Here is a 66351-nt window from a genome sequence, read left to right as displayed (position 1 = left end):
ATTTAGTCCAATCAACATAAGCTAAGTGTGATGTGGCTGTCCATGGTTCTGATTTCTTTGTGTGTGCGCTTGTTCGTGCAAGTAGAAAAACATGTTGACTCACCCTACTTCTAGAGATACACCAATGCCATCCTCTCTTTCATGTTGATGAAACGGTCTATCACTCTGTCATACAGTACACTCATACATTTTTTGTTGTCCGAGGCTAAAGAAAATGGTTGCTCGCTAGCCTAACTTCCATTCATGGGCAACGTTAGCTAGTTGAACTTCCATCCTCTCAGGTCAGGGGCACAACAATGTATGAATTAATGGTTGGATCAGAATCGCCGTTATAATCACTGGCCAGTGCGGATAATTAAGTAAAACCAATTTTAGTTAGCTAACTAGCCACCGGAGGACAACAACACAACGAGATGCAACAATTCAAGTTGTTTCTGTTAATGACGTATGCTGTCAAAGCGATTTGATAGGAGAGACGCCAAATCCAAGCTGGCTTCCCATAACACTTTTTTTTCCCCCGCCAGAAGCATTCACAGTTGAGCTCGCTCAGTTTAGCTCAAAGCTGATTGGCTAATTTTTTATACTTGTTTTGTCAAGGGAGGCCAAATGCTCGCTGGCTTCTCTTGCATTCAATGCTACGGGCATACTCGTTTGGACCAGACAGTATCAGATAGATGGCCTACATGTAGAGAGACAGAGGATCGCTGTTTCGCTCGCTCGGATGCTTTCTCCTGTGAGATGCATTGTCTCTTGCAAATTGAAGGAAAATAATGAAACACAGACAAAAGTATTTTTTAAATGTTGTTATATTAATTGTTTTGTTTTTAAAAATTGGGACGCCTGATTTCCCTTGGTGTCCATGAATACACACCAATGAATTTATGTATAGGTAATTTATGTTTATACAACTGATGTAATATGTATACTTGTCTTGTTCCCAGTAAACATGAACACCTTTGGCCGACTTATCAAAATGCGTAGGGAATGTGTAGTTTGGAGAGTGTTTGCACATTGCAAAACGTCGCCAAGACATCAGAATAGCATGTTGATGCTTGGCAGACATATAAACGATGTAGAATTTAAAATGTAGACATTATAAATACATCTGCAAGATGTCTTGCCAATTAGCAAACCCTCTCCATACTACATCTTGATCATGTATGCATCAGGCCTACGTTTAAGATGTACAATATATATGTAATCTGGGTTGAAGTGAAATACTGTTGATGTAAATTGTGTTCATTTTGTAAGAATGATAATTAGAAATAAAGATAGAACAGTTTTTGATTCAGTCTAATGAGAATTGCAATTATTGTGTAATGAATGTGTTAATTACACCCTTTTATTTGGGTTGCCTGTTAGTTCGGGTGATAGCATCATCTCTGTGAAATACATTTAACGTTTTTCCTCATTGGCTTAGATCACACAAAGCCAATATACAATGTATGTCTATAATTATAACCAGATGTATTTTTGTTAACCACAGAGATTGCTAACATTTTCCATAGGCTCTTTGGTGCAACCATTAACTCGTTCAGTCATGTCACGTGACAAGTAGGCAGTACATTTTATGAGCCTCGTGGTATTCCGATGTCACCTACTCGGTTGTCATAGCTGTATTTGTGAAAATTCAGGATATCAAAATACAATTACAATCCTCTACTGCATACATGGAGGGAAAATACGTAGATATACACTTTTTACAAGATTGTTTGCACATGGTACTGAGATCAGAGATCAATGCAGATTGTGACTAGAGGGAGTACAGCTACGACCGGAAGTGACTTTTCGTGGCTGGTTAGGAGAGCATTTTAGCGAACCCTTTCCCCAACCGTAACCTTAGTCTCCTAACCTGCCACGTTAACTATCCTAACCTGCTGCGTAAATTCTCCTAATCGCTACGAAAAAGTCACTTCAGGTCGTAGCTGTACGCCCTTTAGTCAGAACCACCGAGGTATAATAAGAACAGTCAGAACCCTCAATGCGCCATTCAAGACAAGCGGTATGTCGATTTTCGTTTTGCATGTGTTCTTCCTATTAGCGTAATGTTTACTGCAGCAGCACTAGCTGGAGCCTATCGACATTGACGTCCGGTTTTTGGATTTTGCCTTCAAAATAAAAGTGGTGGTAAAATGCTATGCGTATGATACCAAATCAATATTTTTAGCTTAGTGCATGAAGTTAAAATTATGTCAAGTAATTATAACTACATGGGGGACAAATCAAAACAAAAGAGAATTACTACTTGATATAAGATAAAGTAGACTTTCTGCCACCTCTGGTCTATTGGCATACCATCACACACACATATATATAAATATATATATATATATATATATATATATTTACACAGTACCAGTTAAGAGTTTGGACACACCTACTCATTCAAAGGTTTTTCTTTATTATGCAATTTTTTACATTGTAGAATAACCAAAAAAGCATTCCTCATTAAGCTGGTTGAGAGAATGCCAAGATTGTGCAAAGCTGTCATCAAGGCAAACGGTGGCTACTTTGAAGAATCTAAAATCTAAAATATATTTTGATTTATTTAACACTTTCTTGGTTACTATATGATTCCATATGTGTTATTTCATAGTTTTATGTCTTCACTATTATTCTACAATGTAGAAAATAGTAAGTTGATGAGTTCCTTTCCTGAGGATGACTCACCCCTCACAGTTCTGGGTGACTTCAACCTCCCTACGTCTACCTTTGACTCATTTCTCTCTGCCTCTTTCTTTCCACTCCTCTCCTCTTTTGACCTCACCCTCTCACCGTCCCCCCCTACTCACAAGGCAGGCAATACGCTTGACCTCATCTTTACTAGATGCTGTTCTTCTACTAATCTCACTGCAACTCCCCTCCATGTCTCCGACCACTACTTTGTATCCTTTTCTCTCTCGCTCTCCTCCAACACTACTCACTCTGCCCCTACTCAGATGGTAATGCACCGTCGCAACCTTCGCTCTCTCTCTCCCGCTACTCTCTCCTCTTCCATCCTATCATCTCTTCCCTCTGCTCAATCCTTCTCCCTCCAATCTCCTGATTCTGCCTCCTCAACCCTCCTCTCCTCCCTTTCTGCATCCTTTGACTCTCTATCCCGGCCGGCTCGGTCCTCCCCTCCTGCTCCGTGGCTTGACGACTCATTGCAAGCTCACAGAACAGGGCTCCGTGCAGCCGAGCGGAAATTGAGGAAAACTAGACTCCCTGCGGACCTGGCATCTTTTCTCTCCCTCCTCTCTACATTTTATTCATCTGTTTCTGCTGCTAAAGCCACTTTCTACCACTCTAAATTCCAAGCATCTGCCTCTAACCCTAGGAAGCTCTTTGCCACCTTCTCCTCCCTGCTGAATCCTCCTCCCCCTCCCCCCCTCCTCCCTCTCTGTGGATGACTTTGTCAACCATTTTGAAAAGAAGGTTGACGACTTTCGATCCTCGTTTGTTAAGTCAAATGACACTGCTGGTCCTGCTCACACTGCCCTACCCTATGCTTTGATTTCTTTCTCCCCTCTCTCTCCAGATGAAATCTTGCGACTTGTGACGGCCGGCCGCCCAACAACCTGCCCGCTTGATCCTATCCCCTCCTCTCTTCTCCAGACGATCTCCGGTGACCTTCTCCCTTACCTCACCTCGCTCATCAACTCATCCTTGACCGCTGGCTATGTCCCTTCCGTCTTCAAGAGAGCGAGAGTTGCACCCCTTCTCAAAAAACCAACACTCGATCCCTCTGATGTCAACAACTACAGACCAGTATCCCTTCTTTCTTTTCTCTCCAAAACTCTTGAGCGTGCCGTCTTTAGCCAACTCTCTTGCTATCTCTCTCAGAATTACCTTCTTGGTCCAAACCAGTCAGGTTTCAAGACTGGTCATACAACTGAGACTGCTCTTCTCTGTGTCACGGAGGCTCTCCGCACTGCTAAAGCTAACTCTCTCTCCTCTGCTCTTGTCCTTCTAGACCTGTCTGCTGCCTTTGATACTGTGAACCATCAGATCCTCCTCTCCACCCTCTCTGAGTTGGGCATCTCCGGCGCGGCTCACTCTTGGATTGCTTCCCGGGGAAGGACTGCCTGTTCCATGATCTCGCCATCACGGTTGACAACTCCGTTGTTTCCTCCTCCCAGAGTGCGAAGAGCCTTGGCGTGACCCTGGACAACACCCTGTCGTTCTCCGCTAAAATCAAGGCGGTGACCCGATCCTGTAGGTTCATGCTCTACAACATTCGGAGAGTACGACCCTGCCTTACACAGGAAGCAGCACAGGTCCTAATCCAGGCACTTGTCATCTCCCGTCTGGATTACTGCAACTCGCTGTTGGCTGGGCTCCCTGCCTGTGCCATTAAACATTTACGTCATTTAGCAGACGCTCTTATCCAGAGCGACTTACATTATTATTTTTTTCATACCCCCTGTGGGAATCGAACCCACAACCCTGGCGTTGCAAACACCATGCTCTATCAACTGAGCTACATCCCTGCCGGCCATTCCCTCCCCTACCCTGGACGACGCTGGGCCAATTGCGCGCCGCCCCATGGGTCTCCCGGTCATTGCCGGCTACAACAGAGCCTGGATTCGAACCAGGATCTCTAGTGGCACAGCCTGCACTGCCTTAGACCACTGCGCCTTAGACCACTGCGCCACTTAAACCCCTACAACCAACTCATCCAGAATGCCGCAGCCCGTCTGGTGTTCAACCTTCCCAAGTTCTCTCACGTCACCCCGCTCCTCCGCACACTCCACTGGCTTCCAGTTGAAGCTCGCATCTGCTACAAGACCATGGTGCTTGCCTACGGAGCTGTGAGGGGAACGGCACCTCCGTACCTTCAGGCTCTGATCCTACACCCAAACGAGGGCATTGCGTTCATCCACCTCTGGCCTGCTGGCCCCCCTACCTCTGCGGAAGCACAGTTCCCGCTCAGCCCAGTCAAAACTGTTCGCTGCTCTGGCACCCCAATGGTGGAACAAGCTCCCTCACGACGCCAGGACAGCGGAGTCACTCACCACCTTCCGGAGACACTTGAAACCCCACCTCTTTAAGGAATACCTGGGATAGGATAAAGTAATCGTTCTACCCCCCCTTACCCCCCCCCACCCCCCCCAAAAAAAATAAATAAAAAAATAAATAAATAATATTGTAAAGTGGTTATCCCACTGGCTATAAGGTGAATGCACCAATTTGTAAGTCGCTCTGGATAAGAGCGTCTGCTAAATTACGTAAATGTAAACGTAAATGTAAAAATAAAGAAAAACCATGTAATGAGTAGATGTGTCCAAACTTTTCACTGGTACTGTATATATATTTATACTCCGACATTGCTTGTCCTAATATTTATATATTTCTTAATTCCATTCTTTTATTTTTAGATTAGTGTGTATTGTTAGATATTACTGCACTGTTGGAGCAAGCATTCCGCTATAACCGCAATAACATCTGCTAAATATGTGTGTTGGACCAATTACATTTTATTTTATTTTATTTGGCTCTCCCACCCCTACGGTAGGGCAGCTCTAGCTGCACTAACTGTAAGTTGCTCTGGATAAGAGCATCTGATAAATGACTGAAATGTAAAATAAAGAATAAAAGGTGGAGCACATTGAGAAATAGTTGGATCTTAAGTAAATGAATGTCAATAACAAAAAGCTAGGTCATAGCAAGTGTTGCTGGAATTTTACTGTGGTCAAATAGGTTGCTTAGGCACCTTCACACTATATGGTACAAATATAGCACTGTAGAGAGAAAACCTTACTACCCGTCTCAGCTAAAGTGGGGTGGGAAATACTCAGTAGGGTCACTACTAACCAAATAGGATCCGTTTTTGTTGGGGACTGTGTGGTACATATCCAGCAACACTCCATATTATTCAGATCCCCATGAAATGACACCATATATAGATTCTACAGACCCTACTGAGTACTCCCCACCCCACGTTTACATCGGCATCAAGACTAGTTTTTTCTCTATAAGCCAATATGTAATGTATGCTTGATTTGCTTTGGGGGCATTTATTTGACCTTGGAACATGTTTTAAACCCCACATTTAATGCAAATGTCACTTAAATATGAACAAATTAGAATCATTGTTAATGTTAAAACTATTATTTTCCATACATCATGAATAAATACAGGTTAATGACATTGTTCTGCTATTACATAGGGACTTTTATTTTGAACATTTCCGAAATTCCGTGACCCGGAAGTACTTTTTTAGTGTCGCTGAGAAGACGCTGATGTTCTTCCTGATTTATGAACACATAGGCAACTAACTACACCACGCAACAAATCAACTTTTTCCGTAATTAAAGAATGAACTTAGCTACAAAGTTAATTTCAAGGCTTTGTGCTAATATTGAGCTAAAGATTCAACACGGGTGGATTTCTGATTAATTGCACGATGCACGACTTCTGAACGACCAGTGAGTGCATGGATCCCAAAATGCCCAAGCGCTGTGCCGCACCAAATTGTAATATCTACACAGATAAATCAGACGTCCCCTTTTTCAGATTCCCTTTGGACCCGGAGGGGTAAGTTGTGTTAAATAGTTTGCAATCCCTTATTAACTCTAGCTACTTTTGAAGTTATCTGTGTATTCCTCATTGGCACTGAAACATTACCGAGCCTGCTAGCTAGCTAGCTAACCTAGCTTGTGCTAGCGTTAATGGTAATAGTTAATGTCAAAGATGGAACTAGCCAGTTAGCTTGCTAAAAGGCTACATTCTGGTTCAGGAATCGGATGCAGTATTATTTATCTAAGGAATCATGCAAAGTCTGTTTTAGTAAGAGGGTAATCCCTGGTGAGCCCACAAAGTTATGAAAACGATCTTTAATCTGACAACTTCTTCTTGCAATGTTGTAAATAACACAATTGGCTAGCAGGCTATCTAGCTTTGATGTAGCTAGCAGGTAATAACACCCTCCCCATGTTGATTATGGACCAAATATGCTGATGTTGAGATAATGCATTTGAAGTCCATGAGTGTGAGGTTCATGAATATAAGCCCCCCGAAAATAGTGATTAGAAATCGAATCTTACAGAAGATTTTTTTTCCAGTGTTTTTTCTATTCGTTTTTCTATTTTTTATTTGAAATTCAGTTTTGTTAGTTTGTTTTCAGAGCTGATTTGCTAGTTTTTATTTAGTTTCAGTTGTATAAAATATGTATTTTTTGTTATTTAGTTTAAGTTTTAGTGTTGAGGACAGAAATCATGCGTGGAATAGCCCCAAGGTTCGCCAAAGTATAGACCAGGGATGTGCAACTGGCGGCCCCCCTTTTTGAAGGCCATTGGATCAATAAAAAAAAAACAATTCAGTGGGGGTCTTAACTTACTGTTGCAAATTAGAATAGTAGCATACACAAGGTGCAATTTCGAAATTTGGTTGTGCATCATCTGTTTTTCCCTTGTTACGTCAGTCATTTATGGTCACTCAGTTAGACAATGTCAGCTAACATTTTTGAGATTGGTAAATTAGTGTAGCAGCCAGCTATCTGAACTTTGTAATCATGGTTGAATTACTGTCTGGGTGCCCCCATTTGGTTTTGTTAGTCAGTCTCGCTCAGATATAATATTGAAAACTGCAAACATTTCTCTTCACCCAATGGCAAAATGTGTAGGATTGCAGGAAATTAGCAGTAAAACTTTATTTTTTATTTTTATTAATGTTTTATATGCATACTTTTTTTTACGTGTCCCTCCGTGCACCCTCTGTGACTTCTAGGAAATTTTTAACCTACTTAACCCCAACATTTGTCCATTGTAAAGCCGTAGTTATTTTGTTGATTTGAGTCATTTCTCAAGATCATTATTTATATATTGTGATTATTGATGCATTTACGTCTGTCCCTCATTTTAAGGTCAACCCTGTTATGTGAACTGAACTCTCGTTTTAACATGGTGAAACTATTCCTTTTAAAATATATTTTTCAAAAGAAACATTGAACATCTAATAGTCAAATCATAGTGTAAAAGCAGGTGAGCTGTTTCTACTCTTTTTGGCAATTTTCTGGGGTTTTGTGGTGGATAACTAAGCGGGTGGAGCATAACTTGTCAACCCTGTTAGCTTTACCCATAGATAGTCAGGCTAGAAATGTTTTAACAATGTAAATGTTTTTCTGAAGCATGCATTCAATTGCGACTCCCTGTTGCACACGACACGCTTCCATTCCCCATGTCAAAATGGGATTTATGGGTGATTTAAGATATAACCTGTACTTAATAGGCGCTTACTAGAGTACATTTTTTATGAGATGGGAAACACTGTTTTTTTATGAAGTTGAACATGTTAAGGCATTAAACCTCTCTTAATGCTTCCATTATACCAAAATTACAGTGCCTTCAGAAATTATTCATACCCCTTGACTTATTCCACATTTTGTTGTTACAGCCTGAATTCAAAATTGCTTAAATGTTGTTGTTTTTCTCTCACCCATCTACAGTCGTGGTGAAAAGTTTTGAGAATGACACAAATACTAATTTTCACAGTCTGCTTCCTCAGTTTTGATGATGGCAATTTGCATATACTTCAGAATGTCATGAAGAGTGATCAGATGAATTGCAATTAATTGCAAAGTCCCTCTTTGCCACGAAAATGAACTTAATCCCCCTAAAACATTTCCACTGCATTTCAGCCCTGCCACAAAAGGACCAGCTGCCATCATGTCAGTGATTCTCTCGTTAACACAGGTGAGAGTGTTGACGAGGACAAGGCAGGAGATCACTCTGTCATGCTGATTGAGTTAGAATAACAGACTGGAAGCTTTAAAAGGAGGGTGGTGCTTGAAATCATTGTTCTTCCTTGGTTACCTGCAAGGAAACGCGTGCCGTCATCATTGATTTGCCCAAAAAGGGCTTCACAGGCAAGGATATTGCTGCTAGTAAGATTGCACCTAAATCAACCATTTATCGGATCATGAAGAACTTCAAGGAGAGAGGTTCAATTGTTGTGAAGAAGGCGTCAGGGCGCCCAAGAAAGTCCAGCAAGCGCCAGGACCGTCTCCTAAAGTTGATTCAGCTGTGGGATCGGGGCACCACCAGTGCAGAGCTTGCACAGGAATGGCAGCAGGCAGGTGTGAGTGCATCTGCACGCACAGTGAGGCGAATACTTTTGGAGGATGGCCTGGTGTCAAGAAGGGCAGCAAAGAAGCCACTTCTCTCTAGGAAAAACATCAGGGACAGACTGATATTCTGCAAAAGGTACAGGGATTGGACTGCTGAGGACTGGGGTAAAGTCATTTTCTCTGATGAATCCCCTTTCCGATTGTTTGGGGCATCTGGAAAACACCTTGTCCGGAGAAGACAAGGTGAGCGCTACCATCAGTCCTGTGTCATGCCATAAATCAACAGGAAAACGCTCATCCAGATGCAGCGCTCCTAGTGGCCGGGGACTTTAATGCAGGGAAACTTAAATCCGTTCTACCTAATTTCTACCAGCATGTTAAATGTGCAACCAGAGGAAAAAAAACTCTAGACCACCTTTACTCCACACACAGAGACGCATACAAAGCTCTCCCTCGCCCTCCATTTGGCAAATCTGACCATAACTCTATCCTCCTGATTCCTGCTTATAAGCAAAAACTAAAGCAGGAAGCACCAGTGACTCGGTTAATAAAAAAGTGGTCAGATGACGCAGATGCTAAGCTACAGGACTGTTTTGCTAGCACAGACTGGAACATGTTCCGGGATTCTTCAGACAGCATTGAGGAGTACACCACATCAGTCACTGGCTTCATCAATAAGTGCATCGATGATGTCGTCCCCACAGTGACCGTACGTACATACCCCAACCAGAAGCCATGGATTACAGGAAACATCCGCACTGAGCTAAAGGACTCTAACCCGGACGCTTATAAGAAATCCCGCTATGCCCTCCGACGAACCATCAAACAGGCAAAGAGTAAATACAGGGCTAAGATTGAACCGTACTACACTGGCTCTGACGCTCATCGGATGTGGCAGGGCTTAAACTATTACAGACTACAAAGGGAAGCACAGCCGCGAGCTGCCCAGTGACACAAGCCTACCAGACGAGCTAAACCACTTCTATGCTCGCTTCGAGGCAAGCAACACTGAAGCATGCATGAGAGCACCAGCTGTTCCGGATGACTATGTGATCACGCTCTCCGTAGCCGATGTGAGTAAGACTTTTAAGCAGGTCAACATTCACATTCAGACGGATTACCAGGACGTGTACTCCAAGCATGTGCTGACCAACTGGCAAGTGTCTTCACTGACATTTTCAACATGTCCCTGACTGAGTCTGTAATACCAACATGTTTCAAGCAGACCACCATAGTCCCCGTGCCCAAGGACTCTAAGATAACCTGCCTAAATGACTACCGACCCGTAGCACTGACGTCTGTAGCCATGAAGTGCTTTGAAAGGCTGGTCATGGCTCACATCAACAGCATTATCCCAGAAACCCTAGACCCACTCCAATTTGCATACCGCCCCAACAGATCCACAGATGATGCAATCTCTATTGCACTCCACACTGCCCTTTCCCACCTGGACAAGAGGAACACCTACGTGAGAATGCTATTCATTGACTACAGCTCAGCATTCAACACCATAGTGCCCTCCTAAGCTCATCACTAAGCTAAGGATCCTGGGACTAAACACCTCCCTCTGCAACTGGATCCTGGACTTCCTGACGGGCCGCCCCCAGGTGGTAAGGGTAGGTAACAACACATCTGCCACACTGATCCTCAACACGGGGGCCCCTCAGGGGTGCGTGCTCAGTCCCCTCCTGTACTCTCTGTTCACCCATGACTGCATGGCCAGGCACGACTCCAACACCATCATTAAGTTTGCAGACGACACAACAGTGGTAGGCCTGATCACCGACAACGATGAGACAGCCTATACGGAGGAGGTCAGAGACCTGGCCGTGTGGTGCCAGGACAACACCCTCTCCCTCAACGTGACCAAGACAAAGGAGATGATTGTGGACTACAGGAAAAAAAAGAGGACTGAGCACGCCCCCATTCTCATCGACGGGGCTGTAGTGGAACAGGTTGAGAGCTTCAAGTTCCTTGGTGTCCACATCACCAACGAACTATCATGGTCCAAACACACCAAGACAGTCGTGAAGAGGGCACGACAAAGCCTATTCCCCCTCAGGAGACTGAAAAGATTTGGCATGGGTCCTCAGATCCTCAAAAAATTCTACAGCTGCACCATTGAGAGCATCCTGACTGGTTGCATCACCGCCTGGTATGGCAACTGCTTGGCCTCCGACCGCAAGGCACTACAGAGGGTAGTGCGTACGGCCCAGTACATCACTGGGGCCAAGCTTCCTGCCATCCAGGACCTCTATACCAGGCGGTGTCAGAGGAAGGCCCTCAAAATTGTCAAAGACTCCAGCCACCCTAGTCATAGACTGTTCTCCCTGCTACCGCACGGCAAGCGGTACCGGAGTGCCAAGTCTAGGTCCAAAAGACTTCTCAACAGCTTTTACCCCCAAGCCATAAGACTCCTGAACAGCTAATCATGGCTACCCGGACTATTTGCACTGCCCCCCCACCCCATCCTTTTTACGCTGCTGCTACTCTGTTAATTATTTATGCATAGTCACTTTAACTCTACCCACATGTACATATTACTTCAACTATCTCAACTAGCCGGTGCCCCCGCACATTGACTCTGCACCGGTACCCCCCTGTATATATAGCCTCCCTACTGTTTATTTTACTTCTGCTCTTTTTTTCTCAACACTTTTTTTGTTTTTGTTTTATTTTTACTTTTTTGTTAAAATAAATGCACTGTTGGTTAAGGGCTGTAAGTAAGCATTTCACTGTAATGTCTGCACCTGTTGTATTCGGCGCATGTGACCAATAAAATTTGATTTGATTTGATGCCAACAGTAAAGCATCCTGAGAACATTCATGTGTGGGGTTGCTTCTCAGCCAAGGGAGTGGGCTCACTCACAATTTTGCCTAAGAACACAGCCATGAATGAAGAATGGTACCAACACATCCTCCGAGAGCAACTTCTCCCAACCATCCAAGAACAGTTTGGTGATGACCAATGCCTTTTCCAGCATGATGGAGGCAAAAGTAATAACTAAGTGGCTCGGGGAACAAAACATCGACATTTTGGGTCCATGGCCAGGAAACTCCCCAGACCTTAATCCCATTGAGAACTTGTGGTCAATCCTCAAGAGGCGGGTGGACAAACAAAAACCCACAAATTCTGACAAACTCCAAGCATTGATTATGCAAGAATAGGCTGCCATCAGTCAGGATGTGGCCCAGAAGTTAATTGACAGCATGCCAGGGCAGATTGCAGAGGTCTTGAAAAAGAAGGGTCAACACTGCAAATATTGACTCTTTGCATAAACTTAATGTAATTGTCAATAAAAGTCTTTGACACTTATGGAATGCTTGTAATTATACTTCAGTATACCATAGTAACATCTGACAAAAATATATCATAACACTGAAGCAACAAACTTTGTGTCATTCTCAACTTTTGACCACGACTGTACATACAATACCCCATAATGACAAAGTGAAAACATGTTTTTATACATTTTTGCAAATTTATTGAAAATCAAATACAGAAATCTTATTGGCATAAGTATTCACATCCCTGAGTCAATACATGTTAGAATCACCTTTGGAAGCGATTACAGTTGTGAGTCTTTCTGGGTAAGTCTCTAAGAGCTTTGCACACCTGGATTGTAGAATATTTGCACATTTATTATTTTCAAAATTCTGCAAGCTCTGTGAAATTGATTGTTGATCATTGCTAGACAACCATTTTCAAGTCTTGCCATAGATTTTTAATCAGATTTAAGTCAAAACTGTGACTCGGCCACTCAGGAACATTAAATGTCGACTTGGTAAGCAACTCCAGTGTAGATTTGGCCTTGTGTTTTAGGTTATTGTCCTGCTGAAAAGTGAATTAATCCTGCCTGGTGGAAAGCAAACTGAACCAGGTTTTCCACTAGGATTTTGCCTGTGCTTAGCTCCATTCGGTTTCATTTTTATCCTGAAATACTCCCCAATTCTTAATGATTACAAGCATACCCATAACATGATGCAGCCAGCACTATGCTTGAAAATATGGAGAGTGGTTCTCAGTAATGTGCTTAATTGGATTTACCCCAACTATAACACTTTGTATTCAGGACAAACACTTTTTTTTCAGTATTACTTTAGTGCCTTGTTGTAAACAGGATGTATGTTTTTGGAATATTTGTATTCTGTTCAGGATTCCTTCTTTTCACTCTGTCAATTAGGTTAGTATTGTGGAGTAACTACAATGTTGTTGATCCATCCTCCGTTTTCTCCTATCACAACCATTAAACTCTGTACAGTGAGGGAAAAAAGTATTTGATCCCCTGCTGATTTTGTACTTTTGCCCACTGACAAAGACATGATCAGTCTATAATTTTAATGGTAGGTTTATTTGAACAGTGAGAGACAGAATAACAACAAAAAAATCTAGAAAAAGGCATGTCAAAAACGTTATACATTGATTTGCATTTTAATGAAGGAAATAAGTATTTGACCCCCTCTCAATCAGAAATATTTCTGGCTCCCAGGTGTCTTTTATACAGGTAACGAGCTCAGATTAGAAGCACACTCTTAAAGGGAGTGCTCCTAATCTCAGTTTGTTACCTGTATAAAAGACACCTGTCCACAGAAGCAATCAATCAGATTCCAAACTCTCCACCCTGGCCAAGACCAAAGAGCTCTCCAAGGATGTCAGGGACAAGATTGTAGACCTACACAAGGCTGGAATGGGCTACAAGACCATCGCCAAGCAGCTTGGTGAGAAGGTGACAACAGTTGGTGCGATTATTCGCAAATGGAAGAAACACAAAATAACTGTCAATCTCCCTCGGCCTGGGGCTCCATGCAAGATCTCACCTCGTGGAGTTGCAATGATCATGAGAATGGTGAGGAATCAGCCCTACACGGGAGGATCTTGTCAATGATCTCAAGGCAGCTGGGACCATAGTCACCAAGAAAACAATTGGTAACACACTACACCGTGAAGCACTGAAATCCTGCAGCGCCCGCAAGGTCCCCCTGCTCAAGAAAGCACATATACAGGGCCATCTAAAGTTAGCCAATGAACATCTGAATGATTCAGAGGAGAACTGGGTGAAAGTGTTGTGGTCAGATGAGACCAAAATCGAGCTCTTTGGCATCAACTCAACTCGCCGTGTTTGGAGGAGGAGGAATGCTGCCTATGACCCCAAGAACACCACCCCCACCGTCAAACATGGAGGTGGAAACATTATGCTTTGGGGGTGTTTTTCTGCTAAGGGGACAGGACAACATCACTGTATCAAAGGGACGATGGACGGGGCCATGTACTGTCAAATCTTGGGTGAGAACCTCCTTCCCTCAGCCAGGGCATTGAAAATGGGTTGTGGATGGCTATTCCAGCATGACAATGACCCAAAACACACGGCCAAGGCAACAAAGGAGTGGCTCAAGAAGAAGCACATTAAGGTCCTGGAGTGGCCTAGCCAGTCTCCAGACCTTAATCCCATAGAAAATCTGTGGAGGGAGCTGAAGGTTCGAGTTGCCAAACGTCAGCCTCGAAACCTTAATGACTTGGAGAAGATCTGCAAAGAGGAGTGGAACAAAATCCCTCCTGAGACGTGTGCAAACCTGGTGGCCAACTACAAGAAACGTCTGACCTCTGTGATTGCCAACAAGGGTTTTGCCACCAAGTACTAAGTCATGTTTTGCAGATGGGTCAAATACTTATTTCCCTCATTAAAATGGAAATCAATTTATAACATTTTTGACATGCGTTTTTCTGGATTATTTTGTTATTCTGTCTCTCACTGTTCAAATAAACCTACCATTAAAATTATAGACTGATCATGTCTTTGTCAGTGGGCAAAAGTACAAAATCAGCAGGGGATCAAATCCTTTTTTCCCTCACTGTAACTGTTTTAAAGTCACCATTGGCTTCATGGTGAAATCCCTGAGTCGTTTCCTTCCTCTCCAGCAACTGATTTAGGAAGGACACCTGTATCTTTGTAGTGACTGGATGTATTGATACACCATCGAAAGTGTAAATAATAACTTCACCACGCTCAAAGGGATATTCAATGTCTTTTTTTTAATCTACCAATGGGGGCATTTGAAAACCATCCTGGTCTTTGTGGTTCAATCTGTTTGAAATTCACTGTTCGACTGAGGGACCATACAGATAACTTGTATTTACATTTTAGTCATTTAGCAGACGCTCTTATCCAGAGCGACTTACAGTTAGTGAGTGCATACATTATTTTTTTATTTTTCATATTGGCCCCCCGTGGGAATCGAACCCACAACCCTTTGTGGGGTACAGAGATGAGGTAGTCATTCAAAAATCATGTGAACCACTATTATTGCACACAAAGTCCATGCATCTTATTATGTGACTTGTTAAGCAAATGTTTACTCCTGAACTTATTTAGGCTTGCCATAACAAAGGGGTTGAATACTTATTCTTAAGACATTTCAGCTTTGAATTTTGTATTATTTTGTAAACATAAAATATTTAAAAATCCACATTGACATTATGGGGTGTTGTGTGGGCCTGTAACACAACATCTAAATTTAATCAATTTTAAATTCAGGCAGTAACACAATACACATTTGAAAAAGTCAAGGGGTGTGAATACGTTATGAAGGCACTGTATATCTAAATCCAAATTGGCTTTCCAGCAGGCTACTAAGAGGCACATCCAATGTTCAAAATGTAGCTTTTCTCCGTTATACAGATTAAAGCCAACCAGTTCTGGGGTATTGATAATGGATCACTGTTTTAATTGAAGCCATACAGAGTTGGTTACAATTACAATGTCATCCTCCAGACAGAACAAATATTACAGCAAAAAATAGGGGAAAAAGTATAAGGAAGGTATCATATTTCTGAATGGCATTGTAAATAAGGACGGTAAAATTGTCACACAAGCAATTCACGAAGGTGTATGGAGGTGTATGCTCAATACAAAAGTATAACCAACTCATTGCATCTCTGCCACAAAAAAGGAAGAGGCAATTTCTCAAAAGAGAAAGGAATTAATTGCGGTCCAACTCATCCCAAACCATCTTAATCGGGTTGAGGTCGGGTGATTGTGGAGGCCAGGTCATCTGATGCAGCACTCCATCACTCTCCTTCTTGGTCAAATAGCCCTTACACAGCCTGGAGGTGTGTTTAGTCAATGTCCTGTTGAAAAACAAATGATAGTCCCACTAACCACAAACCAGATGGGATGGGGTATTGCTGCAGAATGCTGTGGTAGCCATGCTGGTTAAGTGTGCCTTGAATTCTAAATACATCACTGACAGTGTCACCAGCAAAGCATCCCCACACCATCACACCACCACCTCCATGCTTCACGGCGGAAACCACACATGCGGAGATCATCCATTCACCTACTCTGCGTCTCACAAAGAGTAGGTGTGTCCAAACCTTTGACTGTGTGTGTGTGTGTGTATATACAGTGGGGGAAAAAAGTATTTAGTCAGCCACCAATTGTGCAAGTTCTCCCACTTAAAAAGATGAGAGAGGCCTCTAATTTTCATCATAGGTACACGTCAACTATGACAGACAAATTGAGGAAAAAAAATCCAGAAAATCACATTGTAGGATTTTTAATGAATTTATTTGCAAATTAAGGTGGAAAATAAGTATTTGGTCACCTACAAACAAGCAAGATTTCTGGCTCTCACAGACCTGTAACTTCTTCTTTAAGAGGCTCCTCTGTCCTCCACTCGTTACCTGTATTAATGGCACCTGTTTGAACTTGTTATCAGTATAAAAGACACCTGTCCACAACCTCAAACAGTCACACTCCAAACTCCACTATGGCCAAGACCAAAGAGCTGTCAAAGGACACCAGAAACAAAATTGTAGACCTGCACCAGGCTGGGAAGACGGAATCTGCAATAGGTAAGCAGCTTGGTTTGAAGAAATCAACTGTGGGAGCAATTATTAGGAAATGGAAGACATACAAGACCACTGATAATCTCCCTCGATCTGGGGCTCCACGCAAGATCTCACCCCGTGGGGTCAAAATGATCACAAGAACGGTGAGCAAAAATCCCAGAACCACACGGGGGGACCTAGTGAATGACCTGCAGAGAGCTGGGACCAAAGTAACAAAGCCTACCATCAGTAACACACTACGCCGCCAGGGACTCAAAATCCTGCAGTGCCAGACGTGTCCCCCTGCTTAAGCCAGTACATGTCCAGGCCCGTCTGAAGTTTGCTAGAGTGCATTTGGATGATCCAGAAGAGGATTGGGAGAATGTCATATGGTCAGATGAAACCAAAATAGAACTTTTTGGTAAAAACTCAACTCGTCGTGTTTGGAGGACAAAGAATGCTGAGTTGCATCCAAAGAACACCATACCTACTGTGAAGCATTGGGGTGGAAACATCATGCTTTGGGGCTGTTGTTCTGCAAAGGGACCAGGACGACTGATCTGTGTAAAGGAAAGAATGAATGGGGCCATGTATCGTGAGATTTTGAGTGAAAACCTCCTTCCATCAGCAAGGGCATTGAAGATGAAACGTGGCTGGGTCTTTCAGCATGACAATGATCCCAAACACACCGCCCGGGCAACGAAGGAGTGGCTTCCTAAGAAGCATTTCAAGGTCCTGGAGTGGCCTAGCCAGTCTCCAGATCTCAACCCCATAGAAAATCTTTGGAGGGAGTTGAATGTCCGTGTTGCCCAGCGACAGCCCCAAAACATCACTGCTCTAGAGGAGATCTGCATGGATGAATGGGCCAAAATACCAGCAACAGTGTGTGAAAACCTTGTGAAGACTTACAGAAAACGTTTGACCTGTGTCATTGCCAACAAAGGGTATATAACAAAGTATTGAGAAACTTTTGTTATTGACCAAATACTTATTTTCCACCATCATTTGCAAATAAATTCATAAAAAATCCTACAATGTGATTTTCTGGATTTTTTTCTTCTCATTTTGTCTGTCATAGTTGACGTGTACCGATGATGAAAATTACAGGCCTCTCTCATCTTTTTAAGTGGGAGAACTTGCACAATTGGTGGCTGACTAAATACTTTTTTCCCCCACTGTACACTGCTCAAAAAAATAAAGGGAACACTTAAACAACACATCCTAGATCTGAATGAATGAAATAATCTTATACTTTTTTCTTTACATAGTTGAATGTGCTGACAACAAAATCACAAAAAAATGATCAATGGAAATCAAATGTATCAACCCATGGAGGTCTAGATTTGGAGTCACCCTCAAAATTAAAGTGGAAAACCACACTACAGGCTGATCCAACTTTGATGTAATGTCCTTAAAACAAGTAAAAATGAGGCTCAGTAGTGTGTGTGGCCTCCACGTGCCTGTATGACCTCCCTACAACGCCTGGGCATGCTCCTGATGAGGTGGCGGATGGTCTCCTGAGGGATCTTCTCCCAGACCTGGACTAAAGCATCCGCCAACTCCTGGACAGTCTGTGGTGCAACGTGGCGTTGGTGGATGGAGCGAGACATGATGTCCCAGATGTGCTCAATTGGATTCAGGTCTGGGGAACGGGCGGGCCAGTCCATAGCATCAATGCCTTCCTCTTGCAGGAACTGCTGACACACTCCAGCCACATGAGGTCTAGCATTGTCTTGCATTAGGAGGAACCCAGGGCCAACCGCACCAGCATATGGTCTCACAAGGGGTCTGAGGATCTCATCTCGGTACCTAATGGCAGTCAGGCTACCTCTGGCGAGCACATGGAGGGCTGTGCGGCCCCCCAAATAAATGCCACCCCACACCATGACTGACCCACCGCCAAACCGGTCATGCTGGAGGATGTTGCAGGCTGCAGAACGTTCTTCACGGCGTCTCCAGACTCTGTCACGTCTGCCAAATGTGCTCAGTGTGAACCTGCTTTCATTTGTGAAGAGCACAGTGCGCCAGTGGCGAATTTGCCAATCTTGGTGTTCTCTGGCAAATGCCAAATGTCCTGCACGGTGTTGGGCTGTAAGCACAACCCCCACCTGTGGACGTCGGGCCCTCATACCACCCTCATGGAGTCTGTTTCTGACCGTTTGAGCAGACACATGCACATTTGTGGCCTGCTGGAGGTCATTTTGCAGGGCTCTGGCAGTGCTCCTCCTGCTCCTCCTTGCACAAAGGCGGAGGTAGCGGTCCTGCTGCTGGGTTGTTGCCCTCCTACGGCCGCCTCCACGTCTCCTGATGTACTGGCCTGTCTCCTGGTAGCGCCTCCATGCTCTGGACACTACGCTGACAGACACAGCAAACCTTCTTGCCACAGCTCGCATTGATGTGCCATTCTGGATGAGCTGCACTACCTGAGACACTTGTGTGGGTTGTAGACTCCGTCTCATGCTACCACTAGAGTGAAAGCACCGTCAGCATTCAAAATTGACCAAAACATCAGCCAGGAAGCATAGGAACTGAGAAGTGGTCTGTGGTCACCACCTGCAGAACCACTTTTTTATTGGGGGTGTCTTGCTAATTGCCTATAATTTCCACCTGTTGTCTATTCCATTTGCACAACAGCATGTGAAATGTCAATCAGTGTTGCTTCCTAAGTGGACAGTTTGATTTCACAGAAGTGTGATTGACTTGGAGTTACATTGTGTTGTTTAAGTGTTCCCTTTATTTTTTGAGCAGTGTATGTGTGTGTGTGTGTGTGTGTGTGTGTATATATATATATATATATATATATATATATATATATATATATATATATATATATATATATATATATATATATATATATATATATATATATATATATATATACACACACACTACAGTTCGAAAGTTTAGGGTCACTTAGAAATGTCCTTGTTTTCCATGAAAACATACATGAAATGAGTTTGTATTGGAAATATAGCAAAATGCATAGGAAATGTAGTCATTGACAAGGTTAGAAATAATGATTTTTAATATAAATAATAATTGTGTTCTTCAAACTTTGCTTCCGTCAAATAATCCTTAATTTGCAGCAATTACAGCCTTGCAGACCTTTGGCATTCTAGTTGTCAATTTGTTGAGGTAATCTGAAGAGATTTCACCCCATGCTTCCTGAAGCACCTCCCACAAGTTGGATTGACTTGATGGGCACTTTTTACGTACCATACGGTCAAGCTTCTCCCACAACAGCTTAATAGGGTTGAGATCCGGTGACTGTGCAGGCCACTCCATTATAGACAGAATACCAGCTGACTGCTTCTTCCCTAAATAGTTATTGCATAGTTTGGAGCTGTGCTTTGGGTCATTGTCCGGTTGTAGGAGGAAATTGGCTCCAATCAAGCGCCGTCTACAGGGTATGGCATGGCGTTGCAAAATGGAGTGATAGCCTTCCTTCTTCAAGATCCCTTTTGTCCTTTACAAATCTCCAACTTTACCACCACCAAAGAACCCCCAGACCATCACATTGCCTCCACCATGCTTGACGGATGGCATCAAGCACTCCTCCAGCATCTTTTCATTTGGTTTGCGTTTCACAAATGTTCTTCTTTGTGATCCGAACACCTCAAACTTCGATTCGTCTGTCCATAACACTTTTTTCCAATCTTCCTCTGTCCAGTGTCTGTGTTCATTTGCCCATCTTAATCTTTTATTTTTATTGGCCAGTCTGAGATATGGCTTTTTCTTTGCAACTCTACCTAGAAGGTCAGTATCCCGGAGTCGCCTCTTCACTGTTGACGTTGAGAATGGTGTTTTGCGGGTACTATTTAATGAAGCTGCCAGTTGAGGACCTGTGAGGCATCTGTTTCTCAAACTAGACACTAATGTATTTGTCCTCTTGCTCAGTTGTGCACCGGGGCCTCCCACTCCTCTTTCTATTCTGGTTAGAGCCAGTTTGCGCTGTTTTTGGAAGGGAGTAGTACACAGCGTTGTACGAGATCTTCAGTTTCTTGGCAATTTCTCGCATGGAATAGCCTTCATTTCTCAGAACAAGAATAGACTGACAAGTTTCAGAAGAAAGTTATTTGTTTCTGGCCATTTTGAGCCTGTAATCGAACCCCCAATTGCTGATGCTCCAGATACTCAACTAGTCTAAAGAAGGGCAGTTTTATTGCTTCTTTAATCAGCACAGCAGTTTTCAGCTGAACATAATTGCAAACAGGTTTTCTAATGATCAATTAGCCTTTTTAAAATGATAAACTTGGATTAGCAAACACAACGTGCCATTGGAACACAGGATTGATGGTTGCTGATAATGGACCTCTGTATGCCTATGTAGATATTCCATTAAAAATCAGCCGTTTCCAGCTACAATAGCCATTTACAACATTAACAATGTCCACACTGTATTTCTGATCAATTTTATGTTATTTTAATGGACAAAAAATTGCTTTTCTTTCGAAAACAAGGACATTTCTAAGTGACCCCAAACTTTTGAATGGTAGTATGTGTGTGTGTGTGTGTGTGTGTGTGTGTGTGTGTGTATATATATATATATATATATATATATATATATATATATATATATATATATATATATATATATATATATATATATATATATATATATATATATATATATATATATATATATATATATATATGATGGGATGGGATTAGAAATGATGCAGGTAATTTGATAGACTTCAATTCTATCTGCTAATTTCAATTTTTTCACCTAAATAAATAAATATCCTTGGCGTGACCCTGGACAACTCCCAGTCGTTCGCTGCAAACATCAAAGCAGTGACTTACTCCTGCAGCTTCATGCTCTACAACATCTGTAGAATATGACCTTTCCTCACACAGGAAGCGGCGCAGGTCCTAATCCAGGCACTCGTCATATCCCGTCTGGAATTCTATTGGCTGGGCTCCCCGAATGTGCCATCAAACCCCTGGAACTTATCCAGAACGCCGCAGCCTGCCTGATGTTAAACCTTCCCAAGTTTAACGTTAGCTAGCGAGCCAGCAAGCTAACGTTCGCTAGCTAGCTAACAGTACGCTTTAACTTGTAATGAAAACGACTTCTGACAAAATTAGAAACGTATATCTGAGAATGTAGCTAGATTCTTACCCGTATACATTAATGAACGCTTCACGCAGACTGGAACCATTTAACTCCGTTTTGTTTGGCCAGCGTTGTGTCAAAGGGAGGTAGCTCAGTTGGTAGAGCATGGCGTTTGCAACGCCAGGGTTGTGGGTTCGATTCCCACGGGGTATGATTGATTATTAATTAAAAATAATGTAAGTCGCTCTGGATAAGAGCGTCTGCTAAATGACTAAAATGTAAATGTAAATGTAAGTCACTCCGGTTCACACTGACCGTGGTGTGTGCAGAAAGTAGCGCATCACTTTTTCCAACTGATTTGTCGTTAGTGCCTGCTAAATTCAGGGCATCAATGTTGATGGGAAAAGTAGCAAAATTGTTGTAGTTCTCGATGGCTAACATTATATCTTTCAAAAACGGCGCGGTAGATAGGACTATCAACACATACTGAGCAGCTCACGTTATCGACAGCCGCATGCTACATGGCAGACAACTCATCTCCCGGCATGTCCAGCCCATCCATTATCTCAGCAAATCATGGCTAGCGGGAAGATCCCCGTCTCTTTCCGTGGCTAAACCAACTAGGCTCGTAATTTAACAATTTTATTCGTATTTACAGATGGAATACAAGTTTGTTATTAAGGCACTTGAAAGTTCACATGTTCCAGAAGGCATTTCTGCCAAAAAACACATTTTGATCAAATTAATGTTTACGTTCAAATGCCTCTACTGTGAAGTAGTGATGTGTGACATACGCCTAGTTTCCTGAAACGAGTCATGTGGTTGTCTCACCTAGCTATCCTAAGATGAACGAACTAGCTGTAAATCGCTCTGGATAAGAGCGTCTGCTAAATTACTAAAATGTACATCTGAAATGTCAGACTACATTGCAAGAACAGATAAGTCTGGAGTCAGATGTTAACATAATGCGTAATTTAGCCTGTTAAACACAACTGTTTCTAGAGAGAATTAGGCAGGTCAGATGCCGATAAAGAAAAGAAAAGTAGTGTTTATTTCCAGTAGTTGGCCACACCGTTACATGGCAAAAAAAGTAATTAACTACTGAAAACACTACCTAGATTAGAATATTTGATTTTGATTTGGGGAGGGGAGGTAGCATCTAACGATTGGATTTAATTATTTCTTGGGCACTGCTCGGTGATGTAAAGGATGCCTTTTTAATCACAATGTTCTACCGATTACGGATATACCTTCCATGTCGCTAAACAGGTACATGGTTTGCTAGTGATATGCAGATAGACCTCGTTCATCAAGGTGTATAACATGGGCTAGGGGCCTATCCATATAGCAGTTCTGAAATTGAATCCTGTGAATTCTTCCTTTCAGATGTAAACAATGGTTGAATAATTGTCATCGAACTGACTTGGAGCCAAAAACCCCTGAGGAGTTGCACAATTCCTTCAAAATGTGTGCAAATCATTTTGAGCCTTCCTTGATCTGTTGTGACGTAAGTATCTACTGAAGAAACCATTTATATTTCCAAAAAGCATTCCTTTTACACTTTCATTCAGTTATATTGTTCAGGAATAGAGGGGTCTTGAGTTACAGACTATCTATTCAGGAGGTGATTCATCTATGCATTAGCTAATAGACCCAATGAGCGGGTTTGGGATGTAGGCTTACATTAAATAGTGTGCAATCCCTTATTAACTGTACTTTTAAAGATATGTTATTGTTCATTAGCATTAGCAAGCTAGCTAAGTTGCTGGCTGTTCCATTGAAACACCTCCCAAGTTTGCTAGCTTGTGCAATATATCATATTGTTTTATGTTAATGGCTCTCAAACAAAAAAAAAAACTCTTGCACGCCCGAAATAACGTCTTGTCACGCGCTTAGGATAATTAAAAAGTGTAGTACACACATACTGTGTGACGTGACGTTTAAGTCATGTATACCTTTGTTGGGACTAGCTTAATCATAATCAAATCAAATCAAATTTTATTGGTCACATGCGCCGAATACAACAGGTGCAGACATTACAGTGAAATGCTTACTTACAGCCCTTAACCAACAGTGCATTTATTTTAAACAAAAAAAGTAAAAATAAAACAACAAAAAAAGTGTTGAGAAAAAAAGAGCAGAAGTAAAATAAAATAACAGTAGGGAGGCTATATATACAGGGGGGTACCGGTGCAGAGTCAATGTGCGGGGGCACCGGCTAGTTGAGATAGTTGGAGTAATATGTACATGTGGGTAGAGTTAAAGTGACTATGCATAAATAATTAACAGATTAGCAGCAGCGTAAAAAGGATGGGGTGGGGGGGCAGTGCAAATAGTCCGGGTAGCCATGATTAGCTGTTCAGGAGTCTTATGGCTTGGGGGTAGAAGCTGTTGAGAAGTCTTTTGGACCTAGACTTGGCACTCCGGTACCGCTTGCCGTGCGGTAGCAGAGAGAACAGTCTATGACTAGGGTGGCTGGAGTCTTTGACAATTTTGAGGGCCTTCCTCTGTTTTTCTGAAGGCCACCGGTAGGTCGTCATTGAAAATAAGGTATTATCAGTATTAAAAGGTAATGCATCTCCCTGGAGGTTCTTAGTATCAGGCATGCAACAGTGGCAATGAAATAGTCATAATAAGGATTGCTTGTTTCTTTTTCAGAGCACTTTAAGAACATCCTTGAAAGAGGGTGCTATGCCAACCATATTTGATTTTACAAGCCATTTGAACAAGCCATCAGGCCGCAACAGGAATAAGAGAATAAGAGAACCTGTAAGTATTGTCATGTTTAAACCACACAATGTTGTACCCAATATAGTCATCCTAACCTGATCTCAGTAAGTGTATAATCTGATACTATTGCATTAACTCCAGTCTACGTCTAATTATATATTTGATTCCTTTAGGCTGAGGCAGAGTTTGCATCCTTGAAGAAAGCTAAAGGTGATTGGTTTGGTAAATCCATTTATTTTACTAATTTGTTGTTTGTTTTACCATAACAATTTAAGATTTCCATATTTGGCCATCTATTTTCCTACCCAAAAGGACATTTAAATAATTGGGTCAACTTCATGGCAGTGCATAGTCATGTGGTCTGTATTGGGATAGCCTATATGTTAAGTAAGAAAAGTACACCCTTTTAATAGGATATTTGTAGAAATGTCTCAACATATTTATTCAATATTTGTTCTATCGCCTGTCCATGTTTTCTCCTTTACTACAGAAGATGCTCCACCTGAGGTAAAAGATAAGCCAGGAGAGAATAGTGCAACATGTGATTTACAGCAAGAGGACCAAAGGAGAGAGGATGTCTACAACTCCAAATCAAAGGAAATCCTTAAAGTCTACTTCAAGGAAACTCTTGCGTTCACTGGATTCAGCATAGGGAACGATGCAAACCCCAACACTGATGAGCCAATGGGAGGCCACAGGGGGCAACAGTCTCTCAACCCCATCTGTGTTGAAAGAATCGACCAGAAAGAAGTCCTCCAGTTTAGCGAGAACCTCATGCGGGAGGAGATCCGGAACAGTTTAAGGTTGGCACGCTTTTTCTCCATTCTGCTGCAAGATGTCACAAACATAGAGGGAAAAGATCAGATCCCAGTTTTCATCAGGTCAGTCACTGTGGCAGGATTCCCTCAGAAACACCTCATGGGGTTCCTGCCCTGTGATGCAGATGCTGAGGGTCTGTTTTACATGCTGCTCTCAGAAATACGGAATAAGTGGGGGCTGCGGATGGAGCATTGTCGAGGACTTACCTACCTAACCACAGGCAGTCTATGTCAGAAAATGAAAGATCTCACCAGCAGGATTCTGCAGGAGTTTCCTCAGGTAGTGCTAGCACCTAGTGACCCATACGCCTTTAACATGTGGCTCATCCGCTCCATGCCCATGCCTTCCATCCAGAAGGTTGTGAACACCGTGGAGGAGGTCGCCACAATGCTTAGAGGGTCCCCAGATCTTTGGGAAAGACTGGAGGGGAAGATCAAGTCATCATACGGCCACCTTAAAGGTGAAGTGGACAGAATCACAGAGGCTTGCCAGAACACCTGGGAGTATGGTGTTGATGCCTTCCAGACCATGTTGGACATTCTTGAGCCATTCCTCGTCTGCATCAACGAGGTGTGCTCGGCCGCGAACGCAGACACTGCTACTTGTGAGCAGATGGCCAAGCTCAAGCCGATCCTAAAGAACTTCAATTTCCTCATCACCCTTGTTGTTCTGAAGAATACCCTCTGCTGCGTGAGCATCCTCAACCCGAGTCTCAGGGGAGCCATCAGCATCAGCAGCACCTTGCAGTACACAATCTCCAACGCCTTAAAGCTGGTCAACAAACATCTGCAGGAGATAGCAATATTCCACAGGAAGTGGTTTTCTGACGCAGTGGGTAGGGCTAAAAAGCTGGGAGTGGAGGTTGCTAGGCCTGAGGAGAGCTCACCAGATACTGGCGAGGCAGGTGCAACTGAAACCTCTCTGGAGGATTTCTACAGAGAGACTCTGAGCAGGCAGATCTTACAGTACCTTGTTGCGGAGGTGAAGAGGGTGTTTAGCACTGAGATGGTTCGGATTCTGAGATGGCTGTCGTTGGTGCCGTCTTATATGGCTGACCACAATTTCAGTATCCGCAGGGATAAAGTGGCGGACGCGAACTTGAACAACCTCGCCCGGCCGGACACGTTTTACGATGAGCTTGGTTGCTGGGAGGTGAAGTGGAGACATGCTAGCAAGCGGAGGATCCTACCCACAACAGTGTTTGCAACATTGAAGATCCCAGACATTGCATTTTACCCAAACGTGCAGAGCCTGCTGAGAGTTCTGGGCACCATCCCCTGTGTGAACGCAGAGGCAGACGTGTATGGGCAGTACAACATGGTGCTGGAGAGGTACCAGTCCTACCTGAAAGCCACACCGGAGGATCAGAGACTGTGCAACATGGCATTTGTCTATGTCAATCAAGACGTGCACTTCAATGTTGAAGACATGGTGGAGTCCTATGTGGAGAAGCATCCTGACATATTGCACTTGTTGCATATGGTAAGTTTATTTTAATATAAAAGTTATTCATGTGTTTTTAATTTAAGTATTTGCTTAGCAATCACATAAACTGAAGATTTAAAATCATTTGAAAAACATAAAAAAATTGTTACCGTAGGTGGATGTTGAATAGTTCTTAACTTATTTGTTGTTATTTTACTAATATTTGCATTTGCTTTTATTTTCTATGTTCATAGGATGATGATGTGATAGAGATGCACTCTGCAGCTGGTAAGGAAATCATATTATTAATATATATTATATTTATTGCATCATTGCGTATATCAAAATATTTGCCTTAATACCTATGTTTATTCCTTCATCCTTCTTGGCTCACGCTCTTGACTGCTTGATTTCAGAACCAGTCTCTGAGAATGATGGACAACACACTCTAAAGGAGAATGTTGAAGAAACACAAAAAGAACCACAGGACATGGCCTTAGAGATGGAGACAGAGAGAGTGGAGCAACCGAAATGCGCGGCCTCAGAGACTAATAAGGAGGCACTCAAATCTGCTCTGCAGGCTGCGGTGACAGCTGCATATAACAGCCAGAGCAGACAGCCTGGTGAGGCCTCTGCTGAACAGGATGGCGAGGTTGAAGACACATTGAAATATGTGTCGAAGTCTGAGATGAAAGAAGTTCTCAGAGTATGCGAGGATGCAGTCAGGGAGGGAATTCTTTTGGAGGTGGGCACTTCCTTTTTCTCTCTGTTCATCGACCGCGTTGTGAAGTTAGGGGATAAAAAACATCTTCCCCTCTTCCTCAGGTTTGTGGACAGTTTTGATGTCATGCGATTGGAGCTCATGGGATTTCTGGATGTGGATCTGGACTGTGATGCCATGTCAGAGCGCATATTGGAAATTGTCACCAAAGAGTGGTGTCTCGATTTGTGTTACTGCAGAGGTCAAGCCTACCTAGGATCTGGTGATGTCTCCTACAAGCTGAAAGCCTTTGCCTGCAAAATCCAGGAAAAGTACCCCCTTGCAATATGCACACACAGCTCTTGTTACTCATTTAACACATGGTGGTCAAAATCCACCCCTGTGCCGTCAGTCAAACGGGCGCTGGATGTTTTTGAAGAGGTGTTGATGTTTTTTGGGAGCACGCCTATGCTTGAGAAACAGCTGGATCATGTCATTGCATTTGGTCTTAGGGAAAGCTATGAAAAGGTTCAAGAATTGCAGGGGAAGTTCTGTACCGTCTGGCAAGAGAAGCACGATTCCTATGAAGTCTTTGTGCAGATGCTTGAGCCCCTTGTTGAATGTTTGGAGAAAATCAAGAGCAACCCACAGAGATGGAAATCCTCACTCTCTCTAAAAGCTGGAGCACTGCTGTGTTTGATAAGGGACTTTGATTTCATTGTGCCCATGGTAGCCCTGAAGAATGCCTCATCCTTCACCAGGGAGCTAAGTGCAGGACTCCAGAAGGATCATTTCAGTGCAGCATCCCAGCTCTGCCAGATCAGTGGTATAGTGGCTACTCTCAACAGGGTCAAAACAAACATCAAGGTCTTTCACCAGAATTGGTTCGACGAAGCCTGTGCCCTTGCCCAGAGTCTGGTTGTGCAGATAAAAGTGCCTGATAATTCATCTGCGGCCAGGGATAGCATGATGAAGCCAGCTCTGTATTACAAAGATGCACTGAGTGTGCCCCTAGTGGACAACCTCACCAATGCTGTGAAGGATCATTTCTCTGAGGACCACAAAGAGGCTTTAAACTTCCTATCCCTGGTTCCCTGCTCTGTGACTGTGAGTTACATGTTTGAGATCCTGAGGTCAAAGCCTCCTCTCTATGCCAGTGATCTGCCTGACTCCGACAACTTCTTCACCGAGTTGTGCTGCTGGAGGGTGAAGTGGAAGACCAAAGTTGCATCAGTGACCATCCCAGACACCATCTTTCAGACTCTCCGTCTGCCACTCATGCAATACTTTGGGAACATCAACACACTGCTGAGGATCATGTCTGTGTTACCCAGTACGGTACTGGAGAACTGTGGGGAAGCAATGCGCCACAAGATGTTCCAGGAATACCTGAGGAACACCAGCTCCAAGGACAGGTCCCCATGTCTAGCCATGCTGCAGGTGGGAACCAACTTCAGCAGAGATCTGGACCGGATGGTGACTAAGTGCTTGAAGGTCACTCCCCAGGCTTTAGAGGGTATCTGCTTGGTAAGTTTTCAAAATCCATTTACATGATTATTGTTTTGTTTAATATGTTATGCAGTCTTTCAGAGCAGCCTATACTGAGATGTTGTCCTTTTTAAATATATTATTTCCTTTTAATAATGTCTATTGAAAAACAAATTCGCAGGATAAGGAATCCAAAAGTCTGATGAAGAACTCTGAAGTCAACATGGAAGGTATGTGATAGCAAAGCTTTGTTTCAATTAATCCCTGTGTGATCATTTAGTATTTATTAGCTAATAACTGTGTAATAACACTTACCATTTAGTATATGTTGGTAATAGGGATGGGCCCAGGTTTTGTCAAGTGAAACACTTGTTCTCATTCACCTTACTATCACCTTAATTTTATTCTCAATTATTTTTCCATTTTATTTTAATGACATGAACTCTATGGTAGAGTAAATAGAATTTACTAATTCACCTTTTTTATATTTTCAGTGGATCATGACAAAGATGGAGCAGAGGAGCTTGAGAATAAACAGTCTTCTGACAAGAAAAAGGACCAGGAAATTAAAGCGGTGGATGAGAATGGGCACACTGGAGATAATCGGCAGAGTTTGGAAGCAGTGTTCAGACTGGCTGCACGTTTGGGGAAAAATAAGTGCCAGCTTTCCGAACTCTCCAAAGAAGATCAAGACCTTCTCATCCAGGATCTCAGCATGTGCCACTGGTTTGGAAGAGATGGCAAGTTCACGCTTAACGTAGGAGAGGAGGAAATGGTACAGCTGCTTACAAAATCCATCAGGGAAGTCATACTCTCAGAAATACAGGAGTCCCCCTTCTTTTCTCTTATCACAGATAAACCAGTTGTAATTGCTAATAAGAGCTATCTGCCCGTCTTTGTCAGATATGTTGGGGAATGTGCCCCCAAGGTCGAGCTCATTGGTTTTTTGCGATTTTTTGAAACCTGTGACGTTGATGTTCAAGCCAAGAATCTCTCTGTGACTCTAACTGAAGACTGGGGATTGCCAATGAGTCAGTGCCGTGGACAAGCATTAATGCGCATGGGTTATGGTTGTCACAGCCTGAAGAAGATGTCTTTGGAGTTCCTCGAGAGCTATCCTCTGTCTGTCATCACACCCAGTGAGTCTTGTGGTCTTGCCTGTTGGCTAGCAGGAAGCGTACACTGCCCACCTGTCACAAAGATGCTGCAAATTGTGGAAGACCTCCTACTGTTTTTTGACCGGTCACCTGGGCTAGAGGCAGAGCTAGCACAGGCTGTGGATGGGTTACTTAATACACCTCGGGAGGCCTTGGAGGAGATTCCAGAAACCTGTTGCTCCAGGTGGAAGAAGAGGGAGGACTTTTTTGATCTCCTAGTTGACACATTGGAGGGAGTCTTGAGTTGCCTGGATTCAGTTAGTGCCCGTGGTGCTGGAACTATGTCGCTACATGCACAGGTCCTCGCCACTGCTTTGAGAGATACAGATTTTGTCGTCACACTTGTGATCCTGAAGAACGCTTGTGCTCCTCTTCGGAACTGCAGCACTGTCTTCCGCTGTGGTAACCCTGCTGACATCATCTGTGAAGTGGAGAAGATCGTACCAATCATAGAGACACTGAACAAGATGCTGGAGAACATAAGCACTGTACATTCACCTTGGTTTGAGGAAGCATTCCAACTAGCATCCAAGGTGGCCCCTCAGCAAGTGTGTTTCCCAGAGAAAGCTAACTCTTACGAGTCTCCAGAGATGTACTACAAGGACAACTTGAGTGTTCCTCTACTGAGCAGCCTCGTTGATGAAATGAAGTACAACTTCTCCGACAGTCACTTAAAAGCCCTGAAAATCTTGTCTCTGCTCCCCACCTGCAATCCACAGCCCATTTCAGAGCCAATCCGCGCAGAGTCCACAGACAAGCTATACAGTCTCTACCTGTCCGACCTCCCTGATCCTGACACAGTAGAGCAGGATATCAGTAACTGGGCCTCTGTCTGGAAAGAGAAATATCAAGACGTCTCACCACCAGCGTCTATCTCTGAGATACTGCTTCACGCTGAGTCTCAACGCCATCCCACGGTGACCAGGCTGCTCAGACTGGTGGCTGTTCTACCCAGCGTCAGTATGGAGTGGGACCTGATGAAGACCACCCTGAACTCCATGAGAGCTCTGCTGAAGAACACTGTCTGCAAGGGCAGCAAAACAGATACTGTGATGCTTCTCATGCATTACCCAACTGTTCAAAGACTAGGGGAGGTAATTGAGAAGTGCATTGAAGTTGACCCAGAAAGCAGCCCATGTCTTGAGCAGGTACATTAACAGCAATACTCCTTTTAGCATTCCAATGCTGATGTATTTATGACTGATTTTATTGGTATAGGTATGCATAAAACATTTTTATATTTTATTTATACATTTTCAGTTTTACAGACCGATAATAACAGGAAACAATACATCATCAACACCACTCACCACTTGACAAGACATGCATATTAAATGTATTGTGTTGTAAATGTATTGATTTCTGTTATATGATTTAGGTGAAGAAACAAATTCAAGGTCTGAAGCTGGAAAGTGGTAAGTGAAAGTTTTAAATCATATGAACATTCATCATGACGTGCTATTACATGGTTCATGTAGAATATGATATCATAAAGCATCATTTTTTAGGAGAGTGAAAATGAGGGAAAGGGGGGAGGTGGTTGAATTAACTTTGTGTGTTTCTGTTTAGATTTTAGAGCTTTGGATGTAAACCCTGATGGAAGACATGAGCAGGCAGTTGAGGAACACCAAGCTGGTATGTCAGAGCAACTCCCTGCAGGAGAGCTGAAGGCAGAGGAAGAGGCAGAGGACAACGTGAAAGTGGAAGATGCTGTGATAAAGGAGGACATTATGATCACAGAGGACATTGTGATCACAGAGGACTTTATGGTGGCAGAGGGCGGCAGGGTGGCAGAGGGCGGCGGTGTGGCAGAGGGCGGCGTGAAAGTAGAAGACTGCGTGATAACAGAGGAAGTTGTGTTTGCAGAGGACAATGTGAAAGCAGTGGACATCGTGTTAGCCGAGGACGGCGTGAAGGCAGAGGACGGTGTTGTGATAGTAGAGGATGGGGTCGTAGGTTTGAAGCAGGCCATGTCTTTCTACGACCCACCTGTGCGTGAGGAAATCCTCAAGGAACTCTGGGACTCACAGTTCTTTACAATAATAACGGAACGGGCGGTTGAGATTGAGGGACAGCTCTACGTCCCCCTGTGCATCAGGTACTTGGACAAACAGGACACTCAGTGCGAGGAGACTGTAGCTTTCATCCCGTTCAGCCAGGACACTGCTGTCTTGGCTGATGCTATTGAAATAGCCCTATCAGAGAAATTGGGGCTCAACATGGAGTACTGTAGAGGGCAGGCTTTGCTAAGTGTTGGTGAGGTAGGGTCTCAGATGAGGGCTGTCTCTGCTGTAATATCCCAGAAATACCCCCTGGCCATGCGAACAGTCAGCTCTGCGGTGTCTCTGAATGTGTGGCTAGCCAGGTCATCTCCTGCAGTGGCAGCAGCAGACTGTGCAGCATCTGTAGAAAACATGTTACAATGGCTCACAGAGGACACAGAACGACAGACCAAACTGGAAGACATGATCATTGCCATGTTCCAACATAATGAGGGGAAGGGTAATGAGCTTAGGGACAAGCTTATCAAGAACTGGGAGAAGAGTAATGATATGCATGAGTTGATGGTAGAGCTTCTAGAGGTAGTCATGCTGTGCTTGAATGAGCTGAAAAGTGAGGAGACTAGCTCAGGGACTGGCCAAGCACTGCTGTACTTCAATAAAGTCAGAAGTTTTGAGTTCATCTTCTCGGCTGTCGTGTTGAAGAATGTCCTGAGTTTGACCAAAAAGCTGAGCCAATCTCTTCAGGGCAAGCCTCTAGATGTGTTGCTAGCTATGAATAGCTTGCCTGACCTCCTAACTTCCCTCAATGAATTGAAGAGTGATATCGACACACATCACAATGCCTGGTTTGAGGAAGCTGTCACTTTAGCTTCCAAGCTGCAGATAACGCTGTTGCACTCTGCGCTTCTAGAACCCCTGAGTCAGTTTTACAAAATAGCGGTGAGTCAGAAGTTGGTAGAGCACTCCATTGTTGAGGTCAGTGAGCTCTTCACAGAGAAGGTCCTCAGTACCCTGAGGTGCCTGGAGATTGTGCCTTATGCCATGTCAAAGGTGGAAAACAGCAGTGTAAATGCCCATGTTTTCCGCATGTACAAAGACGACATGCCTGACCTGGCATCACTCCCCACAGAGATGAAGTCTTGGAGAGAGAAGTGGTTGGATCCCATGTCCGGGTATCTTCCAGCCACTGTGCTCGACACTCTGAAGGCATCAGACATTAGGAGCTTTAGTAACATTGAAACCCTCCTAAGGCTCCTTGTCATACTACCATTTTCCCGGAGGGAGAGTACCTTCAGGCAGGGAAAGAGAAGCCTCCAGGGGTTCATACAGCAGGAGACCAGGTCCATTTCTGAACTTCATCCTCTGTAAAAAGTTGGTGTTCCCTCAAGCTCTCAAGCAGGTTTCTGAGTTGGTGTCCTATACTGCTGACCCACTGTATCCTTGAGTAAATATCCAACCTAATTTAGGTCTCAATACAATTTTTAACTTACTAGAAGACATTTCCCTGCATACATGAATGATCTAAATATTTTGGTCATTTGTTTTCCTGCAAGCATATATATTTTTTGTTTAAGTTGTTTGGATAATTGTACTGCCTAATGGGACCAATGTCTTGCCAAAAAAAGCAATGCTCACCTGAGGGTTACCAATGCGTGTGTGCCTTTATGCATAATTAACAGTCAACCCAATGAACCATAAGAATATAGATGTCTGAAAATGACACAGTCCCATCAGGCTTTTTGAAATAACGTTTATTTTTGTCAGCACCAAATAACATTGGACTGAATTTAAGAATCACTTGCATTAATTCACTGTCAATTAATAAGTTGTATCATTGTATCATTTTCCTTGGCACAAATAGAAATGGTTAGTTCTGTCATGTAGATGTTTTATGATTATTTCCTAGGTCTTTAGGAGAGTTAATTTTCTGTGAAGAATTCTCCAATTACTGACTCCTTAAGAGTTAAGCATTCATATATATTTGTCAAAAAAAATAATAAAAAGTTATAAAAAGACCCAATGTTCTTGTTGAATATGATTTGTCACATTGCAGTATTAGGCCTACCATAATGAGTAAATTGATTTTCAACACAGTCACAAGAGGGCGCTATAAGCCTACATTTTGAGAGGAAATTCTATTTGTATTTAATTTGGGCTATATTAAGAGTACCCTTGTCTTTATTCATATAGAAATGTTTAGTTATAAAACATATTTTAATGAACTAATTTGATGGTTTTTTTTGTCAGACTTCAACTGAATACAGCTGTCAGCTCTGTTGAGGATTGGAGAATGTAAGAATTGTCACACCTTTGATATGGGATCCTATGCCATATAAACCATGAAGCTTTCTGTTTGTCTTACCGGTTTACAATCTTTAATGGGAATATCACAATCTTAGTGTCATGAAGGTGGTATATAGCTACACATTGAGTGATGGTGTCTACTACTTAATGGATATTATTAAAGACAAATCAATCAAACATGATGAACAAGTCTAGACAACTACAACAAAGGGAAATGTCTCCAATCTCATATTTGCTTATTGTACAGTAGGCCTATGCACTTCCACCTTCATCTGTTTCCTCCCAGTGGTCACACTTAATTCTTCACTTACATGGCGTTATTCCTCCTGTGTCAATGACATGGTTCATATTTAATGTCTTGAACATGTTGAATGGCGCAGCCTGGCCTCAGAGCCATTCGAAGCATACTATACATATTTTTATGCACCTCCAAGACATGATATGGACTGATGGTCTAGTTACTTTGAGTAAGGTGGTTTGTCGGGGGACCGCGACAGTCTCACAATCCAAAGGTTGCGTGTTCGAGTCGCGTCGAAGACAACTGTAGCGTTTTAGCTAACCCTTTTTCTAACTTTAACCTAATTCTCCTTTTACGTAAATTCTCCTAATGTTTGTCGTTTTAGTTCTCCTAACCTCTTACGTAAAATTAATTTTCCCTAAGAAAATTAGGCACTGAGCAAATTTCAGGTCTGCTGAGCGGAGCACGTTTACTGTGAACACTGAGGTTGTACCCGCTTTAAGTTAGTTTTAACAGTGGCCAAGTAAGCTACTGTGGCTATTTGATCATAATGTAGGCCTACCAGAGTGGGCTACCATCAAAAACAATGGAGGAAAACGCATCCCATAACATTTTAACATGGAAATAGCTGTTATATCATTCAGTAGCAGCCAATGTGTGGTGTTCAATGCCTACATTCCATGAGACTTTTGAAAAAGGGCTTTACATTAACATCTTTATCCACTTGTCCTTCAGACAAGGTGACTGAAAATGTTGTGTCTGATGCAAGAACCCACTTTACAAAATAAAATGCATTATTATTCCCATACCATTATTAGAGAGAATCAGACAAATTATGCTAAACTATTGCCTATTGGCTACTTAGCTTATTCAAGACCGTCTCAAAATTCAACACTTCCCCTTTAAGACATAGTAAAGCTCTACCTGATTCGCTTTCAAATATGGCTAGAAATGCACACATTTTGTGCTCTTGTTGGAAGCCACCACTCCCCCATTGTTGACTAGAAATTAGCTATAACTGGGCTAATAACTCACTAACTAGCAAAGAATATGAACAAATGTGCACATGTGGCTACATGAAGCTCTCACTTTGATCTCAAAACCAGCCCATCTACTTTGACTGCTCATACTGTAGCCTAAACACAGTCCAGGGGAGTTGCACATGCTTGCAGCTTAGAGAGAACATTGTGTAAAATGTACCTACAAATTGCCCTGAGACCAGGTTGAATGTGGGGTGAGTTTATTTTTTAAAGCTCCCTCTTGCCTGTTGATGATTTTCATTAAATCCTCAGCCTAGTCTCTGGACTGGGCATCCATCACTGGATAATTGTTTTCAAGCCGACATCTTCAAATCTCAAAGGGAGGCAATCAGTCTGTCTTCAGTGTGACCTTGGGCTCTGGGTCAGTTTAGGGCAATAACCTATGCTCTTTCTGGGGTTAGTGGTTGTGAACCAGAGTAAAACAAAGCTATTAACAAAACAACAATGCAATAATTGCTCCCACAAATCAACTATTTTATGGTCCTCAGTAAAACACTTGTTACATATGTAGTATTTTTGCAGAGTAATGGGCTTTTCAAAATGTATAACTATGGTGTAGACATTATACTTTGAAAATACATACTATGAAAGCAATTTTCTAATTTTGGGCGAGAGAAACCACTGTAGTATTCCGTTTTCTACATTGTGTTTGTCATCTACAGAGAAGTCTTAAAAGCCAGGAAATAGCCTTCTTGAATATATCCTGACAACCATTTCTGATGTGCTGAGAAGGTTTTGTGAAAAGATTGACGCTGTGCAGATGTGCCAAATCCTTGTTCCGCTCTTTGTTGGGAGATTTTCCCAGTCATTTCCAACGTTTTGGAGCTAGGGACTGACCAGATTTTCCACAAGTAATAAATTATTGTTATTTGTGTGATCTGCGTGACAGATTTTTGTCTTCAGTCTTTAGTGTTCAGCAGAAGGGGCAGCTTTGGACTGGGGTTCTTGTTTGCTCTCAGTACGTGTTCATATTTCAGATACCCAGCTGACTTTGTAATTCCCATATAGGTATAATATCATCCTTTCCTTGTAAATCAACTTTTGTGTTTCGAAGCTATTGTTTTGAGGGGAGCGTTTGATTAGTAAAATAACTAATAATCTTAGGTAGATCCTGACCAAAACATCGTATTAATTTGTGTATGTTAATGGAGTTGAAGTTACCACAATAAACCGTTATGGTACTTTGGCAAAAACAACCTGATAATAAACTGGAAATATAATGTTTCTGACCCAGTGATTCTTTCAGCACAGTGAGACTCAAACACCCAGTAGAAACTGTTTATTTCCATCTATGCATTAAGAAGCAGTGCATCCCCATCTCAAAGAATGGTGATCTCACCTAGTAGTAGTGTACTACAAGCATGGGCGCTACTTTCACTGGGGACGGGGACGGGGGTCATGTCCCCCCCCCCCCCCCCCCCCACACACACACACACACACACACACACACACACACACACACACACACACACACACACACACACACACACACACACACACACACACATTCTGAAATTGTATTTTTGGCCCCCCCAGTTTTATCGTTGCAATGTGATACAAAAAGCGGCAACGGTGTGCTTTAGGGCCAGGAGGACACCTCTGAGCGGTCGGGTAGGCTGTTTGGAGTCTTCAGCCGGCTGGATTTAGGATCGCTGGCTGGACCAGCACCAGAGAGTTGAGCATAGATCAGTGTCTATGTGTTGCGCTCTTTCTCTGAGTTGTAAAAGCAAGCAGAGCAGAAACTGGCTACTCTTTAGTTGACTGATGTAGCTGGCAAGGTAACTGCTGTTTAACGTAACATAATTTTTTTAAACTAGTGTTTATTTGCGGTGCTGAGCTAGTATTGTAACTGACATGTAACGTTAGCTAATGTTTCATCCCCTGTCGACTGAGATGAATGGATAAGCTATGCTAGCTAGTAGCTACCACGGCCAGGTCAGCTCTAGCCTCTAGTTATCTGTCAGATAGAGATATGAAGTGGCTATTATTACTATCTAACAGCTGTTGTTTGTACGGAAACATTTTGTTGCCTTTGTTTTGTCTGTTTCAGAAGTGAATGAACTTGGCTAGCTTTCACCAGTTGATGTACCATTAGAGAGCTGGCCAAAAGTTGGCTAACGTTATCTATTATTTTTGCCTCAATCACAGTAGACCTGAATCAAATGATGAAACCATCGGCCAAATGATTGAATATTGATATTCGGATGTTTTTTCAGTGCAATGTGAGTTTTATTAGTCAGTATGGCAATGTAACGTTATTCATCTCTCAGTTTCCCTAGCTAATTCCCTACTTTTCACACTGACACAGTAATAAACAACTCTAACGTTACAAGCTTCACTGTCATGGTGCACAGTAGAGGTCTGCGCGGGCCCTATTTTTTAATTCTACTCCCACCTTTCTGTCCGACTCGCTACCGCTACTGCAAGGACTGTTCCCAAACCCAACCGCAGTCCAGCAATGTTATTTTAGGCGTATGTGACGCAGGTCACTTGCCAGTCATGCTCCCAGCAATTTTGCCCCCAATAGGCAATATCAAATGCACAAAAATAACTTAACTAATAGGTTAAATTACTGGAGATTCTCGAATGGCCCCTATATTGTATTACTGGGCTATATCAGCAAATATGCTAGATGTAGTTTGAAGAGAGCAGAGTTGGAGAGACTTGCACTTTCTCTTGCACTGTTATAGCCTACCTTTTAGGAGTGGGAAGGTTTTCAGACTGAGAAATATGGGTGATAAATATTTAGGCCTACTTCTAGGCATTGTAGTAAACTATAGACTAATCATAGGCATATTTAGGAAGTAAATTTCCTTGGAAAGATAACTGCCCCTTGCTTCTCTGTCCATGCATAGGCTATAGCCTACTCCAGGGTTCTTCAATTCCGGTCCTGGAGGGCCGAAACACCTCTGATTTTCATCCTCTCCTTCTAATCAGGGGCTAATTCAGACCTGGGACACCAGGTGAGTGCAATTAACTACCAGGTAGAAATAAAAAACAGAAGTGTTTCGGCCCTCCAGGACCAGAATTGAAGAACCCTATACTCTATTTACAGTTTTTTCTGAATGCTTAAGCGCTAATCGTGATTCTTGTAGCACAATTTCTAAAACTATTAATACGTATAGCAAAACCACTCACTGAGTTTGCAAAACTAAAAGCACAAACACTGCTTTGCACTCAGTTTACAATTTTGTAACACACACTTTGCAAAACTGTAGGCACAATTCACTACACAACACTCTTTTTGCAGAACTTTAAACACAACTCACTGCTTACACTCAATTACCAAATTTCCAACACACTCCTAGCAAAATTATACACATGTATGGCTATCATTAACACTATTTTGCCAACTGTCTGGCACACTTGCACATGTGAAAACTGTTGTAGATAATTAGTTCACTTTGCAATCAGCCTAAGCACTATAAATAAGCCACAGGTAAGCTGTCTGTGTGGAGTACAATGGAAGGAGCAGTAAGAGGGAGAAGAGTGAGAATCAGAGGAGGCCGAGGAGGCCGAGGGAGAGGACGTGGAGTTGAAGAAGTTGGAGGAAGAGGACGTGGAGTTGAAGAAGCGAGAGGGTTAGAGGAAGTTAGAGGAAGAGGACAAGGAGGAGCAAGAAGAGGACGAGGAGGGGAAAGAGGAAGGGTAAGAAGAGTAAGAAATAGAATAACTGATGACATCAGAGCTACAATAGTGGACCATGTCATCAACCATGGGATGACCCTGAGGGAAGCTGGCCAACGGGTTCAGCCTAATTTGAGCCGCTACACTGTGGCAAGCATCATTAGGACATTTCGAAATGAGAATCGGTACCTACTTTGTAGCACTGCCATACTCTAATGAGAAACACAACAGTACCATACATACAAAAATACTGAAATTGTTACTTTACAGAATTGCTAGACGTCCAGATGTTGGGGGCAGAGGAAGAATGTTCACTCCAGAGCAAGATACCCATATAGTGAACATGGTGATTGCCTATAATGCAATAAGACTGCGCGAAATACAGCAGCGCATAATTGATAATGACACCATCTTTCAAAATATACACAGTGTAAGTATTTCTGCACTAAGTCGTGTACTTGCGCGCCACAGAATAAGAATGAAGCAAATTTACAGAGTTCCTTTCGAGAGAAACACAGAACGTGTAAAGCAACTGCGATATGACTATGTGCAGGTAAGCTATAGTGTCATTGGTTCTGAATTTGGAAGTGCATACTGTAGTGCTGTGCATGGGCCTGATGTGTTGCATTTGTTTTGTCTTGTCCAGAGAGTGATGGAACTAGAAGCAGATGCCATGGGACATGAGCTACTTTTTGTAGATGAGGCCGGTTTTAACCTCAGTAAAACCAGGAGACGTGGCAGGAACATTATTGGACACCGTGCCATCATCAATGTCCCAGGACAACGTGGTGGTAACATAACCATGTGTGCAGCTATAAGCCAAAATGGTGTTGTTCACCATCATGCAACCTTAGGCCCATACAACACTGCATACATTATTGCATTCCTGGACACCTTACATGACATGCTCACTGTTCAGAGACCAGAGCATACCCGATATGTCATCATATGGGACAATGTTAGTTTCCATAGGGCTGCTTTGGTCCGCAACTGGTTTACAGACCACCCATTCTTCATGGCACTCAACCTCCCTCCATACTCTCCATTCTTAAATCCCATCGAGGAGTTCTTCTCTGCCTGGCGCTGGAAAGTGTACGACCGTCATCCTCATCAACAGGTAGCCCTTTTACAGGCAATGGAGGAGGCATGTGGAGATATTGACCAGGCATCATGTCAGGCCTGGATACGGCATTCAAGGAGATATTTTCCCCGGTGCCTTGGACTGGAGGATATCGCATGCGATGTGGACGAAATTTTGTGGCCGGACCCAGAAAGACGACATGATGTAGGCTGATTGTTTTTCTTTTTTTTGTGAAATTACTATTTTGTGTTCTGACTTTGTCTTGGTTTTGATGAGTGTGAATAAACACCAATACTTGAAGTTTGGATCCTTGTATGTTTACATGACACTATGACAAAAGTATGACCTCAAATTGACATCTGTACACAGAGAAAGCAAAAGCCAGATGTGTTTTGTATTCATACCATCAGTGTGTAGTTGGCACATTGTGTGCTTAGTAGATGATGGCTTGTGTTTACTGTTTGATACGAAAACACAATTTTTAAGAAGGTGTGAAGAGTTAATCTAGCTGTGTTCGCTTTTGCAAGAGAACTACAATGTTTTGATAATTGGGTGAAAGGTTTTCTTATTTGTGTGTAGAGTTTTGCAAAAATAGCCAATAGTTACAAAAAATGTGCTTAACCAATCAGAAAAAACTGTAATTGAAACCACGCACACCTGATCTTTCAGGTATGGCTACTGAACTTGAAGCAGCAAGAATGATGACAGCGACACTTGCTACGTTTTGCATAGTCCTATGGGATGTAGCCTACCTTTTAGGAGGACGATTTGCAGGCAGAGACAAATAAATGGGTAATCAATATTTATTGAAAATGAAAAGGCGCAACCCTCGCTCACCGTAGTGGCCTAACCTATGCGTGTGTTGGCCTTTTCCTTTTCAATTATTAAATGTTTTGATTGTACTTCGACTCATGTTGGTTGAGCGCCCTCTACTTCTTTCCAGTATCAATATTTATTTACAGACTGTAGTAAACATATTCAAGTTAACTGCCACATGATTCCCCGCCCATTTAGGCAGCCTATTCTATTTAAATGAGACCACACATACTAGGTGCACTTGAACTCTCACGCCCAACTAGGAGAGGTAGGCTACTGAAGTTGAAGCAGTGTGTGAATAATGCGAAAAATATGTGCTTTTAATACAATAGGTAGGCTAACGCATACAAAGCAGAAAGAGGACCATTTCCAAATAATCTGTGGGACAACAAACATATTTCATCCCAAAGTCGTCTGTCTGACAGCCCGCTCCCGGCCGCAGATGAAAAATGCCGACCATGCAGCATTGATCTCTGTCGGAACCTCTGCAGGCATCCCGCGGGAATGCAGCCCTCTAGTGCAGTCAGTACACAACACTATGCCCATCATGTCTCAGCTAGATCAGATGGCGACAGGGGTCCCAGCAGGGTCAGACAGACAGGGAAGACCAGTCTATGGAGCTCAGGTGAGTTTTGCAGTAGGCCTATATGAACAATATCAGTGAATGATACAAAGTTCCATCTTGAATTGATGGGTAGACCTATAGTAGCTTTGGGACAGCATCTTAAGCTTAAAGCTACAGTCTGGGATCTGGGAATAATGGTCATTTTAATTATTGAACCATTGATTCTATTCTTGAATAATATAATGTATAAATGTACACCAAGGTAATTCTTTGTCATGCCTCATCGTAGGAGGATCAGATGGTGACAGGGGTCTCAGCAGGGTCAGGCAGCCAGGGAAGACCAGTCTGTGACGGAGGTGAGGTGAATTTTTACAGATACAACACTTTATTATCTCTGTGCAGCAAACACTGGACAAGCCAGATGCTATTTTAAGGCAGTCTGACAAACCTCAAGTTGATTTCCAAACTGTATCAAGGGTTGATAGAGGCTTTTCCCGATGACACAAAAAATGTAAAACTAAAATGTGAGGAAGACCTGGTAGAAGCTATTGATGAAGATGATGAATGGATACATATATGTTTCAATGCCAGGTCATGTTCATATATTCTCAGACATAAATTACTGCAGTTTAAGGTCATCCATAGAATGTACTATATGCCAGTGAAACTGAATAACATGCACTCAGAAATGTAATTCCTCTGCTGGAGGTGTAAAACACAAAAGGGGACATATTTGCATATGTTATGGTCTTGTGAAGGCTGGCTGAATTCTGGCAAAGAGTATGTTCTTTTATCTCAGCATGTCTACAAATTCTCCCTTATCCCTGTTTTTGTTTGCTTGGAAATGTTGATACTGGAGACTGTTATCTGAAGAAACTGTGTAACCAAGCATTAATAGCGGTTAAGAAATGCATTGCCATTAATTGGAAGGTTGGTTATCCTCCCATAATGTCAAGTTATGTATCACTAGATTTGATTTATTACAAGATTAAGGATATACTGGGCAACTTTCATAAGGTCTGGATGTCTTATATATAATACAGTATGACTACAGGAGTCTGTATTGAAAACATGCCCACGTCAGGGGAGATACCTATTTAGGCAATCCCTAGCGGCTGGGCTGCTCTGTCCTGGCCCTGGGGGTCTGCCATCCTGTGGGTTGTCACTCTGGCCTTGGCCTAACACACCCGAAACCAATAATGAATGTTTCACTAAGATCCTAAAGCTGAGTGAGGTGTGTTGGGTTGGGGCGCTGCAGGGCCGTGGACCCATAGGGACGGGGCGACCCAGCTATATTGTGTGCAAGTAAAAAGAGCTCTACAGTACCATTAGGCCTCTGAGATTAATTATATGGAGGATTTGCTGTTTCTGTGTGTTAATGTTATTTGAGGTGTTTGTGGGTTTTTTTGTTTAGTTTTTTGTTTCCAAACCTTTCCATTGGGAATTTAAAAAATTGAAGGTGTGAACTGGGAAGTAAATTGTGTTGGGAGAGAGTTGAGTTATTGACTAGACTGGTGGGGGTCGGGCGTGCAGTCGGCTCTGGCTGAAATTTGATATAGAGGATGTCTTAATAAAGACAATTAAAAGTATTTGTATATTTACAACATGTATTATTAAATTACCTTTGATCTAGTTTAGTCTTATCAATCACTTAAACATATTTAATAATGATCTCTTACCTAGCTTGATGACTGTGGGCATTTTTGCTTACTTTTTCTCCTAAATAGAGACGGCATATTGGATTGTGTAAAAATGCAGGAAATTAGCTTTAGATGCCCAAAACAATTCTCGGGAGGACCCCCAGATCCCCCGCCAGGTTATGTCCCCCTCCACTTCTAAAACCAAAGTGGTGCCCCTGACTACAAAGGAAATGTATTCTTCCTGTGAACTGTAACAGCAGAACCCTCCCTGACAAAGAGTTGATTATTGGTGCTCAGCTCAGTGTGAAAGGAACATCTCCATGTCCTCAGTCAGCTGCTGAGCAAACAGATCAGTCTCTGTCTCTGCTGTGCTGTGGGTCGTCAACGACAAGCCAGGAGCCTTGTTTGCCTCCCGGATTACAGTCTACAGCCGGGGCCATTATCCTGGATGTGGCCACTAGGGTTGTGGTCAATTCTTTTTCAATTCAGGAAGTACACTAAAATTATAATTTTCCTCAATGCTTCTCTCTGAGAAAATGTTCGGTTTACATCTTGAACTGACTGAATTGAAATGGAAATTACCCCAACCCTGTTGGCCCAACCTGGTCTCAGTGCATTTTGTATTATTCTGTACGTAAATCAGAGACACTCCATTTAGTATGATATGTTACGTTTTGTATGGCATGTATTAATTTGTGGATGTCCATGACCGATTTTGCATGATATGTTACGAATTACAATTCTATTATATGTTAAGTATTTGCAAAACGTACAATATGTTACTAATTCGCAAAACGTACAATATGTTATGAATTTGAAAAATGTATGATATGTTACGAATTCTAGCTAGGTGGGTAACGTTAGCTAGCGGGATAACGTTAGCTAGGCTTGGGGTTAGGGTTAAGTTTAGGAGTTAGGTTAAAGGGTTAAGGTTAGGGGAAGGTTAGCTAAAATGCTAAGTAGTTGCAAAGTAGCTAAAAAGTAGTAAGTAGTTGAAAAGTTGCTAATTTGCTAAAATGCTTAAGTTGTCCATGATGAGATTCAAACTCGCAACCTTTGAGTTGCTAGACATTCCCCGTTATACAATCACCCAAATCAACCACGTTACTTTTGTTTTTGCCTTAAGTAACCATCTGTCTTATGTAACCATACCAAACGTAATATATCATACTAATTTGAGTGATCCGGATTTATTTTACTATGTTACGTCTAGTCGATGAGATCAGGCTGGGTGGCCACAGCCCACTAAGGAACTTAGCTCTACACAGTCCTGTGTAGCTCAGTTGGTAGAGCATGGCGCTTGCAACGCCAGGGTTGTGGGTTCGAGTCCCACGGGGGGCCAGTATGAAAAATGTATCCACTCACTAACTGTAAGTCACTCTGGATAAGAGCGTCTGCTAAATGACTAAAATGTAATGTATACCTCTCAACCCCTCTCATGCAGTAATAAAGGTGGACCTCGTTTCAGTTCAGTTGTACTCCTCTCTTGATCTCTAATGTTGAATATTTTTGGTTGGTTGTTTTTGAGGCCCCTTGCTATACCAAGCAAGAAATGCCTTCTCCAATCAAAACAAGGAATTGCCATAATTAAACTTCTGTGCTGGTTTCCTGTTGGATGTCAAGGTTCTGCACTGATGTAAGACCTGTGGCACTAACCATGTCCATACACTGCTAGTATTTAACTTAATTAATTTAACTTCACTCTGGAGAGGAATGCAGATGGGCTTAACTGGATTTTATTTCATGGTTCCTTTTGCAGGGAAGAAATGGCAGCCCGACCAGAATTCAGAACCACCGACAAATAGACCATTTGGTTTGAGTTATTGCAGCGCAAAGTCTGCCGATCAGACCGGAAACACTTTTTTATGCACTCGACAGACCTACTGTTGAATTGATATCTCTGTCACATGTATAGGAATAACATTGATGAACCTGTTTCTTCCAAAGCTGTGTGCAGTGCTAATAGTTCCCTAAATCCACTCTCTCTCCTAAAGCCAGGGCAGGCATCAGCAATGGGTCACTGATTGCTCTTGTACGGAGGTTGGCCCAGTAAAAATGTGCCCCTTTACCAGCAGAGGGCAAGGAGGATTACCTTGTGATTTGAAGTGATTAGGTTACTGCCTTAGTAACCCCTTTTTCTCCTGCTGCTCCACTTTCAGAATTAAGCGTCACCCATTTATAAAGAGTGCTCCAGTACTCTGATACCCCTCCACCCATTCTGAGAAGGAGGATAAGAAACAGATGTATCTTTCTGCTGCACAATTTATCTATTGTGCTGCCTAGAGGCCTATGGTCCTGTGGTGGCAGCACTTGCCCCTGTTGGCTTCTCCATCTTTCTCTGGGTCAGTGTTCCTGAGAGGTGTTAGCAGAGTGAATCTGATCTGTGAAGGGAAGCACCATGAAATCATCACCTCACCCAGGTGGTTTATCTCCATCCTGCCACTGCCCTTATCACCTGCTCTCCCGTTTCCTCCTCTTTCAGCAACACCTTGTCAGATATAATAATATTATGCTCTCATATGATGGTGGGCCTGTAGAAGCCGACACTGCCATCTCTTTTCATGTTACATGAAATGTCTTTCTGTCCCCTTTCTTTAAGTGTGCATGTGGTGAAATAGGCTTTTGATTTTCTTAACCTTGTGCCATAATACCCGAAAAGAAATAGATGTATTTTGTTCAGTATTTGAACTCTCATTATTATTTTGTTTTATTGCACAATGGCCTCAGGGAACAACATTCATCATCTTTGTGAAGTCCTTCATACGGTGCATTCGGAAAGTATTCAGACCTCTTGACTTTTTCCACATTTTGTTACTTTACAGCCTTATTCTAAAATGGATTAAAAAATAATAATAATCCTCATCAATCTGCACACAATACCCCATAAAGACAAAGTGAAAACAGGTTTTTAGACATTTTTGCAAATGTATTAAAAAATAAACAACAGAAATACCTTATTTACATAAGTATTCAGACCCTTTGCTATGAGACCCGAAATTGAGCTCAGGTGCATCCTGTTTCCATTGATCATCCTTGAGCTGTTGTCCTCTGTAGCTCAGCTGGTAGAGCACGGCGCTTGTAACGCCAAGGTAGTGGGTTCGAACCCCAGGACCACCCATACACAAAAAAATGTATGCACGCATGACTGTAAGTCGCTTTGGATAAAAGCGTCTGCTAAATGGCATATTATATTATTATTATTATTATTATGTTTCTACAACTTGATTGGAGTCCACCTGTGGTAAATTCAATTGATTGGACATGATTTGGAAAGGCACACACCTATCTATTTATTGTGTCGAGGCACAGATCTGGGGAAAGGTACCAAAACATGTCTGCAGCATTGAAGGTCCCCAAGAACATAGTGGCCTCCATCATTCTTAAATGGAAGAAGTTAGGAACCACCAAGACTCTTCCTAGAGCTGGCTGCCTGGCCAAACTGAGCAATCGGGGGAGAAGGGCCTTGGTCAGGGATGTGACCAAGAACCCGATGGTCACTCTGACAGCGCTCCAGAGTTCCTCTGTGGAGATGGGAGAAACTTCCAGAAGGACAACCATCTCTGCAGCACTCCACCAATCAAGCCTTAATGGTAGAGTGGCCAGATGGAAGCCACTCCTTAGTAAAAGACACATGACAGCCCGCTTGGAGTTTGCCAAAAGGCATCTAAACGACTCTCAGATCATGAGAAACAAGATTCTCTGATCTGATTAAACCAAGATTGAACTCTTTGGCCTGAATGCCAAGCGTCACGTCTGGAGGAAACCTGGCAACATCCCTACGGTGAAGCATGGTGGTGGCAGCATCATGCTGTGGGGATGTTTTTCAGCGGCATGGACTAGGAGTCTAGTCAGGATCAAGGGAAAGATGAATGGAGTAAAGTACAGAGAGATCCTTGATGAAAACCTGCTCCAGTGTGCTAAGGACCTCAGACTGGGGCGAAGGTTCACCTTCCAACAGGACAACGACCCTAAGCACAGAGCCAAGACAACGCAGGAGTGGCTTCGGGACAAGTCTCTGATTGTCCTTGAGTGGCCAAGTCAGAGCCCAGACTTGAATCCAATCGAACATCTCTGAGAGACCTGAAAATAGCTGTACAGCGATGCTCCCCATCCAACCTGACAGAGCTTGAGAGGATCTGCAGAGAAGAATAAAGGTGTGCCGAGCTTATAGCGTCATATCCAAGAAGACTCAAGGCTGTAATCGCTGCCAAAGGTGCTACAACAAAGTACTGAGTAAAGGGTCTGAATACTTATGTAAATGTCATATTTCGTTATTTATTTTATTTATTTTTAATTTGCAAACATTTCTTTTTTGTTTTTGCTTTGTCATTATAGGGTATTTTGTGTAGATTGATGAGGGAAAAAAACTAAATGTGGACAAAGTCAAGGGGTCTGAATGCACTGTATGTGCTTTATAAGCGGTTTATAAACCCTGACAGTTCCAGCAAAGTAAATCGAGAAATCTGTAAATATTGTGTGGCCAGATTGTAGTATGGAACTATATCACATCTATCATCATATGTACTTGTCCATTCCCTTTAGTCCTGGTTACACCTTGCAATAGCATGTGGTTGTCGTCATCCGATCAAGATGATCCGATCACTATCTGATTGAGATTTGTTGGATCTACACATGGTAATAAAATGTGTCTCTTATCTGCCCACAGTGTCTATACTGTGACGAGATTCCCTGGTCCCTCCCTGTATGCAAATGAATCCAACCTGCCTTGGATCTTCCTTGACACAAGCTTTATAAATCGACAGAAAACCGCACACTTTTATAGTCAATAGTTTTACACTGATTATTACAGCCTATATTTGTTATCCAACTATTTAAGACTGGGCATAATAGGCTACTGTCCCGATATCCTCCACCTGTCCACAGCCATACAAATAAATATTTCAAATATCCTCCTGTTTTCAAAACAGTAAAACAGCTTTGTAGGCCTAAGTGCATTGGTTGTGTTTAGGCAGGTCTTAAGAAGAATTGGCATACCAAAAGTTTGTATTTCGAAGAACCTCTAATATGATAATCTATAGCCAGACATGTTGTCAAATTATGAAAATTGATAAAAGCGGCAATGGATAATATATAAAGCCATACTATGGCTTTATAAAGGAATAATTGTCAATCTAAAAGTAGCATAAAGAGTCCTTAATATTTTATATCAAATTGGACAGTGGCCTTGCTCATGCTTACAGAAAGCTATGCGCCTTTACGCATCAGTTTGGACATATTCTGTACTTTATTGCTATCCATTTGTCTGGAAAATACTCAAAGATTCACAGAATACAATATAATATAATACAATCGAAAAGGATTGCATTGTATTCCAGGAGAGCGATTGTTATTTAGTATAGGCCTAAACAGTTTTACCAAAGAAAAAGAAAAATGCTACATACTGGGAGAAAAACAGGGTTTGGTTTCCTCCAAATCATTGATGAGTGATAATTCAGTAACAAATTCTCTTTCACTCAGGGAGGGTTTATAGACTGGTATACTAGCATTACAGAATTTTAACTAAACTACAAATGTATTGGGGAAGCATGGGATGGACTGATGGAGTCGCAGCAGAAGAGCGCAGTGCATGACAAGTGTATTGCAAGGTACTGTATAATGTGTAGGCCAAATTTTCCACCTGTACCTTTAGATCTAGCCAGAGGGGATTTTTTTAATAAAGTATCCATAGGAAAGCCACTGTATTATTTTCATATCTGATATAGCCAAAAAAGTTGATAAAGCGCCCAGCAGCTTTCCCTCAATATTGCCACATCACTGTCCAGAATGAATGGTGGGATGGTCACCCAATAGCATGTCCAGCTATGAATAAAATGGGCATTGGGTTCTCCCATTCCCACTACTGCTATAACAGTCCTTGGCCTTTCTGTACGATGTTTTCAAAATGTTTGATTTTGCGCTGGCATTGGGAGTGGGAACGGGGAACCCTTTTTCTCTCATTAGGGATGATACAGTATCTCTTCATAAGTGTCTTTATTTCTATATGCGTGATCTAATTTCGATTAGACTGTGGAATCCGACCCCAGTGCCGGTAGGCACTTGGTTTCTAATGAAGATCATGATCTTAATTCTGGAGGAATTGCAGAGGTATCGTTGTCAATAATGACTACCTCAACTGGCTGGTGTGATTTTTTTGAGAGGGCGGGAATATCGTGACGTTGGCCAAATGTATAGCATTAGTTGTCAGGGTCCATTTACACTTCAAGGCTATCCGTACAAGATGCTTCTTCGATTACCTCCGGAGGTGGTCAGAAAAATCTTATCACAATCAGATCGCAATGCGTCTTTTGATTGTCTACACCTGCCAATGGTGTTGGATTCTGGATCCAGAAAATAAGGCCTACAGTTTCATAAATGGATAAACAGTCCTATACACTGTGTAGATGCAGGCCTGAGCACTCCTCTTTGAAGACCACATATAATGTTTTAAAAAGTGCCACCCATTTGTCACTTGAAAGGACTTAGGCTACTCAAAGCAGAGGTATAGAATGGTTATGAACAAATGGTACACAAAAGATCTGTTCCAATCTTCTCCTGAGTGTAGGCCAGAATGTAGAGCATTGGATGGTGATCGTTTTTACTGAGGTGGACCCTGCTGTGAGGTACGCTCTGGCCTGTTTTCACAAGAAGAGCACCTGAAAATGCATACTTCAAGATTACATTTTCACATTGGTAAGCTGCACTCAATAAATGTTATTTGATGGTGTGTTTTCCCTATGTTGGTGTTTATAGGGCAGAGGTCGGTAACAGGCGGCCCGCGAGCCAAAACCGTCTGCGAGCAATTTTCTTTTGGCCCCCAAAGTTTTTAGTAAAAAATTATATTTTAGTTTTTGGTAAAAAAAGACTGTAGAATGACCAGGAATTCAGCTAAAAATTAGTTTAATTAGGAATTCTGTTCCCAAGAAACATATGTGATCGTGTTTCAATGTAATTCAAGGTATGAAATTATTGTTATTTTCAAATACAATCTCTTTCTACACATAGTTAGTTGTGGTCTATGAAAAAATTAAAATGTATGCACTCACTAACTGTAAGTCGCTCTGGATAGGAGTGTCTGCTAAATGAAAAAAAAAAGTTCAATGTGCAGTGTACAAATTATTATAATTATGTTCCGACCATCCGCTCCGACAAAAATCGTCCCGCGGCTGAATCTAGTTGCCTACCCCGTTATAGGGAAATCTTAGCGCTTTCAATGGTTATGGTGCTATGTTATGTAGGATGTCGTAGACACAAATGCTTTATATCAGTACAAACTGACAATAGCATCCTGTAGTGTTTGGTTGTGGACATTTGATGAACAATGCAAACTAAACATTTTTGTGGGTATGAAATCTATTGTTTCCATCTGGAGGCTCTTTTTAAAGTTTTGGTTTTGCTTGGGCAGATTTTTTAAATGTTGATTATTGATCTCTATGCTGTGAATCATAGTTGTGTTTTGAATAATATCTACTGGTGAAAGATAGCACAATAGAGTAATAATTTATGAATTGAAGTTGTTGCGTTAATTGTAACAAGCCAGGAAGCGCTACAATATGTCAGTGTGTTAGAAATGTTCTGGGAAAAAGCTGGGACTAACTTGAATCATCAACAAGAGGACACTTCATTCAATCGCATTGTATGTCAACTTTCAGATCTTTCTCACGATAATGCAATGGCATTCACATTAGTGACTTGATTTAACTAACAACAATCTTGTGAGCCAGTAGATGGGAGTATGTGAGCGTTAAAACATGTTTATGCATCATGATGAAACTTTCCAGTCTGGTGGTGGTGCTTAGAAACACGGGACTGGAGGGAAAGAGGGATAAAAGGCAAGTGTTGAATGGATGCCAGACAGGTAAATCTTTTCATGGGGTAGTTGGGTAGCTGTGACTCAGGACCCATTCAGGCCTGGATCCCAGGAGGTGAAAGGTAAGTGGTCTTATCTTCTCCTGGCCAGCCTCCAGCCTCTTGATATATCTGATACTCTTGAGATAGGGGAGACAATGGGACAACATTGTGAGCTGGAAGAGCTATTCCTCTCAAACGTTTAAGCATGTTTCCTTCCCAAACGTTTAAGCATGTTTCCCTCCCAAATGTTTAAGCACTGTATTCAGATCACTTTAGGCTCTTTCTTTGGGGTTCGTTCTACATATACAGAGAATAATTGTACAAAGGCAACCCACTGGGCACAGATGTCAATTCAACGTCTATTCCATATTGGTTCAATGTCATTTCATTGAAATGACATGGAAACAACATTGATTCAACCAGTGTGTGCCCAGTGGGCAAGTTGTATCAACATTAAATAGCATGATGTTAACTAACTATGAGTAGCTAATTGATAAAACAAAAGTAATGCTCTCTCACCATTCTGGTTTGCAGGTACTAAATCTAAACAAACAAACATACTTTTTGATGAAGGTTTGGCTATTATCTGGTAAAGAACTAAGAGTTATTTAATTTGTGTCCACTCAGAACAGCCAAAAGGTTTCATTTCCCCTATGTGTTGGTTAAAAGGTGAGATGGGAGATCAAAGGACTGTGTGTTGATCCTGGCTTAAACAGGAATGGAGAGCCTCTGTGTAAAATGGTCAACCCTGAGACGCTGCTATAGTGCTCCAGCGACAGTATGCTCTGCTGAAGCCCCCTCCTTCCCCACACACAGTATAACCCATGCCCATTCACAGTTGACTGCAATAAAACATATTTCGCCCACTCTGCCAGAACCAGAAACACGGCATAGTGCAGTCACACTACAAATAGGATACATGCTTAAAGGCCCATTGGAGTCAAAAACATGATTTTCCTGTGTTTTATAAATATATGATAATGCCATTTTATTGGAAGAGCTGTTTAAAAAGACCACCTGAAATTTCAGCCTGTTTTAGTGGGATGGAGTTTTGGCGTGCCTGGCGACATCACCAAGTGGTATAAGTATAAAGTTGAAGTCGGAAGTTTACATACACTTAGGTTGGAGTCATTAAAACTTGTTTTCCAACCACTCCACACATTTCTTGTTAACAAACTATAGTTTTGGCAAGTCGGTTAGGACATCTACTTTGTGCATGACACAAGTAATTCTTCCAACAATTGTTTACAGACAGATTATTTCACTTATAATTCACTGTATCACAATTCCAGTGGGTCAGAAGTTTACATACACTAAGTTGACTGTGCCTTTAAACAGCTTGGAAAATTCCAGAAGATTATGGCTTTAGAAGCTACTGATAGGCTAATTGACATAATTTGAGTCAATTGGAGGTGTACCTGTGGATGTATTTTAAGGCCTAGCTTCAAACTCAGTGCCTCTTTGCTTGACATCATGGGAAAATCAAAAGAAATCAGCCAAGACCTCAGAAAATAATTTGTGGACCTCCACAAGTCTGGTTCATCCTTGGGAGCAATTTCCAAACGCCTGAAGGTACCACGTTCATCTGTACAAACAATAGTACGCAAGTATAAACACCATGGGACCACACAGCCGTCATACCGCTCATGAAGGAGATACGTTCTGTCTCCTAGAGATGAACGTACTTTGGTGCGAAAAGTGCAAATCAATCCCAGAACAACAGCAAAGGACCTTGTGAAGATGCTGGAGGAAACAGGTACAAAAGTATCTATATTAACAGTAAAACGAGTCCTATATCGACATAACCTTTTTACCTCCCGAGTGGTGCAGTGGTCTAAGGCACTGCATTGCAGTGCTAGCTGTGCCACTAGAGATCCTGGTTCGAATCCAGGCTCTGCTGTAGCCGGCCGCAACCGGGAGACCAATGAGGCGGCGCACAATTGGCCCAGCGTCGTCCAGGGTAGGGGAGGGAATGGCAGGCAGGGAGGTAGCTCAGTTGGTAGAGCATGGCGTTTGCAACGCCAGGGTTGTGGGTTTGATTCCCACGGGGGGCCAGTATGAAAAAAAATATATATATATATATTAAGAATAATGTATGCACTAACTTTAAGTCGCTCTGGATAAGAGCGTCTGCTAAATGACGAAAATGTAAATGTAACCTGAAAGGCCGCTCAGCAAGGAAGAAGCCACTGCTCCAAAACCGCCATAAAAAAGCCAGACTACGGTTTGCAACTGCACATGGGGACTTTTTGGAGAAATGTCCTCTGGTGTGATGAAACAAAAATATAACTGTTTGACCATAATGACCATCGTAATGTTTGGAGGAAAAAGGGGGGGCTTGCAAGCCGAAGAACACCATCCCAACCGTGAAGCACGGGGGTGGTAGCATCATGCTGTGGGGGTGCTTTGCTGCAGGAGGGACTGGTGCACTTCACAAAATAGATGGCATCATGAGGAAGCAAAAGTATGTGGATATATTGAAGCAACATCTCAAGACATCAGTCAGGAAGTTAAAGCTTGGTCGCAAATGGGTCTTCCAAATGGACAATGACCCCAAGCATACTTCCAAAGTTGTGGCAAAATGGCTTAAGGACAACAAAGTAAAGGTATTGGAGTGGCCATCACAAACCCCTGACCTCAATCCTATAGAAAATATGTGGGCAGAACTGAAAAAGCGTGTGCGAGCAAGGAGGCCTACAAACCTGACTCAGTTACACCAGCTCTCTCAGGGGAAATGGGCCAAAATTCACCCAACTTATTGTGGGAAGCTTGTGGAAGGCTACTCGAAACGTTTGACCCAAGTTAAACAATTTAAAAGCAATGCTACCAAATACTAATTGAGTGTATGTAAACTTCTGGCCCACTGGGAACGTGATGAAAGAAATAAAAGCTGAAATAAATCATTCTCTCTACTATTAATCTGACATTTCACATTCTTAAAATAAAGTGGTGATCCTAACTGACCTAAAACAGGGAATTTTTACTAGGATTAAATGTCAGGAATTGTGAAAAACTGAGTTTAAACGTATTTGGCTAAGGTGTATGTAAACTTCCGACTTCAACTGTATATATATACTGAACAAAAATAGAAACGCAAAATTCTGCCAATTGAAATAAATAAATTAGGCCCTAATTTATGGATTTCACATGACTGGGCAAGGGTGCAGCCATGGGTGGGCTTGGGAGGGCAATGGCCCACCCACTGGTGAGTGAGACCCAGCCAGTCAGAATGAGTTTTTCTCCATAAAAGGGCTTTATTACAGACAGAAATACGCCTCAGTTTCATCGGCTGTCCGGGTGGCTGGTTTCAGACGATCCCGTGGGTAAAGAAGCCGGATGTGGAGGTCCTGGGCTGGCGTGGTTACATGTAGTCTGTGGTTGTGAGGCCGGTTGGACGTACTGCCAAATTCTCTAAAACGACGTTGGAGGAGGCTTATGGTAGAGAAATGAACATTCAATTATCTGGCAACAGCTCTGGTGGACATTCCTGCAGTCAGCATGCCAATTGTATGCTCCTTCAAAACTTGAGACATCTGTGGCATTGTGCTGTGTGACAAAACTGCAAATTTTAGAGTGGCCCTTTATTGTCCCCAGCGCAAGGTGCACCTGTGTAATGATCATGCTGTTTAATCGGCTTCTTTATATGCCACACCTGTTAGGTGGATGGATTATCTTGGCAAAGGAGAAATGCTCACTAACATGGATGTAAACATAATTTGAGAGAAGTAAGCTTAATGTGCGTCTGGAAGATTTCTGGGATCTTTTATTTCAGCTCATGAAACATGGGACCAACACTTTACATGTTGAGTTTATATTTTTGTTCAGTATACAGCACCAGTCAAAAGTTTGGACACACCTACTCATTCAAGGGTTTTTCTTTATTTTTACTATTTTCTACATTGTAGAATAACAGTGAAGACTTCAAAACTATGAAATAACACATATGGAAACATGTAGTAACCAAAAAAGTGTTATACAAATCAAAATATATTTTATATTAGAGATTCTTCAAATAGCCACCCTTTGCCTTGATGACAGCTTTGCACACTCTTGGCATTCTCTCAACCAGCTTCACCAGGAATGCTTTTCCTACAATCTTGAAGGAGTTCCCACATATGCTGAGCACTTGTTGGCTGCTTTTCCTTCACTCTGCCGTCCGACTCATCCCAAACCATCTCAATTGGGTTGAGGTCGGGGGATTGTGGAGGCCAGGTCATCTGATGCAGCACTCCATCACTCTCCTTCTTGGTAAAATAGCCCTTACACAGCCTGAAAGTGTGTTGAGTCATTGTCCTGTTGAAAAACAAATGATAGTCCCACTAAGCCCAAACCAGATGGGATGGCGTATCGCTGCAGAATGCTGTGGTAGCCATGCTGGTTAAGTGTGCCTTGAATTCTAAATAAATCACAGACAGTGTCACCAGCAAAGCACCCCCACACCATAATACCTTCTCCTCCATGCTATACGGTGGGAACTACACATGCGGAGATCATCCGTTCACCAACACCACGTCTCACAAAGACACGGCGGTTAGAACCAAAAATCTCCAATTTGGACTTCAGACCAAAGGACACATTTCCACCGGTTTAATGTCCATTGCTCATATTTCTTGGCCCAAGCAGGTCTCTTCTTCTTATTGGTGACCTTTAGTAGTGGTTTCTTTGCAGCAATTCGACCATGAAGGCCTGATTCACACAGTCCCCTCTGAACAGTTTTTGTTGAGATGTGTCTGTGACTTGAAGTCTGTGAAGCATTTATTTGTGCTGCAATTTCTGAGGCTGGTAACTCTAATGAACTTATCCTCTGCAGCAGAGGTAACTCTGGGTCTTCCATTCCTGTGGTGGTCCTCGTGAGAGCCAGTTTCATCTTAGCGCTTGATGGTTTTTGCGACTGCACTTGAAGAAACTTTCAAAGTGTTTGACATTTTCCATATTGACTGACCTTCATGTCTTAAAGTAATGATGGACTGTCGTTTCTCTTTGCTTATTTGAGCTGTTCTTGCCATAATATGGACTTGGTCTTTTACCAAATAGAGATTGCCACAACACAACTGATTTGCTCAAAACATTAAGAAGGAAAGAAATTCCACAAATTAACTTTTAAGAAGGCACACCTGTTAATTGAAATGCATTCCAGGTGACTACCTCATGAAGCTGGTTGAGAGAATGCCAAAAGTGTGCAAAGCTGTCATCAAGGCAAAGGGTGGCTATTTGAAGAATCTCAAATATAAAATGTATTTTGATTTGTTAAACATTTTTTGGTTACTATATGATTCCATATGTGTTATTTCATAGTTTTGATGTCTTTTCTACCATTATACAATGTAAAAAAAAATCAGGTTACAGATCCCTCACATTAGGCTTGTCCAATTATCACCCTCACTCAGACCACTCCCAGACAAGCCTAGCAAATTTCTTGCTTGAGAAATTGCTCTTTGCTAATAAGCTATTTTTGATGAAGGGAGAAAAAGTGGCTGTGATAATGTTAATGGTTTCTCTTGACAATATAACTTTCTCTACACTGAAAACTCAAAATATACAGTCAGGTCCAAAATTATTGGTACCCTTCATAAAGATAATAAGCTATATTGTATGCTAAATAAATATATTATTTTATACAATACAATTTCTCAGAGAGAGATATTTTGTTTAACAAGTAATTAAAAAAAATCTTTAAAAGATAGTTGTCAAAATGATTGGCACCCCTGTTTTCAATACTCCGGTACCCTCCCCTTGCGACGATAAAGGCACTGAGACTTTTTCTAAAATGTTTTATGAGATTGGAGAACACATTGGAAGGGATTTTAGGCCATTTCTCCGTACAGAATCTTTCCAGATCTTTGATATCCTTCAGTCTTTGCTTATGGATTGCCCTCTTCAATTCAAACCATAGGTTTTCAATGGGGTTCAAGTCCAGAGACTGAGATGGCAATTGCAATTTTTTTATTTTGTGGTCACTTAACCATTTCTTTGTGGATTATGATGTGTGCTTGGAGTTATTGTCTTGCTGGAAGAGCCACTTGTGGCCAAGTTTCAGCTTCCTGGCAGAGGCAACCAGGTATTTGGCTATAATCAGTCCCTCCAGGATTTTGTGATTCTGCGATTTTTTTAGCAAAATCAACAGTTCCCTGCATATTATGGGCTCCCGAGTGACGCAGCGGTCTAAGGCACTGCATCTCAGTGCTTGAGGCGTCACTACAGACCTCCTGGTTTGATTCCAGGCTGTATCACAACCGGCCGTGATTGGGAGTCCCATAGGGCGGCGTACAATTGGCCCAGCATCGTCCGGGTTTGGCTGGTGTAGGCCGTCATTGTAAATAAGAATTTGTTCTTAACTGACTTGTCTAGTTAAATAAAGGTAAAATAAAATTATGTGAGGGCTTGCAATTTCAACCAATCACCACACATTTACAGAATCATATGGTTCAATCAGCCACACGTCAAACTTTTCCCCCTCGTCAGCGCATTTTCATGTAAGATTTGACAAAATCATTGCATATTGCCATGCAAAATGTCAAAATTGACACACCAAAATCAAGCATTTTTGCCCGCAAATATTTTTTTTAAAAAACGCTGTGAAATGCTGGAATGACTGTAAAATGTCCTGGTACTTGGTAGAGTTTATGATGCCATTGACCTTAACAAGAGCCCCAGGACCAGTGGAAGCAAAACAGCCCCATACCATCCATTTTTTACAGTAGGTATGAGGTACTTTTCTGCATATGCATCCTTCTTTCGACGAAAAGCTCACCACTGGTGTGCGAAGCCAAAGAGCTCTATTTTCGTGTCATCTGACCCTAGCACCGGTTTCAATCCAAGTGACAATGCCGTTTAGCAAACTCCGGGCGTTTACATTTGTTGGTTGCAGGATTTTTTCAGGCAACCCTTCCAAAGAGCCTATTGGCATGAAGGTAGTGTCTAACTGTACATTTCGAGACAAGTTCTGTAATTCTCCAACTTTGGCCCTTAGATTTGTATTTTCCTCCTGAACCATCTTCCTCACTGTGCGTGGGGACAAGCTAGGCCTACCAGGCAAGTGTAACACTGTTCCAATAGTTTTAAACTTCTTAAAGTTTGCCCTAATAGTGGTAAGTGGCATATTTCATTTTTTAGCTATTTTTTGTACTCATTGCCTGATTTATGGTCAACAACCAGTTGTCTTGTTTTTGAGCTTTTTGCCTTTACCAATGGTGATGAGTGACACAGGGATTTTACATGCTTGTTACTTCATTTTTATACCCCAGTGAAACAGGAAGCCCAGCATTGTAAAATCTGAAGAATTGTGGTCTTGCTTTAATTAATATCATAAAAATACTTTTCCAGTTTGTCTTTTGTTTTTGCAAAGACTGTATCAGGTTTTCAACATTGTTTTAGGCCTATACACTATTTGGCAAAGTGTCCCATAACATAACTGCCATCCATAAAAACTTGAATAGGTTTGAGTTATTGAATGAATAATAAAGTTGAATACTAAATGTTCAATTATAACTGAATTAATTTAATTCTGGGCTGGCTAAGCCAGTTAAATAAAATGCCATCCCTCTTTTAATCTGTGTCATTAGGACCAAGCTTTTTGAACATGAATTGTAGCCTGTAGGAAGCCTATACATTGTTCTCCTCTCCTTTCTCTCATGAAGTTTTTTTTCCCCATTAAAGAAAAACACCCGCACTAATTACCGGCGGTGGTTCCCGCTCAGTCAGACAACACACTGGAACAGTGTTAACAGTGGAAACATTCTTAATGAATGTGTCTTAAATGCATGGTTATTAAGGATCGTGGGTATGTGGTTGTTTTACTGTGGGGGAGCACTGAGCGTTACGGAATTCTCTGCAGGTGGCGAAGTGAGCAGAGAGAGCCAGGTAATAGAAAATGAACATGGTGATGCATGGGAACATGAAGCTATAAAGAGAAACTATAAAGCAATAGTTACCTCTCTTGCTTGTAAAAAATTACGAGGTGACCATGATGGAATCATATGTGCGTTACATATTTTCAATATGTCTTTGTTTAATATTATCGAATATATTTAAGAAAACTCAGCATATACAAATGAAATAATAATTTAATTAAAAACTGTTTTAATTAGATAGATGATGCTGATAAGAAAACAATAGGCCCAATGAAGGTAATGATAGTATAATATAATAATAATAGGCAAATTAAATAATAATAATAATAATAATAATAATAATAATAATAATAATAATAATAATAATAATAATAATAATAATAATATGCCATTTAGCAGACGATTTTATCCAAAGCGACTTACAGTCATGTGTGCATACATTTTTACATATGGGTGGTCCCGGGGATCGAACCCACTACCCTGGCGTTACAAGCGCCATGCTCTACCAATTGAGCTATAGAGGACCACATAATAATAACAATAACAAAAACAATAATAATAAAACACATAACAATAACCGTAATAATCACAATTATAATGACCATAATAATAATAGCCTACATTTTATTATTCGAGATTTCTATTATATATTATCATCATTATTGTGAGCATTAGGCTATTGTTGTAGGCAACCTCGAAAATAACACAGCACAAAAATATATATATAACAAAACATCACCTTTAACACAATTGTCTATCATGTAGAACAAGATTGGACAATGAGTATTTTACCCCTTTTCTTGGAAGTCCAAATCCAACGCGCTTTGTTATGCTAATTGTGCCTGACATCACCAGTGAGATCAAAGCGGTGCAGGAGTACTTATGAGTTGAGGCTGCCCAACTGCCATGAGTCCGACACATTCAGAAGCTCGAGACACATCACCCTGAAGAACCTGCGAGAGAAGAGAGCCACTGCTGCTGGGGAGTAAACGATGCTTTCCTCTTTTTTGGATTCATTCGAATTGCGAAATTGTGGATTTATACGTGTTTATGGAAGATATTGAATTCATAAGGATATTAGGCTACACGGAATTGATACTTAATCATCATTAAAGGTGAGGAGCAATGGTATAGTTTTCCATGTCATGACTATCATAGTCTAAAGTTATCGATAACATGCTTATTTTGTTGTTGTTTTAAAGCTTGTTTTAACATGAGTTAGGCTATTTAAAGCTTATATTTTATGAAGTCCTACCCTTGATTTTAGTTTGGCTAGATTGTATCCAACATATTGTTGGAATAACGACTCGATAGGCCACTTCATGCAGTTGAACGTGACTCAAAGTATTTACATTTTAACTGGTGAAGGCCTTGAGGCCGATAAGTATAGCTTAATAAAGAACATTGATACTAGCAAGAGCAGTGTGCGGGTTTCTCTTTCCTTTCACGTTATTACATTGTTACCATGCACCTGCAACAAAGATAGCTCAGATGTGCGAGTGCTTTTTTGAAATTTCCTTGCGTTCCCACAGGGACTGAATAGAAATAGAAGGCTTAATAATAAGAAGACAGCTTCAAACATGCATTCATGGGGGAAATTGAAAGAGAACGATGTGGGAAAAGTTCCACCGCTTTAGGTTGAGCGGCTGATATGGCTAACATAGGGAAATTAACAGATATTTGTTGAAGATTATCATGGAAAAACAATTCATTTAATTGACAGTTACACCACACATAAAATCCCAGTTTCCCTCGCATAAACCCAATGCACCTTATGTAAAATGTGAGCTCGGGATTAATAGAACTAGGCTACTAACTAGCTACCACAACTGTAGGGGTCGGTAGTGAAATGTTAATGCAATGTTAAAGAAATGTTAATAATGTAGAATTGGATTTTCTTCTCTAGTCTAAATTGATGGTTGATTGCCAGCGCGTATAGGCTACCAAATGCGCTTCCTATCCCAATTTAGATGACAACACTAAACGGGTCTATAAACTAGGATGGATCATCATTACACACATGGTTAAAGATGCTTATGAATATTTGGCCCTGGTGATAATAGTGATATATGTCTTATTGTTTGTGGTTATAATAATTATTAATCAACTACACTTCCCACTGTAAATATCACTACAATCAGTCAGAGTGTTTTGTTTTATGCATAGATGTAAAGCTCTGTTAAAAGAGATTCCTTATCATCAAATGGACAATAAAAGGCCCTATCTGATGGAGGTAATGCCCTGTAGGCCTACAACCGTGTCCGCTGGAGGCTATAGGCCTACTGTGCTGGTTTGTTGTTGCCTTCCACTATCATCCTACTATCTAAAATTCCTTCTGAGATTTGTCCAAAGTTAAGCAGAAATTACAATTCAGTTTGTGGTTATATCCTACCTAGCCTAAATTACATTTTAATTGCTAAATAATATATATACAGTATATTTAGTGCAGAATTGGTCATAGTTGGGCATTTGTAGGAGGGTAGCAGTTATGGGAGGGTAACCTTTTATCATTAACTCAATTGTGGGAATTTGTGAGATTCTGTCAACTTTTGGGAGAGTTTCTGTAACTTATATGATCAGTGTTTCCCAAATGTATCATTGGAATTTATGAGCAAACTCAGCAAAGTTTATATGCTGCTATAAACTTTGCTATGCTCAATATGCGTTTTGGTGTTGTTGCAGTGGGAAAGAGACTTCAATAATTAATACATTTATTGAAATAGAGTTTTAGATTTCTCTATTACTTTTCCACTATATTTGAAAAATGTGACAATGAACAAAACAATATAGCATAGATTATCTTTTGTCATTTTTGTTTTGAATATTTGCTGTGGAATGTTGCTTTAAAGTAACTGTCCAGTGTTTCCAGATTTGTATGAAATATGACCTATAATTAATGACAATATGAGTTAAATAGTTTTCCTTCCAACAAATGGTAATTAATTATGTTAAAATGAAGCTTTTCTGTGTTGGAATGGTGTGGGCATATACCGGTCATTAAATATATTCACGCAAGTAGACCGCTGATTGGCTAGCTCATCCTTCTCAGGAGGATGACATCATCCTCTATGAGCAAATATAACTATCTTGTATGTCTGTTTGAGATACAAGTTTGAGGTGTTTTTCTTTTCTTCTCCAATTTATGCTTTGGCCACATATGAGTATAGGATGAGTCAACAACATTATTTAGGTATGAGTTAACAGAATATGAACTTTTAAAAGTGAGATTCTCACTGGAGGTGCATTTTAATGGTGCATTTTTCTATTCCACCAAACAGGGGATAGAGGGTGAGACGGTGCCATGACAGTTGACTTGTGATTGCATCTAGAAGAGCCTAGAAGCCAACAGTCACCTGCATTACCGTCATCTCTAAGTTGGAACATTATCATCATGAAGAAAATGTCTAACACCCTCCCACTCAGTCTGCTTACCGTTCTGCTGTTGTCCCAGATCTGCTCCGGCATCAAATGGCTGTAAGGACCTTTCCTTTTCTTGTTTTTGTGTCTGCATTTTTCCTTTATTGTGGACTATGTTGTACAGAAGATGGTGCTCTCCAAGTCCTTCTAGTTTTTTACTTTATTGATTCTTAATCTGTTATAGAAAAGAACAGAATATAATATAACTTTATTGTCCATCTGAAGATGAAAATTTGCCATATTGTCTATGTGGGTAAAAAGAAAGGCAGGTTGTGTGTTTTAGTTCATGTTCTGACATTGAATGAGGTTCTCAATTTGTCCCCTGATGAATGTTAATAAGAAGATTTGAACTGGAATTAGAGAGTGGAAAATGTATGCTCTACAGCAGGGATGGGCAACTGGCGCATCAATCTGTTGCCACAAAGTTGGAAGCACAGAATCGTCTAGAATGACATTGTATGCTGTTGCGTTAAGATTTCCCTTCACTGGAACTAAGGGGCCTAGCCCTAACCATGAAAAACAGGGGCAGGTAGTGTTCTCCTGGCATCTGCCAAACCCAGATTCATCCGTCGGACTGCCAGATGGTGAAGCGTGATTCATCACTCCAGAGAATGCGTTTCCACTGCGCCAGAGTCCAATGGCGGCAAGCTTTACACCACTCCGGCTGACGCTTGGCATTGAACATGGTGATCTTAGGCTTGTGTGTGGCTGCTCGGCCATGGAAGCCCATTTCATGAAGCTCCCGACAAACAGTTATTGTGCTGACGTTGCTTCCAGAGGCAGTTTGGAACTCGGTAGTGAGTGTTGCAACCTAGGACCAACGATTTTAAGGCGCTACGCGCTTTAGCACTCAGCGGTCCCGTTCTGTGAGCTTGTGTGGCCTACCACTTTGCGGCTGAGCCGTTGTTGCTGCTAGACGTTTCCACTTCACAATAACAGCACTTACAGTTGACCGGGGCAGCTCTAGCAGGGGAGAAATTTGACGAACTGACTTGTTGGAAAGGTGGCATCCTATGACGGTGCCACGTTGAAAGTCACTGAGCTCTTCAGTAAGGCCATTCTAATGCCAATGTTTGTCTATGGAGACTGCATGGCTGTGTGCTCGATTTTATACACCTGTCAGCAACAGGTGTGGCTGAAATAGCCGAATCCACTAATTTGTATATGTATAATTTTTTGGGAACTCAGTGGATACTAACTGTTGAGAGTTAGAATAGTAAAATACAGAAGATACAATTTCGAAATGTGGTTGTGCATCAGCAGTTTTTCTCTTGTTATGTCAGTCACTGACAGTCACTGAATTAGCCGAAGTCAGCTAACATTTTTTAGATTGGTAAGTTAGTCTAGCAGCCAGCTATTTTAAAAACTGCAAATATTTCTCAACACCCTATGGCAAAATGTGTAGAAATGAAGGAAATTAGCTGTAAAACTGCACATTTTTCTCTCCGCCCATGGCAAAATGTGTGCAGAATTGCAGGAAATTAACTATAAAACGAAAAATGAATTGAATGAAATGTGTTATAAAATTGCAAAATATTCTCTCTGCCCCAGGGCAAAATGTGTAGAATTGCAGCAAACTTGCTTTAAAACTGCAACATTTTCTCTACGCCCCACAGCAAAATGTGTGCAGAATTGCAGGAAATTAACTCTAAAACGAATTTTTTTTTCTTTCCACTGTCAAGAGGGGGGCTGCAAATATTTTTGCTTAGAGCCACCAAAAGGCTGGCTCTGACTGCATGTGTCGGTATGGATGTGGGTACGCAGACCAGCGAGGCATTGCGTCCTCTCATGATGAGTTCCGGATTTTTGTGGCCCCCACCCCCATCAAAGTTGCCCATCCCTGCTTTACAGCAACACTTGACTGCTTGACTGTTACTCATCACTATAACCAAGAGTGACATCATTTGAATGTTTGTCTCTCAGATGTACAAATTCTGTAGTGATTTTGGTACATATTTTTCTTCTGTTCATAGATTAATGGACATTTTAAGCCTGCACATGATTTGGAATGGTTATTTAGCATCTGTAGCATCTGAAACCTATAAGAGTGAGTTGTTGCTAATATTTCTCTAGGCTATAACCATTGAGCAGCAAATGTGCCTCAGAGAGAGAGAGAGAGAGAGAGAGAGAGAGAGAGAGATTGGGGATTGCATGACATTGTGCTAAATCCTATAGTAGAAAGGATCTCTCCCAGCCTTGATATTGCTACGGGGCCTGGACGTGAAACAGATGGGGCCATAAACACTTGTGAGTGCTGGGTTACCATGAGTACAGGGGAGTCACAGTTTATCATTGGGCATGGAGTGGCCGCCCTCTTCCTCCTAATCCCAAACAGGCCAAGGTGCAGGAGGCATTGGCTGGTTCTCATGGAACTCTCTCTCCCTCGCAGTGCTCCTGCAAGACATAGAAAACAGAGATCAGGAACTGACTGACTGACCAGGTTCTCTGGTGGTTTTTCTATGAACTAATCTTCTATTCAGTCTAAGTGAAAACAAAGTATGTGTGCCCCCCTTTTAGATTTCCGTAATCAGATGACTTATGTCACAGTAAAGTCTCGGTATAATGAAATCCTTTAAACCATTGAAGAATGTAAATGATGCTAGATGGATAGATGAAGTGCTGTCAGATCTGGCTTTTTGCCTATAATGAATTCATTATTTGGCATGTTCTGGAACCTCCTTTAGTGAACTGAATCAGGAGAATAACCTGATGCCAAGCTGTGGTCTGTTATGTTTTACCTGTTCGTGACTTCTTGAGAGATTTCCATTGGCATTTCCATTGTATCTCCTAAGTCAAGTGGTTCAAATGCCAAAATATTTCCCCATTCCAAACAGCTCTGATTATGTGTTTGATTGGTTGAAAACATGTGGCTCAGTATATGACATAAGTGAGAAAATGACTTTGTATTGGCTTTTGCATGTCTATTTCTGTTCCAGGGCCCTATCACACACACCTGTGTCCTTACACATCAACCAGACCCACCACTGCAAGCTGCTGCCGGGCCTGGTGTCTTCACAAGCCCAGCTGTGTCGGAGTAACCTGGAGCTCATGCAGACCATCATCACTGCAGCCCGCGAGGTCAAGAAGACCTGCCAGAAGACCTTCGCTGACATGCGCTGGAACTGTTCCTCTATTGATATCCCCAGTGACTCCTCAAGGTATCGACCAGACCTTGACAGAGGTAGGCCTACTAGTCACAATTTACTATTTATGGTGGTTAGAACTAGGCGTAAAATAAGGAATACAACTCCAGCACACTGGAGTAAACTATGTGAAGATCTATTGACTGAAATGGTGGTGTGAGATCCATTGTGCTAGGTGTGCATATTATACGTTTTTTTCAAACGAACTAGGAGTGATCATCTCTGACCAAATTATTAGTACAGTAGAAACTCTGTGTCCTTGGTGGGATTCAAAAAGCTAATCTAAGTGTCACAGGAGATTATTTACAAGAGAGAGTTTAACGCTTTAATCATCGTCCTTGGTGGTCTTTTGTGCTCTGAGGGCAGAGCCGACTGTGACAAGCAAAGGCTACCATTCTTCTTTGTGTCCCCTTGAAAGAAAGAAAATCATCCACTATCACCCTAGCCACTCACCTCCATAATATCGGTGCTACAAAGTTATTCTCTTTAAGATTCCACTATGTGAAAGATAGTATTGAGTTGGA

At 41.9% G+C, this 66351-nt stretch overlaps 2 protein-coding genes across 4 annotated transcripts in view; both read left to right on the top strand.

Annotated features, from left to right (window-relative positions):
• Positions 1-6195: 6195 nt before the first annotated feature.
• LOC311142817 (uncharacterized protein) lies at positions 6196-34278 on the top strand. Of its 3 annotated transcripts, none has more exons than XM_084178508.1 (11): positions 6196-6519; positions 23323-23443; positions 24595-24705; positions 24840-24876; positions 25157-26967; positions 27165-27198; positions 27327-29137; positions 29280-29328; positions 29593-31403; positions 31634-31670; positions 31825-34278. In XM_084178508.1, the coding sequence occupies exons 1-11, from the start codon at positions 6419-6421 to the stop codon at positions 33624-33626; spliced, it is 7725 nt and encodes a 2574-aa protein (XP_084034634.1). In that variant the 5' UTR covers positions 6196-6418; the 3' UTR covers positions 33627-34278. The 3 variants fall into 3 exon arrangements, with proteins under 3 accessions (XP_084034634.1, XP_084034635.1, XP_084034633.1); XM_084178509.1 differs by having other exon boundaries at positions 6230-6519; positions 25160-26967; XM_084178507.1 differs by having other exon boundaries at positions 6230-6519; positions 24840-24888.
• Positions 34279-62658: 28380 nt separating this feature from the next.
• Positions 62659-66351, top strand: part of LOC311142201 (protein Wnt-11-like) — a gene marked incomplete at its 5' end in the record, with an annotated part of 14972 nt that continues 11279 nt past the window's right edge. Inside the window, 2 exons of the mRNA XM_084177795.1 lie at positions 62659-62741; positions 65621-65865. Coding sequence (XP_084033921.1) covers positions 62659-62741; positions 65621-65865 — 328 coding nt within the window. The remainder of the gene's footprint in view (positions 62742-65620; positions 65866-66351) is intronic.

The sequence above is a fragment of the Coregonus lavaretus genome, assembly GCF_964263955.1.
Source record: "Coregonus lavaretus genome assembly, chromosome: 15".
In the NCBI taxonomy this organism is placed as follows: domain Eukaryota; kingdom Metazoa; phylum Chordata; class Actinopteri; order Salmoniformes; family Salmonidae; genus Coregonus; species Coregonus lavaretus.
The sequence above is the reverse complement of the archived record's forward strand: the minus strand, read 5'-3'. Positions and strand labels throughout refer to the sequence as shown.

What these genes read in the sequence shown, in the direction of transcription:
- LOC311142817 (XM_084178507.1), top strand. Translation starts at nt 6,419, where the DNA reads ATGGATCCCAAAATGCCCAAGCGCTGTGCCGCACCAAATTGTAATATC. An exon ending in TTCCCTTTGGACCCGGAGGG is followed by an intron (nt 6,520 to 23,322) that starts GTAAGTTGTGTT and finishes TCTTCCTTTCAG; the next exon opens with ATGTAAACAATGGTTGAATA. An exon ending in TATTGCACTTGTTGCATATG is followed by an intron (nt 26,968 to 27,164) that starts GTAAGTTTATTT and finishes CTATGTTCATAG; the next exon opens with GATGATGATGTGATAGAGAT.